Below are 67,547 nucleotides of genomic sequence, written 5' to 3' on the forward strand. Positions count from 1 at the left end.
CAGGCTCTTGTCTGGAGCACCTCCTCCACTTCCTTCTTCTCTGGCCTTGGTGCTTGCAGGATTGTTTCTCACATTTATTTTATTGGGTTTTTTTCAGTTCATTCCTTGCTTCCTGTGCAGTGTTTGGCCCTTTCTCAAATATGTTTTCATGGAGGCACCACCAGCACTGCTCATGGGCTCGGCGTTGGTCAGCAGTGAGTCCGTTTTTGAGTCGACTGGAACTGACCCTCTCAGACGGGATTTTTCCCACAGAGACCACCCCTGCCACCTTCCTCCCCCTGCTACCAAAGCCTTGCCACCTATGCCCAATCAAGTGGGTCCAACGGAGTAGGAGGCACAGTCAGATGAATAAAAATTGCCACAGCAAAGATCCCGTCCAGGCTTCATTAAGGGACAGCTGTACCTTTGACTCATCTTAAGAGAAATGGTACTATTAGTCACGCTTAAAGATTTGGAATGAACGCTGCAAAAATGCAGCCATCTGATGTCCTTGGTAGATCCCTAGATCCCTTGGCAAGTTGACCAGATAGAGCCAAGAATGGGGACTTCCTTAATGTTATTATCATCAGATCTTAAGTGCTATATTTCCCATTCCCCTGGGCCTCTTTGACCCGCCAGGGCACTTTCCCAAAGGATTCTGCCTGGCAGGTCCCCGAGGGAGCACAAAGCTGCTCTCAGGGAGTGCAGGGTTGCAATGTTGCCTTCTGTTTTGCACAGCCCCTGCACATGCCAGATGCGAGAGCTCTCCCAGCTTTGCTCCAAAACCCCAATAAGATCATAGCTCTGCAAGTGCGCACAGAGTTTTAAGTTGTCCGGCTTGTGTCCTGGCTCAGGCTCTTTGTCTTACATGTGCCTGGGGTCAAGCTGGAAAGGCAAGTTGGTGAGCGTACTGGTTTTGCCTGGGAGGGAGTCACGTTTCTTCATCGTGGCTTGTGTGGGGCTGTGTTTTGCGTTTGTGCTGAAAATAGTGTTGAAAATTCAGGGTCGCTTAGGTTGTTGCTGAGCAGCGTATACGCCACGTCAGGACCTTTTCTGCTCCTTAGGCTGCCCCGCCAGCAAGTAGGCTGGGGGCGTAAGAGAATTTGGGAGGGGACACAGCTGGGACAGCTGACCCCAACTGACCCAAGGGATATTCCATACCACATAACGTCATGCTCCACAATAAAAATGGGGGGCAGTGAGGCCGGTGAGAACTGTCGTTCCTCGGCGACTGGCTTTGGGGCATTGGATCTCTTAGCTAGCTGTAAGCAATTGTTTTCTCTTGCACAACTTTTCTTGGTTTCATTTTCCTTTCCTTTTGTTGTTGGCTTGTTTCCTGCCATTTTTCTTTAATTATTAAAGTGTCTTTATCTCGACCCATGACTTTTCTCACTTTTACCATTCCAATTCTCCCCCCCATCCATCTTGTGGAAGTGAGTGAGGGATCGTGGGGTGCTTACTTGTCGGCTGGGCTGAAACAACAACAGCAACAACAGTGCGCCAATGAGTAGGTCAAGGCCAGGGTGAGGTCTCGCGACAATAATCAGGGTTCAACAAAGTCCAGCGCCGAGCAGGTGCGTTGATGGCGATGAGGCAGGTGTCAGGTCAGGCTGGGGAGTCACCCGCATGGCAGGGTCCAAACGGAGAGCAGTGGGGTCCATGTCCAGACACAGGCACTGGTGTGTCACCACCGGAGATGTAACTCAGGTCGGGGCCAAGCACTGGAACGTAAGCTTGAAAGCTGTTCCCATGGGAAGGAGAGTTGGCTGTGGTTGAAGCCTCCCGGGAGCAACGATCTGGCAATGATCTCAGCAAGGCCAACAACGGGAAGGGGGCAGCCCTCAGCTGTGCTACCTCTGAGCTGGGTCTGTCCAACCATCCTGCGTCTCAGAGCAGAGCAACAGCGGGACCTCGGTCCCTTTAGTCCAATACCCATTTGGTGCCAGGTCTCGGCCCCTGCCTCACTCAGCACCAGGCTGATGAGCCGTAGAAGTGCAGCTGGCATTGGCATGGCCACGAGGAGCCTCTGTCCCATCCCAGTCCCCAGCAACACTGCGTCATAAGGGGATGGATTCAGGGACAATGGCCTGCCAAGACCGGCAGTCTTTCTTGGCCTTTCTCCCTCTGCATAAAGCAAGAAATAGAGGGCGCCGGAGGCAGGCACTGCATTCTGGGTCTCCGGGCATCTCTCTGCCAGGCCAAAGGCACCACCATTCAGCTGTAGGTGGGATCCTTCTGGCAAAGGCAAGCTGCTACTCTGCAGTGCTCATGGACACACCAGGGGAGAGTCCCCCTGCCATGACCTGCACATGGCCTCACCATGAGGGCCACACAAGTACAGACTGACCCACGTGTGCTCATGCACGTCTGCATGGAACCACCAGAAAACCTGTACGCGCGTGTAAGGCCAGGAAAACACCAGCAACTGTAAACCCCGATGCGGCCCACTTTGGCAGAAGAGGACTCAAGCACCCCAGGGAAGGAGCGGGCCCCACACGTGCTGACGGTGTTGCCCGCGAGCCTTCAGAGGCTGCACAGAGAGGGGATGAGGCAAATGAGCCCAGCAAAATTGTCCTGAGAGCACTGCTAGTGTTGCAATCGTGTCAAAGCCTGCCAGCAGAAGGCCACCCGTGTGCAACACCGAGCGACCATCCGAGGGAGACGGCGGGAGGGAGAGAAAAGGACGTGGCATGTCTGCTTCCATGCGAGTCCTCAGGCATCCCGATGACAAACACAAGAGCGGTGCCCATTTCCCGACAACTTTGCCACAAACAAGCCCACAGGAATGACCCAGCCGCACATCACCTGTCCGCACAGGGCGCCATCTGCGCTTGAGCTGAGTCTTCTGCCTGCGCTGACGTGTTGCTGCCCCGGAAATCCTCGGGCCTCTCATCCCGGCACTTACAGAAGCCTTCAAATAGGAAAGCACGTGCCTTAAGCCAGGAAATGAAAAGGCAGCAGTGCAGGAAACCAGGACGCAGCCCATCCCATTAGCTGGGGTGTTTTGCATTTGACATGAGCTTGTCAGAAAATTAGTACTTCCACAAAGGGTGCCTCTGGGCCTGAGGCAGTGCAGGGCTACTATAAAAGGCAGCCCGACTCTCTGCTCTCTCAGCCACTGCTCTCGCCTCCTTCTCCTTGGGCATCAGGTGAGTGTGAAGGCTCTTCTGCTCCCCCTTCAAGATCGGGTCTTTCCCCGATGTTTGTCTCAGCTGATACGGGCTGTCCTGGCCCAGGGCTGGGACCTGCTTCTCATGGGAGAGGGAAAGGAAGAGAAGGTCTTCCGCAGGGAGAGGCTGGGACTTAGTTGAGCTGCCTCGTGGGCTTTGAGCTGGGCAGCGTATGCTGGTGGTGCCTTGGCTCGCCTGTGGTTGGGTGCAGTGCTGCTCCTCATGGGTCCCTGTGCTCTGCTTCCCCCTGCCCTCTCCTCCAGGCGCACCTCTGACCCAGAGACATGTCCTGCTACGACAAGTGCCAGCCCTGCTGCCCGCCCTGCCTGCCCTGCCAGCCCTGTGGCCCCACCCCGCTGGCCAACAGCTGCAATGAGCCCTGTGTCAGGCAGTGCCAGAACTCCACCGTTGTCATCCAGCCCTCCCCCGTGGTGGTGACCCTGCCCGGCCCCATCCTCAGCTCCTTCCCGCAGAACACCGTTGTGGGATCCTCCACCTCCGCTGCCGTTGGCAGCATCCTCAGCTGTGACGGAGTGCCCATCAACTCTGGCTGCTGCGACCTCTCCTGCATTACCAGCCGCTACTGTGGCAACAGATGTCAGCCCTGCTAAAGCTGCTGGCAACGTCCCCAGGCGAGGACCTCCCAACACCTCAGGCATGATGCTGGAAAGGAGATAGAGCTTTGAGGCATTATATTTAGAGCTTTGGGCCATTGTTGCCTTCTTCTACTCTCTCCTCTCTCTTCCTTACCTTTCCCGTCACCACCTCCCAACGCCAGCCTTGCAGCGACCTGTTGGTCTCCCTCCCTCCGCAGGGCAGGCAGTCGGACACCCTGCAGCAGCTCCACTGCATCTTAGTGGCTGCCCCCGGTGCTCCCTGTCAGCCCCCTCCTTTTCCTCTTTAGACTCATTAAAGCTGTGCTGCATCCAAGCCCGTGCCTCCGAGTCCTCCTTCCTTCTGCGGCAACTCCTCCAGTCTGCTCAAGGGAAAAGGTGGAGAAAGTGGGCAGTGGGACTCACTGCAGTGCTTTTTGGTTTGCCTCCTTTCCCTTGGAGCTGAGGAAGACATCCCTCGCGGCTCCACAGCCAGTGCCCATCAGCCCCTTCCCTTGCTGCTTCTCTGCCCAGAAATATTCCCCTTGGCCTCAGAGCACGCCCTACAGATGCCCATCCCAGCTTGTGCTGCTCATGGGAGGACCCCAGTGCTGCAGGAGGCCCTGGGAAGTCAGCAGCCCATCAAGCACTCCAGGCAGTTCCTCTTGCTCTGCATGGAGCTGTGCTGGGGGAGAAGGCTCAGAGAGAAGATGGCCACGAGGATGGAAGGAGGGGCCGGCAGGAGAAGTCACCTTGGCTACAGCCCACAGCCTCCTCCTCCTCACCTTCCCACCCATCTCCACAAGGAGGGGCCACGGCATGCATCTGAGGGCAAGGATAGCTAGGACAACTCCCCTCTTCTCCCATCACGCCCATATGGTGGCCCATGCGGCCCCCGCGGTTCATTAGACAGATTTGCAGGCCTCAGGTGACTGGCACATGCCCAACTCCCATCAGACGGATGTCTGTAGGACAGAAAGGTGGTTTCCATGGGCCTGCAAGAGGACACAAAAGAGCGACGGACAGTTCCTCCCACGGTACTGGAGAGAGTGCACCGATCAGAACAGCCCATGCTCTCTCTTTGCAGCTCGTGGCAAGTGCAATCCCATCCTGCGGTGCAGGGGAAGAACAGTTCCATGGCAGAAGCTCTCTCACCACCTTCTGCTTTTCTCTGAAGCCACTAGCCCCAGCCCCTCACGGGAAGAGGTTTTCAGACCTCTGCGTGCCTAGGGGAAAGACGGGTGGCAGGGGAGAACTGGGGGCCCTTTCCCGAGAGCTCAGCCTTGCACAGAAGGGCCTCCTGCCAGGATGCCAAGAGAGGAGAACCGTACTGTGTCCCTCCTCCTTGCTCCCACCTCTCCTGAAGACTACAACTCACGGGGAACAGCCTTTGGTGCCTTAACCTCAGAAATCGGGGACTACAAAGACAGCCAAAACCTTCTGCGCTGACCTATCGCTGAAACACTGAGAGTGGATGGGCCGGAAAAGTGAGGCAATGAGGGGTGGATGGCTGGGGAAAGAAAAGCTGTAAACCTGCCACTAGTCCCCAGGCACACAAGCACAAAGGCCAGTTGACATCATTGCCCACCATCCTCTGAGGGGAACAAGCGTGGGAGAAAGAGATTGCTCCTGATGGCACAGATAGAAAGCATGGAAATGACGAGCAGTGCTGGCACTTCTGATTACCACTGCTGCTGGAAAACCAGCAAGACCTTGGCTGGCTTCCAGACACCCACCCAGCTGCTTGCTCTCTCCCTCTCCCTCCTCAACAGGACAGGAGGAGAAAGGAAGCTGAGAAAGGTCCTGGGTCGAGATAAAGACAGAGGGATTACTTGCCAATTCTCGTCACAGGCAAAACAGACTTGACCTGGGGAAGATTCACTTAACTTATCACCAATAAAAAGGAGAACACGGTGTGAAAGAGCCAAAACCTCCTAACATACCATCCCTCCATCCCTACCTCTCTTTCACAGACTCAACTTCCCTCCTCCATTCCCGGCTCTTCTGTCTCCTCCACCCCCAAGCAGGGCAGCGGGATGTGGAATGGGGGTTGTGGTCAGTCCACAACAGGTCCTTTCTGCTGCTCTTCCCTCCTCACGCTTTGCTTCTGCTCCAGCGTGAGACCTTCCCATAGGTTGCAGCCTTTCAAGACCGGTCCAAGAGTGGATCCTGTCCATGGGCTGCAGTCCTTCGGATACGACTGCTCCAGCATGGGTGCTCCAGGTGCTGCCAGGAGCCAGCTTCAGCAGGATCTCTGCGCAGGCCGCAGTTCCTGCGTGGCATCTCCACCTGATCTGGCCTGGGATCCTCCACGGGCTGCAGTGTGGACATCTGCTCCACCATCGTCTTCCCGTGGGCTGCCTGGGCACCTCTCCAGGCTCTTGTCTGGAGCACCTCCTCCACTTCCTTCTTCTCTGGCCTTGGTGCTTGCAGGATTGTTTCTCACATTTATTTTATTGGGTTTTTTTCAGTTCATTCCTTGCTTCCTGTGCAGTGTTTGGCCCTTTCTCAAATATGTTTTCATGGAGGCACCACCAGCACTGCTCATGGGCTCGGCGTTGGTCAGCAGTGAGTCCGTTTTTGAGTCGACTGGAACTGACCCTCTCAGACGGGATTTTTCCCACAGAGACCACCCCTGCCACCTTCCTCCCCCTGCTACCAAAGCCTTGCCACCTATGCCCAATCAAGTGGGTCCAACGGAGTAGGAGGCACAGTCAGATGAATAAAAATTGCCACAGCAAAGATCCCGTCCAGGCTTCATTAAGGGACAGCTGTACCTTTGACTCATCTTAAGAGAAATGGTACTATTAGTCACGCTTAAAGATTTGGAATGAACGCTGCAAAAATGCAGCCATCTGATGTCCTTGGTAGATCCCTAGATCCCTTGGCAAGTTGACCAGATAGAGCCAAGAATGGGGACTTCCTTAATGTTATTATCATCAGATCTTAAGTGCTATATTTCCCATTCCCCTGGGCCTCTTTGACCCGCCAGGGCACTTTCCCAAAGGATTCTGCCTGGCAGGTCCCCGAGGGAGCACAAAGCTGCTCTCAGGGAGTGCAGGGTTGCAATGTTGCCTTCTGTTTTGCACAGCCCCTGCACATGCCAGATGCGAGAGCTCTCCCAGCTTTGCTCCAAAACCCCAATAAGATCATAGCTCTGCAAGTGCGCACAGAGTTTTAAGTTGTCCGGCTTGTGTCCTGGCTCAGGCTCTTTGTCTTACATGTGCCTGGGGTCAAGCTGGAAAGGCAAGTTGGTGAGCGTACTGGTTTTGCCTGGGAGGGAGTCACGTTTCTTCATCGTGGCTTGTGTGGGGCTGTGTTTTGCGTTTGTGCTGAAAATAGTGTTGAAAATTCAGGGTCGCTTAGGTTGTTGCTGAGCAGCGTATACGCCACGTCAGGACCTTTTCTGCTCCTTAGGCTGCCCCGCCAGCAAGTAGGCTGGGGGCGTAAGAGAATTTGGGAGGGGACACAGCTGGGACAGCTGACCCCAACTGACCCAAGGGATATTCCATACCACATAACGTCATGCTCCACAATAAAAATGGGGGGCAGTGAGGCCGGTGAGAACTGTCGTTCCTCGGCGACTGGCTTTGGGGCATTGGATCTCTTAGCTAGCTGTAAGCAATTGTTTTCTCTTGCACAACTTTTCTTGGTTTCATTTTCCTTTCCTTTTGTTGTTGGCTTGTTTCCTGCCATTTTTCTTTAATTATTAAAGTGTCTTTATCTCGACCCATGACTTTTCTCACTTTTACCATTCCAATTCTCCCCCCCATCCATCTTGTGGAAGTGAGTGAGGGATCGTGGGGTGCTTACTTGTCGGCTGGGCTGAAACAACAACAGCAACAACAGTGCGCCAATGAGTAGGTCAAGGCCAGGGTGAGGTCTCGCGACAATAATCAGGGTTCAACAAAGTCCAGCGCCGAGCAGGTGCGTTGATGGCGATGAGGCAGGTGTCAGGTCAGGCTGGGGAGTCACCCGCATGGCAGGGTCCAAACGGAGAGCAGTGGGGTCCATGTCCAGACACAGGCACTGGTGTGTCACCACCGGAGATGTAACTCAGGTCGGGGCCAAGCACTGGAACGTAAGCTTGAAAGCTGTTCCCATGGGAAGGAGAGTTGGCTGTGGTTGAAGCCTCCCGGGAGCAACGATCTGGCAATGATCTCAGCAAGGCCAACAACGGGAAGGGGGCAGCCCTCAGCTGTGCTACCTCTGAGCTGGGTCTGTCCAACCATCCTGCGTCTCAGAGCAGAGCAACAGCGGGACCTCGGTCCCTTTAGTCCAATACCCATTTGGTGCCAGGTCTCGGCCCCTGCCTCACTCAGCACCAGGCTGATGAGCCGCAGAAGTGCAGCTGGCATTGGCATGGCCACGAGGAGCCTCTGTCCCATCCCAGTCCCCAGCAACACTGCGTCATAAGGGGATGGATTCAGGGACAATGGCCTGCCAAGACCGGCAGTCTTTCTTGGCCTTTCTCCCTCTGCATAAAGCAAGAAATAGAGGGCGCCGGAGGCAGGCACTGCATTCTGGGTCTCCGGGCATCTCTCTGCCAGGCCAAAGGCACCACCATTCAGCTGTAGGTGGGATCCTTCTGGCAAAGGCAAGCTGCTACTCTGCAGTGCTCATGGACACACCAGGGGAGAGTCCCCCTGCCATGACCTGCACATGGCCTCACCATGAGGGCCACACAAGTACAGACTGACCCACGTGTGCTCATGCACGTCTGCATGGAACCACCAGAAAACCTGTACGCGCGTGTAAGGCCAGGAAAACACCAGCAACTGTAAACCCCGATGCGGCCCACTTTGGCAGAAGAGGACTCAAGCACCCCAGGGAAGGAGCGGGCCCCACACGTGCTGACGGTGTTGCCCGCGAGCCTTCAGAGGCTGCACAGAGAGGGGATGAGGCAAATGAGCCCAGCAAAATTGTCCTGAGAGCACTGCTAGTGTTGCAATAGTGTCAAAGCCTGCCAGCAGAAGGCCACCCGTGTGCAACACCGAGCGACCATCCGAGGGAGACGGCGGGAGGGAGAGAAAAGGACGTGGCATGTCTGCTTCCATGGGAGTCCTCAGGCATCCCGATGACAAACACAAGAGCGGTGCCCATTTCCCGACAACTTTGCCACAAACAAGCCCACAGGAATGACCCAGCCGCACATCACCTGTCCGCACAGGGCGCCATCTGCGCTTGAGCTGAGTCTTCTGCCTGCGCTGACGTGTTGCTGCCCCGGAAATCCTCGGGCCTCTCATCCCGGCACTTACAGAAGCCTTCAAATAGGAAAGCACGTGCCTTAAGCCAGGAAATGAAAAGGCAGCAGTGCAGGAAACCAGGACGCAGCCCATCCCATTAGCTGGGGTGTTTTGCATTTGACATGAGCTTGTCAGAAAATTAGTACTTCCACAAAGGGTGCCTCTGGGCCTGAGGCAGTGCAGGGCTACTATAAAAGGCAGCCCGACTCTCTGCTCTCTCAGCCACTGCTCTCGCCTCCTTCTCCTTGGGCATCAGGTGAGTGTGAAGGCTCTTCTGCTCCCCCTTCAAGATCGGGTCTTTCCCCGATGTTTGTCTCAGCTGATACGGGCTGTCCTGGCCCAGGGCTGGGACCTGCTTCTCATGGGAGAGGGAAAGGAAGAGAAGGTCTTCCGCAGGGAGAGGCTGGGACTTAGTTGAGCTGCCTCGTGGGCTTTGAGCTGGGCAGCGTATGCTGGTGGTGCCTTGGCTCGCCTGTGGTTGGGTGCAGTGCTGCTCCTCATGGGTCCCTGTGCTCTGCTTCCCCCTGCCCTCTCCTCCAGGCGCACCTCTGACCCAGAGACATGTCCTGCTACGACAAGTGCCAGCCCTGCTGCCCGCCCTGCCTGCCCTGCCAGCCCTGTGGCCCCACCCCGCTGGCCAACAGCTGCAATGAGCCCTGTGTCAGGCAGTGCCAGAACTCCACCGTTGTCATCCAGCCCTCCCCCGTGGTGGTGACCCTGCCCGGCCCCATCCTCAGCTCCTTCCCGCAGAACACCGTTGTGGGATCCTCCACCTCCGCTGCCGTTGGCAGCATCCTCAGCTGTGACGGAGTGCCCATCAACTCTGGCTGCTGCGACCTCTCCTGCATTACCAGCCGCTACTGTGGCAACAGATGTCAGCCCTGCTAAAGCTGCTGGCAACGTCCCCAGGCGAGGACCTCCCAACACCTCAGGCATGATGCTGGAAAGGAGATAGAGCTTTGAGGCATTATATTTAGAGCTTTGGGCCATTGTTGCCTTCTTCTACTCTCTCCTCTCTCTTCCTTACCTTTCCCGTCACCACCTCCCAACGCCAGCCTTGCAGCGACCTGTTGGTCTCCCTCCCTCCGCAGGGCAGGCAGTCGGACACCCTGCAGCAGCTCCACCGCATCTTAGTGGCTGCCCCCGGTGCTCCCTGTCAGCCCCCTCCTTTTCCTCTTTAGACTCATTAAAGCTGTGCTGCATCCAAGCCCGTGCCTCCGAGTCCTCCTTCCTTCTGCGGCAACTCCTCCAGTCTGCTCAAGGGAAAAGGTGGAGAAAGTGGGCAGTGGGACTCACTGCAGTGCTTTTTGGTTTGCCTCCTTTCCCTTGGAGCTGAGGAAGACATCCCTCGCGGCTCCACAGCCAGTGCCCATCAGCCCCTTCCCTTGCTGCTTCTCTGCCCAGAAATATTCCCCTTGGCCTCAGAGCACGCCCTACAGATGCCCATCCCAGCTTGTGCTGCTCATGGGAGGACCCCAGTGCTGCAGGAGGCCCTGGGAAGTCAGCAGCCCGTCAAGCACTCCAGGCAGTTCCTCTTGCTCTGCATGGAGCTGTGCTGGGGGAGAAGGCTCAGAGAGAAGATGGCCACGAGGATGGAAGGAGGGGCCGGCAGGAGAAGTCACCTTGGCTACAGCCCACAGCCTCCTCCTCCTCACCTTCCCACCCATCTCCACAAGGAGGGGCCACGGCATGCATCTGAGGGCAAGGATAGCTAGGACAACTCCCCTCTTCTCCCATCACACCCATATGGTGGCCCATGCGGCCCCCGCGGTTCATTAGACAGATTTGCAGGCCTCAGGTCACTGGCACATGCCCAACTCCCATCAGACGGATGTCTGTAGGACAGAAAGGTGGTTTCCATGGGCCTGCAAGAGGACACAAAAGAGCAACGGACAGTTCCTCCCACGGTACTGGAGAGAGTGCACCGATCAGAACAGCCCATGCTCTCTCTTTGCAGCTCGTGGCAAGTGCAATCCCATCCTGCGGTGCAGGGGAAGAACAGTTCCATGGCAGAAGCTCTCTCACCACCTTCTGCTTTTCTCTGAAGCCACTAGCCCCAGCCCCTCACGGGAAGAGGTTTTCAGACCTCTGCGTGCCTAGGGGAAAGACGGGTGGCAGGGGAGAACTGGGGGCCCTTTCCCGAGAGCTCAGCCTTGCACAGAAGGGCCTCCTGCCAGGATGCCAAGAGAGGAGAACCGTACTGTGTCCCTCCTCCTTGCTCCCACCTCTCCTGAAGACTACAACTCACGGGGAACAGCCTTTGGTGCCTTAACCTCAGAAATCGGGGACTACAAAGACAGCCAAAACCTTCTGCGCTGACCTATCGCTGAAACACTGAGAGTGGATGGGCCGGAAAAGTGAGGCAATGAGGGGTGGATGGCTGGGGAAAGAAAAGCTGTAAACCTGCCACTAGTCCCCAGGCACACAAGCACAAAGGCCAGTTGACATCATTGCCCACCATCCTCTGAGGGGAACAAGCGTGGGAGAAAGAGATTGCTCCTGATGGCACAGATAGAAAGCATGGAAATGACGAGCAGTGCTGGCACTTCTGATTACCACTGCTGCTGGAAAACCAGCAAGACCTTGGCTGGCTTCCAGACACCCACCCAGCTGCTTGCTCTCTCCCTCTCCCTCCTCAACAGGACAGGAGGAGAAAGGAAGCTGAGAAAGGTCCTGGGTCGAGATAAAGACAGAGGGATTACTTGCCAATTCTCGTCACAGGCAAAACAGACTTGACCTGGGGAAGATTCACTTAACTTATCACCAATAAAAAGGAGAACACGGTGTGAAAGAGCCAAAACCTCCTAACATACCATCCCTCCATCCCTACCTCTCTTTCACAGACTCAACTTCCCTCCTCCATTCCCGGCTCTTCTGTCTCCTCCACCCCCAAGCAGGGCAGCGGGATGTGGAATGGGGGTTGTGGTCAGTCCACAACAGGTCCTTTCTGCTGCTCTTCCCTCCTCACGCTTTGCTTCTGCTCCAGCGTGAGACCTTCCCATAGGTTGCAGCCTTTCAAGACCGGTCCAAGAGTGGATCCTGTCCATGGGCTGCAGTCCTTCGGATACGACTGCTCCAGCATGGGTGCTCCAGGTGCTGCCAGGAGCCAGCTTCAGCAGGATCTCTGCGCAGGCCGCAGTTCCTGCGTGGCATCTCCACCTGATCTGGCCTGGGATCCTCCACGGGCTGCAGTGTGGACATCTGCTCCACCATCGTCTTCCCGTGGGCTGCCTGGGCACCTCTCCAGGCTCTTGTCTGGAGCACCTCCTCCACTTCCTTCTTCTCTGGCCTTGGTGCTTGCAGGATTGTTTCTCACATTTATTTTATTGGGTTTTTTTCAGTTCATTCCTTGCTTCCTGTGCAGTGTTTGGCCCTTTCTCAAATATGTTTTCATGGAGGCACCACCAGCACTGCTCATGGGCTCGGCGTTGGTCAGCAGTGAGTCCGTTTTTGAGTCGACTGGAACTGACCCTCTCAGACGGGATTTTTCCCACAGAGACCACCCCTGCCACCTTCCTCCCCCTGCTACCAAAGCCTTGCCACCTATGCCCAATCAAGTGGGTCCAACGGAGTAGGAGGCACAGTCAGATGAATAAAAATTGCCACAGCAAAGATCCCGTCCAGGCTTCATTAAGGGACAGCTGTACCTTTGACTCATCTTAAGAGAAATGGTACTATTAGTCACGCTTAAAGATTTGGAATGAACGCTGCAAAAATGCAGCCATCTGATGTCCTTGGTAGATCCCTAGATCCCTTGGCAAGTTGACCAGATAGAGCCAAGAATGGGGACTTCCTTAATGTTATTATCATCAGATCTTAAGTGCTATATTTCCCATTCCCCTGGGCCTCTTTGACCCGCCAGGGCACTTTCCCAAAGGATTCTGCCTGGCAGGTCCCCGAGGGAGCACAAAGCTGCTCTCAGGGAGTGCAGGGTTGCAATGTTGCCTTCTGTTTTGCACAGCCCCTGCACATGCCAGATGCGAGAGCTCTCCCAGCTTTGCTCCAAAACCCCAATAAGATCATAGCTCTGCAAGTGCGCACAGAGTTTTAAGTTGTCCGGCTTGTGTCCCGGCTCAGGCTCTTTGTCTTACACGTGCCTGGGGTCAAGCTGGAAAGGCAAGTTGGTGAGCGTACTGGTTTTGCCTGGGAGGGAGTCACGTTTCTTCATCGTGGCTTGTGTGGGGCTGTGTTTTGCGTTTGTGCTGAAAATAGTGTTGAAAATTCAGGGTCGCTTAGGTTGTTGCTGAGCAGCGTATACGCCACGTCAGGACCTTTTCTGCTCCTTAGGCTGCCCCGCCAGCAAGTAGGCTGGGGGCGTAAGAGAATTTGGGAGGGGACACAGCTGGGACAGCTGACCCCAACTGACCCAAGGGATATTCCATACCACATAACGTCATGCTCCACAATAAAAATGGGGGGCAGTGAGGCCGGTGAGAACTGTCGTTCCTCGGCGACTGGCTTTGGGGCATTGGATCTCTTAGCTAGCTGTAAGCAATTGTTTTCTCTTGCACAACTTTTCTTGGTTTCATTTTCCTTTCCTTTTGTTGTTGGCTTGTTTCCTGCCATTTTTCTTTAATTATTAAAGTGTCTTTATCTCGACCCATGACTTTTCTCACTTTTACCATTCCAATTCTCCCCCCCATCCATCTTGTGGAAGTGAGTGAGGGATCGTGGGGTGCTTACCTGCCGGCTGGGCTGAAACAACAACAGCAACAACAGTGCGCCAATGAGTAGGTCAAGGCCAGGGTGAGGTCTCGCGACAATAATCAGGGTTCAACAAAGTCCAGCGCCGAGCAGGTGCGTTGATGGCGATGAGGCAGGTGTCAGGTCAGGCTGGGGAGTCACCCGCATGGCAGGGTCCAAACGGAGAGCAGTGGGGTCCATGTCCAGACACAGGCACTGGTGTGTCACCACCGGAGATGTAACTCAGGTCGGGGCCAAGCACTGGAACGTAAGCTTGAAAGCTGTTCCCATGGGAAGGAGAGTTGGCTGTGGTTGAAGCCTCCCGGGAGCAACGATCTGGCAATGATCTCAGCAAGGCCAACAACGGGAAGGGGGCAGCCCTCAGCTGTGCTACCTCTGAGCTGGGTCTGTCCAACCATCCTGCGTCTCAGAGCAGAGCAACAGCGGGACCTCGGTCCCTTTAGTCCAATACCCATTTGGTGCCAGGTCTCGGCCCCTGCCTCACTCAGCACCAGGCTGATGAGCCGTAGAAGTGCAGCTGGCATTGGCATGGCCACGAGGAGCCTCTGTCCCATCCCAGTCCCCAGCAACACTGCGTCATAAGGGGATGGATTCAGGGACAATGGCCTGCCAAGACCGGCAGTCTTTCTTGGCCTTTCTCCCTCTGCATAAAGCAAGAAATAGAGGGCGCCGGAGGCAGGCACTGCATTCTGGGTCTCCGGGCATCTCTCTGCCAGGCCAAAGGCACCACCATTCAGCTGTAGGTGGGATCCTTCTGGCAAAGGCAAGCTGCTACTCTGCAGTGCTCATGGACACACCAGGGGAGAGTCCCCCTGCCATGACCTGCACATGGCCTCACCATGAGGGCCACACAAGTACAGACTGACCCACGTGTGCTCATGCACGTCTGCATGGAACCACCAGAAAACCTGTACGCGCGTGTAAGGCCAGGAAAACACCAGCAACTGTAAACCCCGATGCGGCCCACTTTGGCAGAAGAGGACTCAAGCACCCCAGGGAAGGAGCGGGCCCCACACGTGCTGACGGTGTTGCCCGCGAGCCTTCAGAGGCTGCACAGAGAGGGGATGAGGCAAATGAGCCCAGCAAAATTGTCCTGAGAGCACTGCTAGTGTTGCAATAGTGTCAAAGCCTGCCAGCAGAAGGCCACCCGTGTGCAACACCGAGCGACCATCCGAGGGAGACGGCGGGAGGGAGAGAAAAGGACGTGGCATGTCTGCTTCCATGGGAGTCCTCAGGCATCCCGATGACAAACACAAGAGCGGTGCCCATTTCCCGACAACTTTGCCACAAACAAGCCCACAGGAATGACCCAGCCGCACATCACCTGTCCGCACAGGGCGCCATCTGTGCTTGAGCTGAGTCTTCTGCCTGCGCTGACGTGTTGCTGCCCCGGAAATCCTCGGGCCTCTCATCCCGGCACTTACAGAAGCCTTCAAATAGGAAAGCACGTGCCTTAAGCCAGGAAATGAAAAGGCAGCAGTGCAGGAAACCAGGACGCAGCCCATCCCATTAGCTGGGGTGTTTTGCATTTGACATGAGCTTGTCAGAAAATTAGTACTTCCACAAAGGGTGCCTCTGGGCCTGAGGCAGTGCAGGGCTACTATAAAAGGCAGCCCGACTCTCTGCTCTCTCAGCCACTGCTCTCGCCTCCTTCTCCTTGGGCATCAGGTGAGTGTGAAGGCTCTTCTGCTCCCCCTTCAAGATCGGGTCTTTCCCCGATGTTTGTCTCAGCTGATACGGGCTGTCCTGGCCCAGGGCTGGGACCTGCTTCTCATGGGAGAGGGAAAGGAAGAGAAGGTCTTCCGCAGGGAGAGGCTGGGACTTAGTTGAGCTGCCTCGTGGGCTTTGAGCTGGGCAGCGTATGCTGGTGGTGCCTTGGCTCGCCTGTGGTTGGGTGCAGTGCTGCTCCTCATGGGTCCCTGTGCTCTGCTTCCCCCTGCCCTCTCCTCCAGGCGCACCTCTGACCCAGAGACATGTCCTGCTACGACAAGTGCCAGCCCTGCTGCCCGCCCTGCCTGCCCTGCCAGCCCTGTGGCCCCACCCCGCTGGCCAACAGCTGCAATGAGCCCTGTGTCAGGCAGTGCCAGAACTCCACCGTTGTCATCCAGCCCTCCCCCGTGGTGGTGACCCTGCCCGGCCCCATCCTCAGCTCCTTCCCGCAGAACACCGTTGTGGGATCCTCCACCTCCGCTGCCGTTGGCAGCATCCTCAGCTGTGATGGAGTGCCCATCAACTCTGGCTGCTGCGACCTCTCCTGCATTACCAGCCGCTACTGTGGCAACAGATGTCAGCCCTGCTAAAGCTGCTGGCAACGTCCCCAGGCGAGGACCTCCCAACACCTCAGGCATGATGCTGGAAAGGAGATAGAGCTTTGAGGCATTATATTTAGAGCTTTGGGCCATTGTTGCCTTCTTCTACTCTCTCCTCTCTCTTCCTTACCTTTCCCGTCACCACCTCCCAACGCCAGCCTTGCAGCGACCTGTTGGTCTCCCTCCCTCCGCAGGGCAGGCAGTCGGACACCCTGCAGCAGCTCCACCGCATCTTAGTGGCTGCCCCCGGTGCTCCCTGTCAGCCCCCTCCTTTTCCTCTTTAGACTCATTAAAGCTGTGCTGCATCCAAGCCCGTGCCTCCGAGTCCTCCTTCCTTCTGCGGCAACTCCTCCAGTCTGCTCAAGGGAAAAGGTGGAGAAAGTGGGCAGTGGGACTCACTGCAGTGCTTTTTGGTTTGCCTCCTTTCCCTTGGAGCTGAGGAAGACATCCCTCGCGGCTCCACAGCCAGTGCCCATCAGCCCCTTCCCTTGCTGCTTCTCCGCCCAGAAATATTCCCCTTGGCCTCAGAGCACGCCCTACAGATGCCCATCCCAGCTTGTGCTGCTCATGGGAGGACCCCAGTGCTGCAGGAGGCCCTGGGAAGTCAGCAGCCCATCAAGCACTCCAGGCAGTTCCTCTTGCTCTGCATGGAGCTGTGCTGGGGGAGAAGGCTCAGAGAGAAGATGGCCACGAGGATGGAAGGAGGGGCCGGCAGGAGAAGTCACCTTGGCTACAGCCCACAGCCTCCTCCTCCTCACCTTCCCACCCATCTCCACAAGGAGGGGCCACGGCATGCATCTGAGGGCAAGGATAGCTAGGACAACTCCCCTCTTCTCCCATCACGCCCATATGGTGGCCCATGCGGCCCCCGCGGTTCATTAGACAGATTTGCAGGCCTCAGGTGACTGGCACATGCCCAACTCCCATCAGACGGATGTCTGTAGGACAGAAAGGTGGTTTCCATGGGCCTGCAAGAGGACACAAAAGAGCGACGGACAGTTCCTCCCACGGTACTGGAGAGAGTGCACCGATCAGAACAGCCCATGCTCTCTCTTTGCAGCTCGTGGCAAGTGCAATCCCATCCTGCGGTGCAGGGGAAGAACAGTTCCATGGCAGAAGCTCTCTCACCACCTTCTGCTTTTCTCTGAAGCCACTAGCCCCAGCCCCTCACGGGAAGAGGTTTTCAGACCTCTGCGTGCCTAGGGGAAAGACGGGTGGCAGGGGAGAACTGGGGGCCCTTTCCCGAGAGCTCAGCCTTGCACAGAAGGGCCTCCTGCCAGGATGCCAAGAGAGGAGAACCGTACTGTGTCCCTCCTCCTTGCTCCCACCTCTCCTGAAGACTACAACTCACGGGGAACAGCCTTTGGTGCCTTAACCTCAGAAATCGGGGACTACAAAGACAGCCAAAACCTTCTGCGCTGACCTATCGCTGAAACACTGAGAGTGGATGGGCCGGAAAAGTGAGGCAATGAGGGGTGGATGGCTGGGGAAAGAAAAGCTGTAAACCTGCCACTAGTCCCCAGGCACACAAGCACAAAGGCCAGTTGACATCATTGCCCACCATCCTCTGAGGGGAACAAGCGTGGGAGAAAGAGATTGCTCCTGATGGCACAGATAGAAAGCATGGAAATGACGAGCAGTGCTGGCACTTCTGATTACCACTGCTGCTGGAAAACCAGCAAGACCTTGGCTGGCTTCCAGACACCCACCCAGCTGCTTGCTCTCTCCCTCTCCCTCCTCAACAGGACAGGAGGAGAAAGGAAGCTGAGAAAGGTCCTGGGTCGAGATAAAGACAGAGGGATTACTTGCCAATTCTCGTCACAGGCAAAACAGACTTGACCTGGGGAAGATTCACTTAACTTATCACCAATAAAAAGGAGAACACGGTGTGAAAGAGCCAAAACCTCCTAACATACCATCCCTCCATCCCTACCTCTCTTTCACAGACTCAACTTCCCTCCTCCATTCCCGGCTCTTCTGTCTCCTCCACCCCCAAGCAGGGCAGCGGGATGTGGAATGGGGGTTGTGGTCAGTCCACAACAGGTCCTTTCTGCTGCTCTTCCCTCCTCACGCTTTGCTTCTGCTCCAGCGTGAGACCTTCCCATAGGTTGCAGCCTTTCAAGACCGGTCCAAGAGTGGATCCTGTCCATGGGCTGCAGTCCTTCGGATACGACTGCTCCAGCATGGGTGCTCCAGGTGCTGCCAGGAGCCAGCTTCAGCAGGATCTCTGCGCAGGCCGCAGTTCCTGCGTGGCATCTCCACCTGATCTGGCCTGGGATCCTCCACGGGCTGCAGTGTGGACATCTGCTCCACCATCGTCTTCCCGTGGGCTGCCTGGGCACCTCTCCAGGCTCTTGTCTGGAGCACCTCCTCCACTTCCTTCTTCTCTGGCCTTGGTGCTTGCAGGATTGTTTCTCACATTTATTTTATTGGGTTTTTTTCAGTTCATTCCTTGCTTCCTGTGCAGTGTTTGGCCCTTTCTCAAATATGTTTTCATGGAGGCACCACCAGCACTGCTCATGGGCTCGGCGTTGGTCAGCAGTGAGTCCGTTTTTGAGTCGACTGGAACTGACCCTCTCAGACGGGATTTTTCCCACAGAGACCACCCCTGCCACCTTCCTCCCCCTGCTACCAAAGCCTTGCCACCTATGCCCAATCAAGTGGGTCCAACGGAGTAGGAGGCACAGTCAGATGAATAAAAATTGCCACAGCAAAGATCCCGTCCAGGCTTCATTAAGGGACAGCTGTACCTTTGACTCATCTTAAGAGAAATGGTACTATTAGTCACGCTTAAAGATTTGGAATGAACGCTGCAAAAATGCAGCCATCTGATGTCCTTGGTAGATCCCTAGATCCCTTGGCAAGTTGACCAGATAGAGCCAAGAATGGGGACTTCCTTAATGTTATTATCATCAGATCTTAAGTGCTATATTTCCCATTCCCCTGGGCCTCCTTGACCCGCCAGGGCACTTTCCCAAAGGATTCTGCCTGGCAGGTCCCCGAGGGAGCACAAAGCTGCTCTCAGGGAGTGCAGGGTTGCAATGTTGCCTTCTGTTTTGCACAGCCCCTGCACATGCCAGATGCGAGAGCTCTCCCAGCTTTGCTCCAAAACCCCAATAAGATCATAGCTCTGCAAGTGCGCACAGAGTTTTAAGTTGTCCGGCTTGTGTCCTGGCTCAGGCTCTTTGTCTTACACGTGCCTGGGGTCAAGCTGGAAAGGCAAGTTGGTGAGCGTACTGGTTTTGCCTGGGAGGGAGTCACGTTTCTTCATCGTGGCTTGTGTGGGGCTGTGTTTTGCGTTTGTGCTGAAAATAGTGTTGAAAATTCAGGGTCGCTTAGGTTGTTGCTGAGCAGCGTATACGCCACGTCAGGACCTTTTCTGCTCCTTAGGCTGCCCCGCCAGCAAGTAGGCTGGGGGCATAAGAGAATTTGGGAGGGGACACAGCTGGGACAGCTGACCCCAACTGACCCAAGGGATATTCCATACCACATAACGTCATGCTCCACAATAAAAATGGGGGGCAGTGAGGCCGGTGAGAACTGTCGTTCCTCGGCGACTGGCTTTGGGGCATTGGATCTCTTAGCTAGCTGTAAGCAATTGTTTTCTCTTGCACAACTTTTCTTGGTTTCATTTTCCTTTCCTTTTGTTGTTGGCTTGTTTCCTGCCATTTTTCTTTAATTATTAAAGTGTCTTTATCTCGACCCATGACTTTTCTCACTTTTACCATTCCAATTCTCCCCCCCATCCATCTTGTGGAAGTGAGTGAGGGATCGTGGGGTGCTTACTTGTCGGCTGGGCTGAAACAACAACAGCAACAACAGTGCGCCAATGAGTAGGTCAAGGCCAGGGTGAGGTCTCGCGACAATAATCAGGGTTCAACAAAGTCCAGCGCCGAGCAGGTGCGTTGATGGCGATGAGGCAGGTGTCAGGTCAGGCTGGGGAGTCACCCGCATGGCAGGGTCCAAACGGAGAGCAGTGGGGTCCATGTCCAGACACAGGCACTGGTGTGTCACCACCGGAGATGTAACTCAGGTCGGGGCCAAGCACTGGAACGTAAGCTTGAAAGCTGTTCCCATGGGAAGGAGAGTTGGCTGTGGTTGAAGCCTCCCGGGAGCAACGATCTGGCAATGATCTCAGCAAGGCCAACAACGGGAAGGGGGCAGCCCTCAGCTGTGCTACCTCTGAGCTGGGTCTGTCCAACCATCCTGCGTCTCAGAGCAGAGCAACAGCGGGACCTCGGTCCCTTTAGTCCAATACCCATTTGGTGCCAGGTCTCGGCCCCTGCCTCACTCAGCACCAGGCTGATGAGCCGTAGAAGTGCAGCTGGCATTGGCATGGCCACGAGGAGCCTCTGTCCCATCCCAGTCCCCAGCAACACTGCGTCATAAGGGGATGGATTCAGGGACAATGGCCTGCCAAGACCGGCAGTCTTTCTTGGCCTCTCTCCCTCTGCATAAAGCAAGAAATAGAGGGCGCCGGAGGCAGGCACTGCATTCTGGGTCTCCGGGCATCTCTCTGCCAGGCCAAAGGCACCACCATTCAGCTGTAGGTGGGATCCTTCTGGCAAAGGCAAGCTGCTACTCTGCAGTGCTCATGGACACACCAGGGGAGAGTCCCCCTGCCATGACCTGCACATGGCCTCACCATGAGGGCCACACAAGTACAGACTGACCCACGTGTGCTCATGCACGTCTGCATGGAACCACCAGAAAACCTGTACGCGCGTGTAAGGCCAGGAAAACACCAGCAACTGTAAACCCCGATGCGGCCCACTTTGGCAGAAGAGGACTCAAGCACCCCAGGGAAGGAGCGGGCCCCACACGTGCTGACGGTGTTGCCCGCGAGCCTTCAGAGGCTGCACAGAGAGGGGATGAGGCAAATGAGCCCAGCAAAATTGTCCTGAGAGCACTGCTAGTGTTGCAATAGTGTCAAAGCCTGCCAGCAGAAGGCCACCCGTGTGCAACACCGAGCGACCATCCGAGGGAGACGGCGGGAGGGAGAGAAAAGGACGTGGCATGTCTGCTTCCATGGGAGTCCTCAGGCATCCCGATGACAAACACAAGAGCGGTGCCCATTTCCCGACAACTTTGCCACAAACAAGCCCACAGGAATGACCCAGCCGCACATCACCTGTCCGCACAGGGCGCCATCTGCGCTTGAGCTGAGTCTTCTGCCTGCGCTGACGTGTTGCTGCCCCGGAAATCCTCGGGCCTCTCATCCCGGCACTTACAGAAGCCTTCAAATAGGAAAGCACGTGCCTTAAGCCAGGAAATGAAAAGGCAGCAGTGCAGGAAACCAGGACGCAGCCCATCCCATTAGCTGGGGTGTTTTGCATTTGACATGAGCTTGTCAGAAAATTAGTACTTCCACAAAGGGTGCCTCTGGGCCTGAGGCAGTGCAGGGCTACTATAAAAGGCAGCCCGACTCTCTGCTCTCTCAGCCACTGCTCTCGCCTCCTTCTCCTTGGGCATCAGGTGAGTGTGAAGGCTCTTCTGCTCCCCCTTCAAGATCGGGTCTTTCCCCGATGTTTGTCTCAGCTGATACGGGCTGTCCTGGCCCAGGGCTGGGACCTGCTTCTCATGGGAGAGGGAAAGGAAGAGAAGGTCTTCCGCAGGGAGAGGCTGGGACTTAGTTGAGCTGCCTCGTGGGCTTTGAGCTGGGCAGCGTATGCTGGTGGTGCCTTGGCTCGCCTGTGGTTGGGTGCAGTGCTGCTCCTCATGGGTCCCTGTGCTCTGCTTCCCCCTGCCCTCTCCTCCAGGCGCACCTCTGACCCAGAGACATGTCCTGCTACGACAAGTGCCAGCCCTGCTGCCCGCCCTGCCTGCCCTGCCAGCCCTGTGGCCCCACCCCGCTGGCCAACAGCTGCAATGAGCCCTGTGTCAGGCAGTGCCAGAACTCCACCGTTGTCATCCAGCCCTCCCCCGTGGTGGTGACCCTGCCCGGCCCCATCCTCAGCTCCTTCCCGCAGAACACCGTTGTGGGATCCTCCACCTCCGCTGCCGTTGGCAGCATCCTCAGCTGTGACGGAGTGCCCATCAACTCTGGCTGCTGCGACCTCTCCTGCATTACCAGCCGCTACTGTGGCAACAGATGTCAGCCCTGCTAAAGCTGCTGGCAACGTCCCCAGGCGAGGACCTCCCAACACCTCAGGCATGATGCTGGAAAGGAGATAGAGCTTTGAGGCATTATATTTAGAGCTTTGGGCCATTGTTGCCTTCTTCTACTCTCTCCTCTCTCTTCCTTACCTTTCCCGTCACCACCTCCCAACGCCAGCCTTGCAGCGACCTGTTGGTCTCCCTCCCTCCGCAGGGCAGGCAGTCGGACACCCTGCAGCAGCTCCACCGCATCTTAGTGGCTGCCCCCGGTGCTCCCTGTCAGCCCCCTCCTTTTCCTCTTTAGACTCATTAAAGCTGTGCTGCATCCAAGCCCGTGCCTCCGAGTCCTCCTTCCTTCTGCGGCAACTCCTCCAGTCTGCTCAAGGGAAAAGGTGGAGAAAGTGGGCAGTGGGACTCACTGCAGTGCTTTTTGGTTTGCCTCCTTTCCCTTGGAGCTGAGGAAGACATCCCTCGCGGCTCCACAGCCAGTGCCCATCAGCCCCTTCCCTTGCTGCTTCTCCGCCCAGAAATATTCCCCTTGGCCTCAGAGCACGCCCTACAGATGCCCATCCCAGCTTGTGCTGCTCATGGGAGGACCCCAGTGCTGCAGGAGGCCCTGGGAAGTCAGCAGCCCATCAAGCACTCCAGGCAGTTCCTCTTGCTCTGCATGGAGCTGTGCTGGGGGAGAAGGCTCAGAGAGAAGATGGCCACGAGGATGGAAGGAGGGGCCGGCAGGAGAAGTCACCTTGGCTACAGCCCACAGCCTCCTCCTCCTCACCTTCCCACCCATCTCCACAAGGAGGGGCCACGGCATGCATCTGAGGGCAAGGATAGCTAGGACAACTCCCCTCTTCTCCCATCACACCCATATGGTGGCCCATGCGGCCCCCGCGGTTCATTAGACAGATTTGCAGGCCTCAGGTCACTGGCACATGCCCAACTCCCATCAGACGGATGTCTGTAGGACAGAAAGGTGGTTTCCATGGGCCTGCAAGAGGACACAAAAGAGCAACGGACAGTTCCTCCCACGGTACTGGAGAGAGTGCACCGATCAGAACAGCCCATGCTCTCTCTTTGCAGCTCGTGGCAAGTGCAATCCCATCCTGCGGTGCAGGGGAAGAACAGTTCCATGGCAGAAGCTCTCTCACCACCTTCTGCTTTTCTCTGAAGCCACTAGCCCCAACCCCTCACGGGAAGAGGTTTTCAGACCTCTGCGTGCCTAGGGGAAAGACGGGTGGCAGGGGAGAACTGGGGGCCCTTTCCCGAGAGCTCAGCCTTGCACAGAAGGGCCTCCTGCCAGGATGCCAAGAGAGGAGAACCGTACTGTGTCCCTCCTCCTTGCTCCCACCTCTCCTGAAGACTACAACTCACGGGGAACAGCCTTTGGTGCCTTAACCTCAGAAATCGGGGACTACAAAGACAGCCAAAACCTTCTGCGCTGACCTATCGCTGAAACACTGAGAGTGGATGGGCCGGAAAAGTGAGGCAATGAGGGGTGGATGGCTGGGGAAAGAAAAGCTGTAAACCTGCCACTAGTCCCCAGGCACACAAGCACAAAGGCCAGTTGACATCATTGCCCACCGTCCTCTGAGGGGAACAAGCGTGGGAGAAAGAGATTGCTCCTGATGGCACAGATAGAAAGCATGGAAATGACGAGCAGTGCTGGCACTTCTGATTACCACTACTGCTGGAAAACCAGCAAGACCTTGGCTGGCTTCCAGACACCCACCCAGCTGCTTGCTCTCTCCCTCTCCCTCCTCAACAGGACAGGAGGAGAAAGGAAGCTGAGAAAGGTCCTGGGTCGAGATAAAGACAGAGGGATTACTTACCAATTCTCGTCACAGGCAAAACAGACTTGACCTGGGGAAGATTCACTTAACTTATCACCAATAAAAAGGAGAACACGGTGTGAAAGAGCCAAAACCTCCTAACATACCATCCCTCCATCCCTACCTCTCTTTCACAGACTCAACTTCCCTCCTCCATTCCCGGCTCTTCTGTCTCCTCCACCCCCAAGCAGGGCAGCGGGATGTGGAATGGGGGTTGTGGTCAGTCCACAACAGGTCCTTTCTGCTGCTCTTCCCTCCTCACGCTTTGCTTCTGCTCCAGCGTGAGACCTTCCCATAGGTTGCAGCCTTTCAAGACCGGTCCAAGAGTGGATCCTGTCCATGGGCTGCAGTCCTTCGGATACGACTGCTCCAGCATGGGTGCTCCAGGTGCTGCCAGGAGCCAGCTTCAGCAGGATCTCTGTGCAGGCCGCAGTTCCTGCGTGGCATCTCCACCTGATCTGGCCTGGGATCCTCCACGGGCTGCAGTGTGGACATCTGCTCCACCATCGTCTTCCCGTGGGCTGCCTGGGCACCTCTCCAGGCTCTTGTCTGGAGCACCTCCTCCACTTCCTTCTTCTCTGGCCTTGGTGCTTGCAGGATTGTTTCTCACATTTATTTTATTGGGTTTTTTTCAGTTCATTCCTTGCTTCCTGTGCAGTGTTTGGCCCTTTCTCAAATATGTTTTCATGGAGGCACCACCAGCACTGCTCATGGGCTCGGCGTTGGTCAGCAGTGAGTCCGTTTTTGAGTCGACTGGAACTGACCCTCTCAGACGGGATTTTTCCCACAGAGACCACCCCTGCCACCTTCCTCCCCCTGCTACCAAAGCCTTGCCACCTATGCCCAATCAAGTGGGTCCAACGGAGTAGGAGGCACAGTCAGATGAATAAAAATTGCCACAGCAAAGATCCCGTCCAGGCTTCATTAAGGGACAGCTGTACCTTTGACTCATCTTAAGAGAAATGGTACTATTAGTCACGCTTAAAGATTTGGAATGAACGCTGCAAAAATGCAGCCATCTGATGTCCTTGGTAGATCCCTAGATCCCTTGGCAAGTTGACCAGATAGAGCCAAGAATGGGGACTTCCTTAATGTTATTATCATCAGATCTTAAGTGCTATATTTCCCATTCCCCTGGGCCTCCTTGACCCGCCAGGGCACTTTCCCAAAGGATTCTGCCTGGCAGGTCCCCGAGGGAGCACAAAGCTGCTCTCAGGGAGTGCAGGGTTGCAATGTTGCCTTCTGTTTTGCACAGCCCCTGCACATGCCAGATGCGAGAGCTCTCCCAGCTTTGCTCCAAAACCCCAATAAGATCATAGCTCTGCAAGTGCGCACAGAGTTTTAAGTTGTCCGGCTTGTGTCCCGGCTCAGGCTCTTTGTCTTACACGTGCCTGGGGTCAAGCTGGAAAGGCAAGTTGGTGAGCGTACTGGTTTTGCCTGGGAGGGAGTCACGTTTCTTCATCGTGGCTTGTGTGGGGCTGTGTTTTGCGTTTGTGCTGAAAATAGTGTTGAAAATTCAGGGTCGCTTAGGTTGTTGCTGAGCAGCGTATACACCACGTCAGGACCTTTTCTGCTCCTTAGGCTGCCCCGCCAGCAAGTAGGCTGGGGGCGTAAGAGAATTTGGGAGGGGACACAGCTGGGACAGCTGACCCCAACTGACCCAAGGGATATTCCATACCACATAACGTCATGCTCCACAATAAAAATGGGGGGCAGTGAGGCCGGTGAGAACTGTCGTTCCTCGGCGACTGGCTTTGGGGCATTGGATCTCTTAGCTAGCTGTAAGCAATTGTTTTCTCTTGCACAACTTTTCTTGGTTTCATTTTCCTTTCCTTTTGTTGTTGGCTTGTTTCCTGCCATTTTTCTTTAATTATTAAAGTGTCTTTATCTCGACCCATGACTTTTCTCACTTTTACCATTCCAATTCTCCCCCCCATCCATCTTGTGGAAGTGAGTGAGGGATCGTGGGGTGCTTACCTGCCGGCTGGGCTGAAACAACAACAGCAACAACAGTGCGCCAATGAGTAGGTCAAGGCCAGGGTGAGGTCTCGCGACAATAATCAGGGTTCAACAAAGTCCAGCGCCGAGCAGGTGCGTTGATGGCGATGAGGCAGGTGTCAGGTCAGGCTGGGGAGTCACCCGCATGGCAGGGTCCAAACGGAGAGCAGTGGGGTCCATGTCCAGACACAGGCACTGGTGTGTCACCACCGGAGATGTAACTCAGGTCGGGGCCAAGCACTGGAACGTAAGCTTGAAAGCTGTTCCCATGGGAAGGAGAGTTGGCTGTGGTTGAAGCCTCCCGGGAGCAACGATCTGGCAATGATCTCAGCAAGGTCAACAACGGGAAGGGGGCAGCCCTCAGCTGTGCTACCTCTGAGCTGGGTCTGTCCAACCATCCTGCGTCTCAGAGCAGAGCAACAGCGGGACCTCGGTCCCTTTAGTCCAATACCCATTTGGTGCCAGGTCTCGGCCCCTGCCTCACTCAGCACCAGGCTGATGAGCCGTAGAAGTGCAGCTGGCATTGGCATGGCCACGAGGAGCCTCTGTCCCATCCCAGTCCCCAGCAACACTGCGTCATAAGGGGATGGATTCAGGGACAATGGCCTGCCAAGACCGGCAGTCTTTCTTGGCCTTTCTCCCTCTGCATAAAGCAAGAAATAGAGGGCACCGGAGGCAGGCACTGCATTCTGGGTCTCCGGGCATCTCTCTGCCAGGCCAAAGGCACCACCATTCAGCTGTAGGTGGGATCCTTCTGGCAAAGGCAAGCTGCTACTCTGCAGTGCTCATGGACACACCAGGGGAGAGTCCCCCTGCCATGACCTGCACATGGCCTCACCATGAGGGCCACACAAGTACAGACTGACCCACGTGTGCTCATGCACGTCTGCATGGAACCACCAGAAAACCTGTACGCGCGTGTAAGGCCAGGAAAACACCAGCAACTGTAAACCCCGATGCGGCCCACTTTGGCAGAAGAGGACTCAAGCACCCCAGGGAAGGAGCGGGCCCCACACGTGCTGACGGTGTTGCCCGCGAGCCTTCAGAGGCTGCACAGAGAGGGGATGAGGCAAATGAGCCCAGCAAAATTGTCCTGAGAGCACTGCTAGTGTTGCAATAGTGTCAAAGCCTGCCAGCAGAAGGCCACCCGTGTGCAACACCGAGCGACCATCCGAGGGAGACGGCGGGAGGGAGAGAAAAGGACGTGGCATGTCTGCTTCCATGGGAGTCCTCAGGCATCCCGATGACAAACACAAGAGCGGTGCCCATTTCCCGACAACTTTGCCACAAACAAGCCCACAGGAATGACCCAGCCGCACATCACCTGTCCGCACAGGGCGCCATCTGCGCTTGAGCTGAGTCTTCTGCCTGCGCTGACGTGTTGCTGCCCCGGAAATCCTCGGGCCTCTCATCCCGGCACTTACAGAAGCCTTCAAATAGGAAAGCACGTGCCTTAAGCCAGGAAATGAAAAGGCAGCAGTGCAGGAAACCAGGACGCAGCCCATCCCATTAGCTGGGGTGTTTTGCATTTGACATGAGCTTGTCAGAAAATTAGTACTTCCACAAAGGGTGCCTCTGGGCCTGAGGCAGTGCAGGGCTACTATAAAAGGCAGCCCGACTCTCTGCTCTCTCAGCCACTGCTCTCGCCTCCTTCTCCTTGGGCATCAGGTGAGTGTGAAGGCTCTTCTGCTCCCCCTTCAAGATCGGGTCTTTCCCCGATGTTTGTCTCAGCTGATACGGGCTGTCCTGGCCCAGGGCTGGGACCTGCTTCTCATGGGAGAGGGAAAGGAAGAGAAGGTCTTCCGCAGGGAGAGGCTGGGACTTAGTTGAGCTGCCTCGTGGGCTTTGAGCTGGGCAGCATATGCTGGTGGTGCCTTGGCTCGCCTGTGGTTGGGTGCAGTGCTGCTCCTCATGGGTCCCTGTGCTCTGCTTCCCCCTGCCCTCTCCTCCAGGCGCACCTCTGACCCAGAGACATGTCCTGCTACGACAAGTGCCAGCCCTGCTGCCCGCCCTGCCTGCCCTGCCAGCCCTGTGGCCCCACCCCGCTGGCCAACAGCTGCAATGAGCCCTGTGTCAGGCAGTGCCAGAACTCCACCGTTGTCATCCAGCCCTCCCCCGTGGTGGTGACCCTGCCCGGCCCCATCCTCAGCTCCTTCCCGCAGAACACCGTTGTGGGATCCTCCACCTCCGCTGCCGTTGGCAGCATCCTCAGCTGTGACGGAGTGCCCATCAACTCTGGCTGCTGCGACCTCTCCTGCATTACCAGCCGCTACTGTGGCAACAGATGTCAGCCCTGCTAAAGCTGCTGGCAACGTCCCCAGGCGAGGACCTCCCAACACCTCAGGCATGATGCTGGAAAGGAGATAGAGCTTTGAGGCATTATATTTAGAGCTTTGGGCCATTGTTGCCTTCTTCTACTCTCTCCTCTCTCTTCCTTACCTTTCCCGTCACCACCTCCCAACGCCAGCCTTGCAGCGACCTGTTGGTCTCCCTCCCTCCGCAGGGCAGGCAGTCGGACACCCTGCAGCAGCTCCACCGCATCTTAGTGGCTGCCCCCGGTGCTCCCTGTCAGCCCCCTCCTTTTCCTCTTTAGACTCATTAAAGCTGTGCTGCATCCAAGCCCGTGCCTCCGAGTCCTCCTTCCTTCTGCGGCAACTCCTCCAGTCTGCTCAAGGGAAAAGGTGGAGAAAGTGGGCAGTGGGACTCACTGCAGTGCTTTTTGGTTTGCCTCCTTTCCCTTGGAGCTGAGGAAGACATCCCTCGCGGCTCCACAGCCAGTGCCCATCAGCCCCTTCCCTTGCTGCTTCTCTGCCCAGAAATATTCCCCTTGGCCTCAGAGCACGCCCTACAGATGCCCATCCCAGCTTGTGCTGCTCATGGGAGGACCCCAGTGCTGCAGGAGGCCCTGGGAAGTCAGCAGCCCATCAAGCACTCCAGGCAGTTCCTCTTGCTCTGCATGGAGCTGTGCTGGGGGAGAAGGCTCAGAGAGAAGATGGCCACGAGGATGGAAGGAGGGGCCGGCAGGAGAAGTCACCTTGGCTACAGCCCACAGCCTCCTCCTCCTCACCTTCCCACCCATCTCCACAAGGAGGGGCCACGGCATGCATCTGAGGGCAAGGATAGCTAGGACAACTCCCCTCTTCTCCCATCACGCCCATATGGTGGCCCATGCGGCCCCCGCGGTTCATTAGACAGATTTGCAGGCCTCAGGTGACTGGCACATGCCCAACTCCCATCAGACGGATGTCTGTAGGACAGAAAGGTGGTTTCCATGGGCCTGCAAGAGGACACAAAAGAGCGACGGACAGTTCCTCCCACGGTACTGGAGAGAGTGCACCGATCAGAACAGCCCATGCTCTCTCTTTGCAGCTCGTGGCAAGTGCAATCCCATCCTGCGGTGCAGGGGAAGAACAGTTCCATGGCAGAAGCTCTCTCACCACCTTCTGCTTTTCTCTGAAGCCACTAGCCCCAGCCCCTCACGGGAAGGGGTTTTCAGACCTCTGCATGCCTAGGGGAAAGACGGGTGGCAGGGGAGAACTGGGGGCCCTTTCCCGAGAGCTCAGCCTTGCACAGGAGGGCCTCCTGCCAGGATGCCAAGAGAGGAGAACCGTACTGTGTCCCTCCTCCTTGCTCCCACCTCTCCTGAAGACTACAACTCACGGGGAACAGCCTTTGGTGCCTTAACCTCAGAAATCGGGGACTACAAAGACAGCCAAAACCTTCTGCGCTGACCTATCGCTGAAACACTGAGAGTGGATGGGCCGGAAAAGTGAGGCAATGAGGGGTGGATGGCTGGGGAAAGAAAAGCTGTAAACCTGCCACTAGTCCCCAGGCACACAAGCACAAAGGCCAGTTGACATCATTGCCCACCGTCCTCTGAGGGGAACAAGCGTGGGAGAAAGAGATTGCTCCTGATGGCACAGATAGAAAGCATGGAAATGACGAGCAGTGCTGGCACTTCTGATTACCACTGCTGCTGGAAAACCAGCAAGACCTTGGCTGGCTTCCAGACACCCACCCAGCTGCTTGCTCTCTCCCTCTCCCTCCTCAACAGGACAGGAGGAGAAAGGAAGCTGAGAAAGGTCCTGGGTCGAGATAAAGACAGAGGGATTACTTACCAATTCTCGTCACAGGCAAAACAGACTTGACCTGGGGAAGATTCACTTAACTTATCACCAATAAAAAGGAGAACACGGTGTGAAAGAGCCAAAACCTCCTAACATACCATCCCTCCATCCCTACCTCTCTTTCACAGACTCAACTTCCCTCCTCCATTCCCGGCTCTTCTGTCTCCTCCACCCCCAAGCAGGGCAGCAGGATGTGGAATGGGGGTTCCAGGCAGTTCCATGTGGAATGGGGGTTCCTGGGAACTCCAGGCAGTTCCTTTTGCTCTGCATGGAGCTGTGCTGGGGGAGAAGGCTCAGAGAGAAAATGGTCACGAGGATGGAAGTAGGGGCCGGCAGGAGAATTCACCCTGGCTACAGCCCACAGACAATATCTAGAAGCATACCGAGTTATTAATTTACATCAGGCATTACTCACTACATGAAACTTGTTGAAACTTCAGACTTGACATGCAGAGATATGTCATTTTGTGGCCTGAACATAGTGAGAAAAAACCTGACAAAATGACAAATGGTGGTTATTTTTAAATCCTCTGGGGAAAATTTGGACAGGATTCAACCTACTCAACATCAACCTTGCAGACAACCGGATGAGTTGCATGGTTACCTCTTTTCTCCAGCTTATAATATGTCCTCTTGTGCTTTTATTGATGGGGATACAGGTGCTGTTTCACGGAATCACGCCAAAGTGTACATGACCCTGGAATACAACACTAACATTTCTGTAACTTGCTTCACAACTGCATATGCACACCTAGAACTTTACAATCTCTCACTGCAAGACCATTGCCTTTATCTTGATACAGCCTCTGTGAGTCTGATGAGATGTCTATGAGTCTTGCAGGAGTCTGGGATCACCCTGCCCAGTGAGTTGATGGGCGAGTGTCTGCCAGATGACCATATAGTGGAGTTTGTGTCATCAGGCCCTAAATCCTACAGCTTCTTGCAGTCAGATAAAAGCGTAATTTAGAGGTTAAAGGCATCACTCTAAATGCAACAAACAGAGGAAAGATCAATTTTGAGGCACTGAGGGGTCTCATGTTGGATTACAGTGTAAATCTAGACAGTGTAAATCTAGACAACCCTATAAAGATTGTGATAGAGAGGTGCTGCATCACCAGGAACAAGCAGAAGTGGGCAAGAGAAACTGAGGCCCTTTTGGAAGATGCAGAAAAGAGTACTGACAGAAAATTTAAAAGCCTTCTTTAAGGCTTTTGATCATGGGCATGCACTGGAAGTACCCCTTTTCTACTGTCCTGGAAGGGCATAGCAACTGTGGGAAAAGTTACTTTGTAAAAATTCTTTTGGAGAATCACAGAATGGTTGAGGTTGGAAGGGACCACTAGAAATGACCTTGTCCAACCACCCTTCTGAAGCAGGGTCACCTAGAGCGGGTTGCCCATAAGTATGTCCTGATGGATCTTGAATATCTCCAAGGAAGGTGGAGATATTCAGCCAGGAGATGCAACAACCTCGCTGGGCAACTTGTACCAGTGTTTAGTCACCCTCACAGTAAAAAAGCATTTCCTGATGTTTCAGACTCCGCCTCATGTGTTTCAGCCTGTGATCGTTGCCTGTGGTCCTGTCATTGGGCACCTCTGAGAAGAGTTTTCTTTGTACCTTCCCTGCCTTCTTTGCACCTTCCCTTCAGTTATTTGTATATGTAGCATATTGGGTTTATATGACAAGGATTTGGTAGTGGAGGGGGTTCCAGGGATGGCTTCTGTGAGAAGATGCTAGAAATTGCCCGTATGTTGGATGAAGCCAGTTCCAGCTGATACAGTAGGTGGTGATACAGTAGCCTTGAACAGCGTAGAACACTGGGGTGGAAGGCACCTCAGGCCCTACTGATACGGAGTTAAAAAGAACATGTGCTTCCCTCCTTACTGGAATAATGTAGCTAAGTTTGAAATACTTTGTAAGCGGATGGGTTAAACATCTGCTAGATTTAGTTTGATAAAAGAAGCTTTGAGACATTGTATCCTTGAGTAGAATAGGCAGGGAGAGATGCTAGATATAAGCTAGCTTTGTGAAAACAAGAGTTGCAAACTAAGCCAAAAGACAAACTGAGTATGCACAAAGACGGAGTTCAATCAGTGGGCATGGTGAGGAGGACTATCGACGCATGGTGAGGAAGATGCCCACCAGAGGACCCTGGAAGACCACCAATGGACATAGATGCGCATGTGTCAAGGACATTTACATACATTAACGAGTTCTAGGTGGTAATATGAATATGTTAAACCTTTCTGGGAAATGTAATGAATATGTATATTCTGATTGCTTATAACCTTCGTAGTTGAGCAATTTGGTGTGCACAGTAAGCGGAGTGATCCCTTGTGTGCCCAGCGCTGCAATAAAGAATGCCTGCTTTCTAACACTCCAAAATTGAGACTTAGAGTGCCCTTACTCGCCAGCTTATGGTATCACAGCCAGCTCCAAGATGGACCCACTGCTGGCTGAAGCTGAGCCAATCAGCAAACCTGGTAGCACTTCTCTGATAACATATTTAAGAAGAGGTAAAAAACTACTGTGCAGCAGCAGCTGGGAGAAAGGAGTGAGAATATGTGAGAGCAAACAACTATGCAGACACAAAGGTCAGTGAAGAAGGAGGGGTAGGTGGCATGGGAGCTACAGGCACTGGAGCAAAGATTCCCCTGCAGCCCATGGAGGTCCATGGTGGAGCAGATATCCACCCTGCAGCTTGTTGAGGACCCCATGTTGGAGCAGGTAGATGTACCCTAAAGGAAGCTGTGACCCCGTGGAAAGCCTGAACAGGTTCCTAGCAGTAACTGTTGTCCCATGCAGAGGAGCCCACACAGGAGCAGGTTTTCAGTTAGGACCTGCAGCCCCATGGGGGACCCACACCAGAGCAATCTGTTCCTGAAGAACTGCACCCTGTGGAAAGGAACCATGCCGGAGCAGTTTGTGAAGAACAACAGCCTGTGGGAATGACCCACTTTGGAGAAGTTTGTGAAGAACTGTCTCCCATGGGCGGGACCCCATGCTGGAGCTGTGGAAGAGCATGAGGAGGAAAAAGTGACAGAGAGAGCACATGATGCAACATATTGCAACCCTGTTCCCCTGTTCCCCTGTGCCACTTGAGGGGAGGAGGCAGAGAAGTCAAGGAGTGAAGCTGAGCCCAGGAAGAAGGAGGGTTGGAGAGAATATGCTTCTAGATTTGTTCTTATTTTCCATTATCCTGCTATGATTTTGATTGTCAATAAATTAAATTAATTTCCCCAAGTCGAGTCTGTTTTACACATACAGTAATTGCTGAGTCATTTCCCTGTCTTTATTTTGACACATGAACTTTTTGTCATATTTTGTCCCCCTGTCCAGTTGAGGATGAGGATTGATGGAGCATCTTGGTAAGCACCTGGCAGCCAGCCAAGGTCAACCTGTCACACATTGATAAGATGCCCCCTGAGCCTTCTCTTCTGCGGGGTAACCAGTTCCAGTTCTCTCAGCCTTACCTCATAGGAGAGATGCTCCAGTCTCTTAGTTATCTTTGTGACCCTTCATTGGACTCTTTCCACTACGTCCACATCTCCCTTGTACTAAGAAGCCCAGAACTGGAACCAGTACTCCAGGTGTCACCTCACCAGTGCTGAGTAGAAGGAAAGGATCACCTCCCTCTACCTGCTCGTAACACTCCTCTTAAATGTAGCCTAGGTCACTGTTAGCCTTCTTGAGGAAAGTGACATTTCTGCCTCGTGATCAACTTGGTGTCCAGCAGGATAACACAGGTCCTTTTCTGCAAAGCTGCTTTCCAGCTAAGCAGCCTCCAGCATAGAGGAATAACCCTGTCCTCCATCCTGGTCCTCTGATTCTGGCAGTGTGCAGGGTCTGTGTGAGGGCAAACTCCTACAGCACAGGACCACAGGGTCTGTAGTTGTGGGAAGGCCCTTGCCTGTGTGTGGGGAGCAGCAGTGCTGCACAGAGCACAAAGGCCACTCCAGCCACAGGCCTCTGGGAATGCTGAAGGACCTTGGTCCCTGGGGGAAGACACCCCAACATGTGCCCTATGGTTGATATGGTACATGCCCTGTGCCATTCACAGACAACTCATGGATCCTGTTGAGCACAAAATCAGGTCCCAGTTACTGCCATGTCTCCATGGAGCTGGGAATACCTGCTTTCACATAACATCTTTCCAGATCAGAGTGGGGTTGTGGCACTTTTGGGGCCGTAGAGTTCCTGGGCCTCAGGAAAACTGCTCCCTACTTGGGAAAGGCAAGACAGCACAGAGCAGTGTTGTGTGTTTGGGCACCGTCACTGTCCTAGGCCTGTCTTCAGCCAAGGGGGAGTTGGGTTCCCTGGCACAGGGGACAGTGCTGAAGCTGATACCAATAGCTGAAGCTGATACCTGCTGTAGCTGATACCAATAGTAACTTGTGAACACCTCAGTTGTTTTGGCAACAGATGGGCCATGACAGATGCTGGAGGATGATAGGGCTGCATGGGGAAGCTGGCCCTGCTGCTCATGTCATGACATACTGACCGTGGCCCCTAGATCAGGTGATGGAAGGAAGGGGCAGGTGGAGTAGGAAATGTGGGCCATCCCCAAGGCTATTCACCCATTCACAGTTCCTGTCATCCTTTGAGATTACTGTCTTCTGAGCCTCCCTGCCCAGCACAGCTCCACCCAAAGCAAGAGGAGCATTCTTCCCCAAGAGCTTGTGGGACTGCAGACCTCCCAGGCCTCCTACATGCCCACAGTTCCTCTCTGGAGGACAGCAGTTGTCAGGATTCCCTTTCACATGACACGGTCCATGGCCAAGGGGGTGTTTCTGAACAGAGTCACAGCAAAGAAAGGACTGATGGCCATTGGCTGTGGAGTAACTAGGGATGTCTTCTTCAGCTTCAAGAGGCAGTGCCTGAAAGAGGACTCACTGCAGTGTGTCCCACCCTCCAATGCCTCTAGGAGTGATGAAAGGTTCCCCTGTGCCCCCACCTAATTCCTCCTGGAAAGCAATGAGTTTCTCCCTCCACAGTCAGTGTGCAGATGGAAAGACCATGTAAAGGGCCCAGGCAGGGTTGCATCAATTGTTTAATGAGTCTAAAGAGGGAAATGAGGTCACACCAAGTGGAGGTCCCCAGTGTGAGGACAACCAAGAGCAGCCAGAATATGTTCCCCTTTTGCTGTGGTAGAGTTCCCACAGGGCATACGTTGACCTGCCCATCAAAGGGAGACAGGCTAGCAGGTCCCTCCAGACTCGCTTCTGGATTCCTCACAGCAGGCTTTGAGGGGGGCATCAGACAAGAAAGAAAAGAGAGAAAAAGGGTGAGTGGAAGACAGGAAAGGTAAACATTGGCCATGTTTTCAGAGAGCCCAGGATGCTACCTTTCAGCTTCCCCTTGCAGGGCAAGCCAGAGTTGGTCAGCTGCTCTTAAAAAAATGACAAAAAGTTTGACCCTCCGACCAGCATAACGTTCTGAGTTCCAGGGGGTCCTTGTACGAGGCCATTGAAAACAGCTTTAGCAGGGGGGGCATCTGCTGCCACGGTAGCAGCTGGAAATGCAGGAGAGGTCACAGCACCCAGAGGTGATGGGCACTCCATCACAGCTGAGGATGCTGCCAACGGCAGCAGAGGTGGAGGATCCCACAACGGTATTCTGTGTGAAGGAGCTGAGGATGGGGCCGGGCAGGGTCACCACCACGGGGGACGGCTGGATGACGACGGTGGAGTTCTGGCACTGCCTGACACAGGGCTCATTGCTCATTGTTGGCCAGTGGGGTGGGGCCACAGGGCTGACAGGGCCCACAGGGCTGGCACTGATTATAGCAGGACATATCTGTGGGTCAGAGATGCACTTGTGAGGTAGGAGAGGAAGGAAACAAAACATGGAGATGTGTGAGGAGCAGCCTGTCACCACACCATAGGGAACCAAGGCACAGACAGTTCCAGGAGGTGGAGTCTGTGCGGAGATTTGCAATAGCTTCTTGGCTTCATCGCGCCATGGTCCCAAAACAGCCACCAGGTATTTTGTGGCTATTTCCTTGCTTATAGCCCAAAAGCCACCTCAGTACATTTCCAGCCTCCCTCCATGCCTAACCTTCTCCCCACTTCCCTCTTGTGACAAGCAGTCCCAAGATCTGGCATAGAAGAGAACTGGTATCAGCTGAGAGAGCCATTGAGGTGAGAACTCCTTTTAGAGAGAGTAGAGAAGGAGAAGGGTCTTCAGACTCACCTGACTCCCAAGGAGAAGGAGGCAAGAGGAGTGGATGAGAAAGCAAGGAGCTGGGCTGGCTTTTATCATGCACCTTAACTGCCCCGGGCTGCCAGAGGCATCCCTTGCAGAGGTGATTGTTTGCTGACAAGCTCATCTTGAATGCAAACCATCCCCACTAATGTTATGGGCTGTGTTTTGGCTTCCTGGATTGCTGTCTTTCCATTTCCTGCTTTATGCCAGGCACATTCCCCAGTGGGGTCATCTTTAGCATGACACGATGAGAGGCCCGAGCATTTCCAGTGCAAAACATGTCAGCATGGGTAGAGGACTCAGCTTAAATGCTGGTAGAGTCCAGTAAAGGCAAATGATGTCAGCCTGGGTCACTCTTTTGGGGCTCTTTGTGGCCCCATTAGCAAGAAGTGGCTCAGCTGCTGGGTTTGACTGTATTCACCTAACACTTCTGTCAGGAAAATTTGGCTGTCCTGTTTTGCGTTCTCCTTTTCTGTGCCAGGGAGAGGGGTGTGTGTCCTATGTCTAGGGCCTTGTCCTTCTCCAGAATGCTGTAGCCCTGCTGCAGTCATCCCCAGATGTCCACAGCAGAGTCCATGGTTGCTTGTGTTCCTACGTGTGTTCTTGTCTTGTGTGCACTTGTGCACAGCTGGGTTTGTGTGAATGCACATGGATGCAAAAATTTGTGGAAGATTCCATGCTGATTTGCGTGAGAGCGTGTGCGCATGTGTGTGCATCCCTCTTATGAGGGATTGTTCTGCTCTTCTTCAGTCTTCCTTTTCCTAATGCTCCAAAGCTCACACTCTGCTGCTGATGATTCCAGGCCCCAACAAGCAGTTTCACACTAGTTTAGATCTATTCTGTGTAAACAATATTGGGAATGCCTCAGTATGATTGGCGGTCTCCAGCTCTCCCCAGATCTAGGGAGTTCAGCAGAATGGAGTTTGCTTTATGGACAGGGAGAAAGGCTGAAAAATACTGCCAATTTCATCCAGGCTATGTCCAAGTGGGTCTGCTTCAAGTGCAGTGATAGTGGTGTCTGGTGTGAGAAACAGCCCTGCCTCATGTCCAAGTCAATGTCAGATGTACCTGTGCAGCGCATCAGCCTGATGCTGTGACAGGGGCTGAGACCTTGGACTGAACAGGTACTTGGACTGAATTAAAAGAACATGGTATAGGGAAAGACTGAAGTGCACAATGGATATTTGTCCTCAGTTTTTACTGATATGGCTCCTCCTCAGGCCCATCATATACATGAGCCTCCTAGGAGAGACTCCCTGGGAATGAAGCAGCGCCCACAACAGAATAAAGAATTTAAGGACCTCTTACTACCAACTGAACATAGATTACACCATGGGACCAGCTGGAATACATCCAGGGGTGTTCAAGGAGCTGACTGTTCAGTGTCCACTCAGTCTCTAAAGAAGCTCTTAGAAGCCTTTTCCAAACTCACGGAAGTCAATAAAGTGACTGAGAGCAGCTCACATGGGTTTACTGAGGGAAAATCAGTGGACCATCCCCAAGGCTATTCCATCCATACACACTCCTGCCAATCTTTGGGGACATCTTCTGTCCTCTCCTCCTGTCCCAGCAGAGCACTGACCAGAACAGGAGGCACCCCACTCCCATAAGCCTGCAGGGTGGCTTGCCTTCATGGCTTGGCAAAGAGTCCTAGCTGCCAGTTGAGGACAGCAGAGGATTTTGCAGGACCTCTGTCTGGGCAGAGGTACTGCAAGGCAAGGGGCAATGGGCAAAAACTGAAACACAGGAAATTCCATCCCAATATGAGAAAAAAATTCTTTACATTGAGGGTGACAGAGCACTAGAAAAGTCTGCCCAGAGAGACTTCTCCTTCTCTGTACATATTCAAAACCCGCCTGCATGCTTTCCTATAAGCCTGCTCTAGGTGAACCTGCTTTAGCAGGAGGGTTGGACTAGATGATCTCGGAAGGTCCCTTCCAACTTCTGTGGAGTTCCAATTCTGTGATTCTGTGATTCTGTGATTGCCACTTGCTCTGGGGCAGCTGGGGTTGTTTTGCATACTGCCACAGGTTAGTAGCCCAAAGACACACCCCTGCAGTGTATTCCAACCTCCCATTCTACTGAGAGTTGTGAAGGGTCCCCTTATACCATCATCATATTCCCTGCCATGATCAAAGCCATTCTTCCTGGGCAGCTTGGGAGGGCATACCTGGATGAAAGGATGACTCGGAGGCCCAAGCTGGGATGCAGAAATCTTTAATGAACCTAAAGAGGAAACTGAGGTCACTCCAAGCAAAGGCCCTCAGTGCAGGGATCAGGAGGGGCAAGTGAGAGACTGTCCCTTGGCCGTGATGAAGCTCATGAAGAGTTCAGGGTGGTTTTGGAACCTCTAACAGCCCAGGAATAAGAAGGAAAAAATGAAAAGAGAGAAAAAGAGGTAGGTGGAAAAAAAGAAGGAAAGACATGGGCCATGTTTTCAAAGAGCCCAGGCTGTCCCCTTCCTGACAGAGTTTTCAGGAGGAGCTATAGATTGTTGATTCCTGTGAAAGCAATGGCCTGAAGATTTATCATCTGTCCAGCACCATATGCAGAGATCTTAGGGAGGCTCCCTAAGAGATATGCGCAGCAGCTTTAGCAGGGAGGGCACCTTCTGCCATAGTAGCGTCTGGAAATGCCAGAGAGGTCACAGAACCCAGAGGCGATGGGCACTCCATCACAGCTGAGGATGCTGCCAACAGCAGCGGAGGTGGAGGATCCCACAACGGTGTTCTGTGGGAAGGAGCTGAGGATGGGGCCAGGCAGGGTCACCACCACAGGGGAGGGCTCAATGACGACGGTGGAGTTCTGGCACTGCTGACACAGGGCTCATTGCAGCTGTTGGCCAGAGGTGTTGGGCCACAGGGCCGGCGGGGCAGGCACTGGTTGTAGCAGGACATGTCTTGGGGCTGGAGGTGCACCTGGGAGAAAGTAGAGAGGAAGCAGAGCACAAAGGTGGGTGAGGAGTAGCCTGGTTACTCTGTTACAAAGGAACCAAAGCCACCAATGAGTGGGAGGTTGTAGACTGTGCCAGCAGACAGATGGTCTTCATTGCCTCATCCAGCCAGAGCCCTAAGAAGAGCAGCTTGACCCAAGGAAGCTCTCTCCTAGTGCATAAATCAAAAGGCACCACAGTCATGTCGCAGCCTCTCTCTAAGTTGACCTTCTTCCCTCTTCCCTCTGTCGTGACAATACGCTCCAAGACCCAACATATGCCAAAGCCAACATCAGCTGAGATGTCCATCAAGCGGAGATCTCTCTTTGGAAGAGAAGGAGGAGGGGTTTCAGACTCACCTGGTTCCCTAGAAGGAGGCCAGAGAAGTGGATAAGAGAGCAGGGACTTGGGCTGGCTTTTATACCTGCCCTTCATTGCCGCAGCACCAGAGGCACCCTTTGCAGAGGTAACAATTTTTGCACAAGCTCATCTTGAATGCAAACCATCACAGCTAATGATATGAGCTGTGCTTTGGTTTCCTGCGCTACTGCCTTTTCATTTCCAGGTTTGTTCCATGCCCATTCCCCAGTGAAGGCTTCCTGTGATCACTGGGATGAAAGGCCCCAGGATTTCTAGGGCAGGAATGCAGCAGTGCGGGTGGAAGAGACAGCTCAAGTACTGGACAGGTCCAGAGCAGGCAAGTGACATCAGCCTGGGTCACTCTGTTGGGGCTGTTTGAATTGTTGTTCTCAGGAAGAAGCTCAAGCCATCCTCAACTGGACGCCCAAGGGCTCCCATGAATAAGGGCACGCTCTGTCCTTGTCTTTCCCTCCATCCTAAGCTCACCCCAATGGTCATTTGTTGTTGCCTCCCCAGGATCTGTGTGCTGTGCTGCTAGGTTTTGACTCCATCCTGCCTAACACTGCCCTCAGGAAAAAACTGTGGCCTGTTTGACTCGACCCCACTCTGTGCAGTCTGTGAGTACACAAAAAAATGGCATGGGCATGCCTGGGGCCTCATCATTCCCCAGAATGCTGTAGCCCTGCCACTGTTTTCCCTGGCTGTCCTCAGCAGAATCCACAGTTGGCTGAGTTCCTGTGTGTGTTCCTGTGCTGTGTGCTCTTGTGTGCAGCTAGGTTAGTGGGAATGTATGTGGGTGGAAAAATTTGTGCATGGTTCCACAAAGGTCCACATGAGCATGTGTGTGTTCTTTTGTGTCTCTCCTCACAGACCGCGTTGCTCATGGCAGGGACACTCTCCACTGCTCTGTTCATGAGCACTGGAGAGCAGCAGGTTCCCAGTGACAGCTGGAGCCTGAGTGCAGATGAGTGGTGATGGCACCAGCCTGCTAGAGCTCTGTCCAGGAAAGAGGCACTGAAATGCAGTCCCTGCCTCCTGAATACTCCTTCGCTTGCCCCTCCAAAGCTCATGCTCCACTGGTGATGATTGCAGGCCCCAACAAGAACCATATCACATCACTTTGGATCCTTAGTATAATTCAGTGTAGCAACATGGGGAACACTTCAGCATGGCTGACAGTCCTCACTCCCTGCCTTTCCAGGCCATGACATAGCTTCTAGAGAGGTCAAAAGGGTGAGGTTTTCTTTATGGGCCTAGAGAAAGGCTGAGGAATCCTGCCCACCTTGTGCAGGCCATGTCCAAATGGATCTGCTTCCAGTGAAGTGTTGGTGATTTCTGGGGTGGGACACAGCCCTCCTTCATGTTCAAGCCAATGCCAAATGTACTTCTACAGCTCATTGACCTGGTGCTGTGTCAGGAAGGGGCTGAGATCTTGGACCAAGCAGGTACTGAATTAAAGGAGCACAGAGCCTGATATCACTGTGCTCTGAGTGGAAGGACAGAAGCACTGTGTGTTGTACAGTGGGAGCCAAACAGCTGATGACCACTTCGATGTTCAGCCCCTAGCACCTTCATGTGCCACATTAGAATCTCAGTCTAAGTGCCCAGCAACCCCCCTGGGAGGGAAAGGACATTAGATTCAAGGCCACTCCCCACAAACCCTGCTGCTATGGCACAGGGGTATCCAGAAGCAGCCCTCTTTCCAACAAGGGTATCACACAGTATATAGAATTCCTGAGCCAATCTCTCTGCCTGAATGTTTGCCTGCCTGGGCTCAGGTCCCACATGGAGTGAGTGCAGACAATGTTTTCCCCATTCCCTTTAGTGACCTTGCTGAGAGAAGTGCTAGGGAGCCCTGCCAGGGCAGATTCTTCTCTCTGTGGAGCTGCTGTTTCTGAGTTGAAGCTCTAGTGTAGCCAAAGGCTAGCCTCTTTGCTTTCTCCTGAGGTGATGGGCACCATGGACAAGGGAAGAGCAGGCCATGTGTCTAGCTAAAGTTTGGTAATACCTTTGACTGTCTCTCCCATCCTTCCTTTATGACCAAATTGGAGACAAATGGGTTCAGTTAGAGGATGATAAGGTGGGTGGAAACTTGTCTGGGCTACCAGGCACAAAGAGTTGTGACCGTGGAAAATGTGCTGACCAGAATGTCACGGAGGTCAAAAACAATAAGGTAAAGTTTTGAGCCTAGGGGAGGAACCAGCCCGTGCAGTCATACAGGCTAGGGGCTGGCTGCCTAGGAAGAAGATCCACTGAAAATTATGTGTGATTTTAGAAGAAACACAGCTGAACATGACATCACAGTGTCCCCTTGCGCCAAAGAAGACCAAATGTATCCTGATCTGAGTTAGTCACCATGTTGTTATCAGGTCCAGGAAAGTGATCCTGCCCCTCTGGCCCATTTGTGACCAGGTTGGCGTTCCCCAGTCCAGGAAGGATATTGACATACTGAAGTGAATCCAATAAAGGCCACCATTTTGATTAGGAGGCTGGCTAACATGACTTGCGAGGAGAGGCTGAGTGAACTGAGCCTGCTTATCTTGCAGAAGCGGTGGCTCATGGGAGACCTTCTTGCTTTCTACAACTACTTGTTGAGAGGAGAGAGAGAAGAGCGGTGCTGGCACATGGCCCAGCCCCCGGGCAGAGCTGGTAGCAGTGTGTGACAGCAGCAGAGAGGAGATGCTGGGGCCAGAGCAGACAGCCTGGGCTGGCAGTGGACAGTGAAATGTGGGCTGCAGAGGATGGGATGTGCAGGGCTGGTGGGGCTGGCCTTGGTGCTACTGAGTGTGTAGAGCAGGCATCAACTATGGGTGGCCAGGGCTGTGTTGTTCTTCATGGAGCCTCTCCCCCTCCCTGTCTGTCTGCCATCTCATGTCCCTCTTTGCCAATTCTGAGTCCTCACTCAGTATTCTTGCATTGTGTCCATCAACCCTATTGGTATGAGTTTGCTTGCATATATGGCTACCTTTCAAAATACACACTCTTTCCTTTGTGCATTCAGCAATTATTGCCCTGAATTTAGTCCTCTGTCCTTCACTGTAACACCCACTCTCCCTGCCAGTGTTCCTCTCTCTCTCCATCCATCCATCCATCCATCCATCCATCCATCCATCCATCCATCCATCTTTTGACCCATGTATCCACATATCTACCGTCTCTAGCCCCTCTTCCTGCTCTCTGAGAGCCCTCTCTCATCTTTCCCTCTGCTTTCTTCATGTCTGTAGGCACAAATTTGCTTTCCTGCACCTTTCAATTATTCCATACATCCATGTATCCCTTTGTGCATTCAGGGTTCATTCTTGTTCAAATTCGGCCCTTTCTGCTGCACCGTAATACTCCCAGCTCTCCTGTCTACTCTTCGTCTCTTCATCCATCCATCCATCCATCCATCCATCCATCCATCCATCCATCCATGCATCTGACATTCATGCTGTCTCTCCATGCATCTATATCAAATTTCTTTCAAGCCATTTCCCCTCACTCCACAAAACCACATCAGGATCACTCTCTATCCCTGCCCCTGTGGCGCATGTCCCCATCTGTTCCAGTCCAGCTCTGTTTCACTGGCACTTTTCCCAAACATTTCTCTGTGAAACACACCATCAGACATGAATGATCTTTGGTGATTTTTGGCCTTTCCTTCTCCTTTCTCAGCAGTGGCTGTGGGCAGAGCCCAGGTGCAGAAGGAGCCATTGTCAGAGACCACCAAGCACACCAGAATCAGCATCAACTGCTCACACCCCAACAAACAGTCCACTGAGTTCATCCACTGGCACCATCTGCTCCCTGTCTGAGGCTCCAAACTCCTTATGAGCCTTCTAAAAGGTTCCAAACTGCTGCTGGACCCACTGGAGCAGCTGTCAGTGGTGGGTGACCACTGGTCCAGCACCCTGTGTCTCGCCTGGCCCTGACATAGGGAAGTTGTGGAAGTGCCCCAGGATACACTGGTGGAAGAGCATAAACTGACACAGGCAGGGCTGGATGTGTGTGGTGGAGGCAAGGGGACAGTCCCAGCTCAGCCCTCCCCCACCTGGGAACACTGCCAGTCTGCCCAACGGGGCTTCCTTCCCATGCCTGTCCCTGGAAGAGGTAAAGTTCAGCACTGTCCCCGACCTCAGCTGGGGCATGTTGTGGCAGCCATAGTTGTATTCCAAGGGAACTCCTGGCAGGTTTGCAGTCATTGGAGAGCAGACGGCAGCCCACTGTCCTTCTGCCATGGCCTCGACTGAACAACGGGACAGTAAAGGCCTTGTGGGAGCGTGGCTGTGAATGGGGGCTGCTGTGCCAATAACGTGCTTCCTGCAGTCCCTGCCAACTGTGTGAGAAAGGCCCTGGGTGAGAAGAGGCAGAGGAGCCCTGCTCCAGGCAGCAGACACCAGAAGACATGAAAATCAAGTAGGCCTTTTGCTTGCCTGGGTATTGAGGTTCTGGGGCTCAGGGTGGGAGAAGCATGTGGAGGCTGTGTGTAATGTGGGTAAGTGAAGGGACACAGAAGGACTGCCTGCACAACAGAGAGCTGGGTTGCCATGTCCTCCCCCTGCCAGGGTGAGGCAGTGTGTCTGTCCCTGTGCAGCTGGTTTCTGGAGCAGATGCTCTTCACAGAGATGTTTCTCTTCAGGTTCCTCCTCTATGGGCAGAGGAGAAGGGAAAGAGTGTGTGACACCTGGGTCCAAGGCACTTCAGAGTGTGCCTGGTCCTCTCTCCATCCAGACAGTCCCAGGGACAGGGTGGACATGGGTGGGTGCAGGGGTGCCTTCTCCCTCTCCTGCAGAGCTGGGTGCAGGCCTGTGCAGCTGGCTAGGTGGTGGGTGTCAGGAGAAGTTCTCGAGGGATTCCTGTCCCTTAGCTGGCCACTACTTAAACCATGATTCTTTTATGTCTCTAGAGGGCTGCCTTGTGGTAGAGGTCGGGGGACAGGCCCAAAGAGGCCTGGCTGGAGCAGCAGGGAGAGAGTTTTACTCCACGCTCTGGGCTGTGGGCTTTGATCTGGCAGAGGTAGAAGAAGAGGTGAAGGTGCGAGCCTCGGGTCCCTCCTGCTCGTAGGTCCCTGGGCACCCCGTGAAGACAGAGCGTGACATGATCCTGATTTTCCTGTCAGCCCTGGTGGGATTGGCTGTCTTTGGTGAGATGTGACTTTCAGGCTGGGGAGAATGAGGCAAGAGTTTGCACAACTGGTGGTGGAAGCAGAGAGATGTGAGTTCTGACTGTGAATCTGTAAGTGTTTCCGTAGGGAGAGCAGAAGCTGCAGTTGGATATGGCAAATAATCTGGGAGATGTCAGGAGTAATGGGCATCAAAGAAGGAATAAGATAAATAATAAATAATAATAATAAATCAATTTGCAGGTACTGATAATTCTTGAATGTGCTGCTAATACATACGTAGCTCAAAGAAGGAAAGATACTGGGGAGTGGAGCGATGTGGCATCACCAGCAGCACCAGACCCAGTCCCATCAGATGTTGCTGCAGGTGGACATATGGAAACCACAAGTGGAATCAGGGAGGTTCTCCTCTGCACTGTCTGTGGAGACCTCACACGTGTTTCTGCATGTGCAGGATGCTGAGCTCCAGGATAGCACTGCCTATTTTTGTGAAAGAAAGAAACCTGACTTGGAGGTTACACGGTAAACAAACCAAACTAGGTTTGTAACTGCCCTCTGCTTAAACTAGCCGGTACACTGGAGTGAGTACTTAGGGCAAGTAACCTATCTTTGGGCACAGGTCTGGCTGCAGGTCTAAGAGCCAAGTGGCCAGGACAGAGGGACACAGGAGGTTGGTGAATTGCCTCCAGAAGGACCACTGCTTCCAGAAGGGAGAAGCAGATGTTCAGTCCAGACTTATTCACTTCACTTGGAGAGCTCTACATGCAGGATAAATTAATCCTATGCTGTTAATAAAAGTGTATCTGTCATGTTGACGCCTCCTCCTTCTGAAGTGGTCACATGGACTCCCTTCACTGTCAGTGCGTAGAAAGAAGAGCTTTGAGAACATGATTCATCTGTTCTGAAATGAAAACCAGGAGAGGAAAAGCATGTGCCCTTTGGAAGTGCTGGTGTCCTCCCAATGACTGTAAAAGGACACTTGCTGCCCAGCCAGCCTTTCACAGCTCTGCAGTTTGGGGACTTTGCCAATCCTATTAAAGTAGTTCCACAACAAAGCCTGAAATGGGTGGAACAATGGACTGTTAAAGACTGATGTGGGGTTTTAGATGTGGAAACTCCCTAACACATCTAGCATTAAGCATAGTGATTCGCATATTTTTAATTAAACATTAAAAAGTACATTCAGATACTAGATAGAGAAAAGGAAAAGGAATATAAATATTATTGACTGTCTTATGCTAGAAATAATGGCTATAGGGAGAAATACCAGAAAATGACAAATTTTATTTTGAACCAGAGCATGATTTTCTGAAACAGCCACAAGAATGGGTCATAAATCCATCCAGAAAACATCTGACTAAATGGAGAAACACATGCCCATTTCCTAAAGCAGTGGGCAAGCTGCTGGGAATTCCTTTGGGGCTTCAGGTGAATCCCTGACAAAATGAAGCACTTTTTATACTGGAATACAAACCTATGCGACTATCCAGTGTTCTGTCGGACAATTGCTTCTGGATGGGGTTTGTGAGCCTTTCCAAGTGGTGGTCTTCAGAGCACTGGGAGGCATTCTGAGTTTACCCAGGAGGGAACAGAGGGAGGTGGGAGCATTAGAATCAAGGTTCAGCCCAGCCTTAGATGGCTGTGAGGTGAGTGAGATGAGCTCAGTGGGGAACTGGTGGCTTCTCACTACCTGTGATGCCCAGGTGCAGTTACGCTTTGGTGAGGACTTTCTGTAGGGTGTAAGTCATGGGAGGGAGGGGATGAACCTGTTTGCTCCCACCAAGGCCCTTTGAAAAGCCACTTCACTTTTTCTGGAAAGTGAAAGCCTGCCCCAGAGCTTGCTTCACTTCTTTGTTCCTGAGTGTGTAAATGAAGGGGTTCAACAAAGGAGTTACAACTGTGTTAAAGATATTCATGAGTTTGTTCAGATCCAGGGAGTTCTGGGCCGATGGCTTCACATACAGGAACATGGTGGAACCATACCAGATTGTGACGACACTGAGATGGGCAGAGCAAGTGGAGAATGCCTTTTTCCGGCCATGAGCTGACTGGATTCTCAGGATGGAAGAGATGATGTATATATAGGAGATCAGAGTGACCACACAGGAGGCCACCACAACGATTATGGAGACTAGGAAGGTTGCCATCTCCACGGGCCATGTGTCACTGCAGGAGAGGGCAAGGCAGGAGTCTATATCACAGAGGAAATGATTGATGACATGTGGCCCACAGAACGTCAGCCTGGATGTCAGAAAGGCCAGCAGCGAGACGGACAGAAAGCCTCCCAGCCAGGAGCTGAGCGCCAGCCGAGCAGAGAGGACACTGCTCATGAGGGAGCTGTATCTCAAGGGGTAGCGTATGGCTAAGTAGCGGTCATAGGCCATGACAGACAGGAGAAAACACTCAGTGGAACCTAAAGAGAGAAGAAAGAACAACTGGAGGATGCAGACGTTGAAGGAGATGGTCTGGCTACTCCCCAGCATGACTCCTATGGCTTTGGGAACAACACCTGTGGTGTACCAGATCTCCAGAAAGGAAAGATTACAGAGGAAAAAGTACATTGGTGTATGGAGGTTCTTGGTCATCCACACGAGGGCTATGATGGATGCATTGCCTGTTAGTGTCAGTGAGTACGTCAGTGCAAATACCACTACAAGGCAGACCCGGAAGTGCCACGTGCCTGTGAAGCCAAGAAGGATGAATTCTTCCACACTTGTCCCATTTTCCATGTTCTCCCAGGAGCTGAGGTTCATCTGCAAAGACAGGAAAGTTTCTGTGAGAGTCTGCATGCCTGTGATGGTCCTTCAGATGTCACTAGTAGTGAAATAAAGCCATCATCCCTGTAAAAAGTGTTGTTGCAGAGCACAGAAAAACAGCATCTACCCTAAGTTAGAATTGTCAGGGAAATCCTTTGCTGCAGAAACATGTTTGGACAACTAGATCTGACCATGCCTACACCATCAAATGAACCTGGAGAATTATCAGATCAAGCACAGGCATCTCCTTTAGAACATGTGGAATGCAATCATTTTTGTGAGATGAAAATCCCATTTAGGAAACTATGGATAGCAGGCTGAGGGTCTCCAGCTATGTGAAAAGCTGTTGCAGTGAGGAAGGGAATAACATACTTGCACTCCTTAGGGCAGGAAATAACGAGTTGTGATTTCAGGAAATGAGACTGAGGGATCAGAAAACCATCATGATAATGTGGTACTGGAAGAGATTTTCTCACCTCTTCTAGGTCAGTTTATCACAATGGCTTCTGATTGAGATGGCAGCAGCACAGGCAGCAGGCTAGTATGACACTTATTACTGAAGGACTTGTGGCCTTGTATATTTGCCTTCTTCCGAGTCTCAGCACAGGAAGCTTTTGCAAATACCTTCATTACTTCCACTGACGTCTGCTTCTCAGCATAGCTGCTAGGGTTTAAGATTCATCTTTTTAAAATTTTGCCACTTCAGAGTCAGAGGAATGATTTCTGCTGACCAAGTTGAAAGACCTACAATGAATTACTCTTATCTCAGCTCCTCATCTCACCCTCCTTCTTTCCCAATGTACAGAGAAAAAGCACTAGGGAGATATGGCTCATCTCATCTAATATACACGGCTAAAATCCATCTAGAAGTGTCAGATTGTCCCTGAGTACTAGAGCAGGAGTCTAGCAAGAAGGTCAGATGGGTAAGTCAGACAGCTCAACTTGGGCAGAGGTACCCATGCCTCAGTGGTTGACAGCAAAATCTTCTGAGTTGAATCCCATCCAGGGTACCTCTTCCGAGAAGCCAGCCAAAAATGCAAGTTGTAATCTATGCCCTCCTTGCAGACAAGGGAGGATTATTGATCAGTTCTTTAGGGGAGAACCGGTCTCATGCTCAGGTGGGTATCTAAGATAGATGGAGCTGAACCACTATCTGAAGGATCCCTTTATCTCCTTTCCTTCTCTTTAGGAATTTACATATCAGAAATCTCATGTGGGTGAAGAGTAGAGAAATCCCCCTTAACCTGGCTCTCTTTAAATGTGCAAGGCATTGAAAGTCAATGCTAGAGGTCTTGGGCAGGCTTCACTCACCAGCTCAGCTAATGGAAATGATCCAAACAACATCTCTTCATGCACCATCCTCCAGATGAAGCCATGGTCTCTTTGGCTGAGGAAGAACATTGGAAAGAGGTTAATTTATTGGAGAAGCTCTGGGTGCAGTGATGTCAGGAGAAGTGTGGCTGAACAACTCTCACCATGTCAACTCACTTCAAGCTTACCTTGCTTCCTCTCCATCCACCTGGTAGGTATTGACAGCTTGTGGTCCCAGTTTTCTTTTCCCCTCACAGCCACCACTGTCCTTCCACAAAGTGGTGCCCATGTGTCACACACACAGAGTAAAGTCTCTCCAGGTTAGCTCCATATAATGAGAGCATACATCAGAGAGTCTCCAGCATCGTTAGCATAATAACTTCCCCATATTCATCTCATTAACACACTGAAGCTCAAACTGGCCACACTGAGGAGATGGTTTTCTGTTTTCCCTCTATGTACTACAGGGAATTTGATCTTTTGGGGATTTCATGGAATTATTGCAGATGTGTAATGCTCTCTCTTCACACAGGCCAATTAAAGAACAGCAACACAATTCTCTAAGGTTTATGTCAGGCTGTGTGTTTGCCTCCTGCCTGTAGCTGTAGTACGTAACATTCTCAGGAACTCAGTGCTGTCTTGTGTAGCTATTGCTGACATGCAGGAGATGTTTGACATAGCTGTGTCTCAAGAGACTGGAAGTGTCAAGTATTTGGTGCTGGATGCTAACATGGTCTTGAAATCTCCAGGGTGGGAGATAACTAAAGGCAACTATGGACACATGAATATAGAGAGAGTAAGGTAAGGGATTCACTTGCCACATTTCATACCCTCTAACTGCAGTTAAGGCCTAAGTCTTCAGACTTCATTGAAGTGAAGATCTAAGTACAGATCACAGAATCAAAGAATCATGGAATCATAGAATGGTTAGTGTTGGAAGGGACCTTAAAGATCACCTAGTTCCAACCAGCCTGCCATAGGCATGGACACCTTTGACTACACCAGGTTGCTCAAAGCCCCATTCATCCTGGCCTTGAGTGCTTTGAGGGATGGGGCATGCACAGCTTCTCTGGAAATCCTGTTCCAGTGTCTCACCACCCTCAGAGTAATGATTTTCTTCCTAATATCTAATCTAAATCTTTTTCAGTTTAAAACCTTGACCCCCTCATCATATCACTACATGCCCTTGTAAAAGTTCCTCTGCATCTTTCTTGTAGGCCCTCTAAGTACTGGAAGGCTGCTATAAGGTCTCCCCGGAGCCTTCTCTTCTCCAGGCTGAACAATCTCAACTTTCCCAGACTGTCTTCATAGGAGAGGTGTTCCAGTCCTCTGATCATCTTCGTGGCATTCTCTGGACTCACAGGTCCATGTCATTATTATTTTGGGGGCTCCAGAGGTGGACGCGGTACTCCAAGTGGGACCTCATGAGAGTGGAGTAGAGGGGGACAATAACATCCCTCAACCTACTGGCCATATTTCTTTTTATGCAGCCCAGGATGCAGTTATCTTTCTAGACTGTGAGCGCACATTGCCGACTCATGTTGAGCTCTCATTCACCAACACCTGCAAATGCTTCTCAGCAGGGCTGCTGTCAACCCATTCTCTGCCCAGCCTGCATTTGTACATGGGATTGCTCTGCCCCATGTGCAGGACCTTCCAACCCAGAGCAATACCTTTCTCCTTTGGAATTGAGGAGTCTCCACAGAGAGAAGGACCACGTTGAGTCTAGGCTTGAATGCAATAGAACTTTAATGAGTCAAAGAGGAAAACAAAGTCACTCCAGGCAGGGACCGCCAGTTCATAGGGGCAGCTGTGAGTCTTAGGTCCTTGGCTGTGGGGAAGATCTTGCATGATGTCTGTCTGCCTGCCCCATAGACAGAGAGGAGACAGACGGTTCCCACCAGGTTGGCCTTGGGGGAACCTTGCTGCTAAGAGAATGTAAAGCAAACAAGGAAAAAGGAAATAAAAGCAAAGTCTCTCAGCTATGCTGAAAGCAACATTGAAAACATCTATCCTCTGCCCAGCACCATGTTCTGAGCTCCTCAGGGTGTCTCCTTGGGAATTTCCCAGCAGCTTTAGCAGGGCTGACATCTGTTGCCACAGTAGCGGCTGGTAATGCAGGAGAGGTCACAGCACCCAGAGTTGATGGGCACTCCATCACAGCTGAGGATGCTGCCAATGGCAGCGGAGGTGGAGGATCCCACAACAGTGTTCTGCGGGAAGGAGCTGAGGATGGGGCCAGGCAGAGTCACCACCACAGGGGAGGGCTCGATGATGACGGTCGAGTTCTGGCACTGCCTGACACAGGGCTCATTGCAGCTGTTGGCCAGTGGAGTTGGGCCACAGGGCCGGCAGGGCAGGCACTGGTTGTAGCAGGACATGTCTCTCAGATGGAGGTGCACCTGGGAGAAAATCATAGTACGGGCATGGGTGAGAAAGAAGCTTCCTGCTAGGTAGTTAGGAGGAAACTGTGCAGGGAGACACCAGGAGTTCTTTCCCTTGGACCCATGGACTCTACAAAGACTAGCCAGTCTTAGAGAGGTTCTTGCCAAGCCTCTAGAGCAGGAGCCACCTCAGCCAACGCCCAGTGTCCCTCCAAGCCACTCTTCCCCATTCAATGTCCCATAAGAAGGAGCACAAGAGTAGGGCAGAGTGGGTACCATCTGAGATGGCCATTGAGGCAAGACTTTATCCTGGAGCAGAAAGAGGAGAAAGCGCTTCCCTCACCTGGTCTTCAATGCAGAAGGAGGCAAGAGAAGTGGATGAGAGAGCAAGGAGTTGTACTTGCTTTTATACTGGTCCTACACTTGCCCAGGTCCACAGGCAGCTTTTGTGGAGGTAGTAATCTTCTGAAATGCTCATCTCTAAAGTAAAATGTCCCAGCTAATGACGTAGGCTGTGTTTTGATTTTCTGCAGTGCTACCTTTTAATTTTCTTTTTTCTAGCATCCTCATTCTCTCATGGAATGCTGGGAATACGAGTCCATTGATTTCCAGGGCAGAAATGCGTCAGAGCAGCCAGAAGACACAGACTAAGAGCCAGAGGGGTCCTTTGCAGGCAGATGATGTAAGGCTGGGGCACTCTGGTGGGGTTGCTTGCGTTCTCCTTTTCAGGGAGGAGCTCAGGTGCTTCCAGCCCTGTAATCCTTAGCCCCATCACCCAAGGCACTCATCCAGGAGGACACGTCACATCCTTCTCTCTCCCTCACTGCTGGGATTTGTATCTTTTCCTCCTAATGCTGCCCTCAGGAGAAGGTTATTGCCCTGTTTGGCCTCCTGCCATGCCTGGGAAGTCTCTGGGAGTTCTCAATGTACACTATGGATATGTTTGTGGCTTTATTGTAATCCAAGGTGCTCTGGCCCTTCCCTGACATGGTGGTCCTCCGTGTCTCCTCTCTTGAGCTCACAGCTGCTTCTGTGGATGCATGTATGCTTGTTTGTGTGGACATTTGTGCATGTGGACCGCTGTGAATGCATGTGTGTGCCAGCAATGTTGGTTGCCAGCAAGATGAGCAGTACAGATGTGAAAGCAGTGCTGCCTAAGGGTGCAGGCTGTTCCATGAGTCCCCTGAGTGCTATGCTTTGCCTGAATTTCAGTTGGTTTCTTCCTCTGCACATTATATTAGAGCACACAGATTTGCTGTTATCTTCCATTATGCCTTCCCATAGTCTCTCTTATTGCTTTATTTTAACTAAATGTGAATGTTTCAGCAGGCTTTGCAAGAAAAAAAGAATATTAAGAGCATACATTTGTTACTTGTGCCTTTAGGTAAGATAATTTGGAATATCAGTCAAGGTTTTTCCTCCTTTCTGTCCTTCAGCAGGCTCTAAGAGTCTTAGACTGTATAAAAACATAAACTTACACCCAGCCAGAAACTTACTGATGTGGTGCTGAACTGGGCAAGGACTGAGACATTGGACTGAGCAGGTATTGAACTGAAGGGACCAAGGTCCTGATGTCACTGTGCTGTGCCCAGGAAGAGCACCAAGGACCTTCATGTCCTACATTGAAATATGGATCTGAGTGACCAGCAACCGGCCCTGGGGCAAAGGCATATCTGATTAAGTGTTGCACACCTCAGCGCCTGATGATGTTGCCTGACTGGGTCAGGGAAAGACCCTCTTTTCCCCAGGGGCTGCTGGTGGTGGAAGGAAGGACACTGGGAAAGAAGTGGAAACACTGTCTTGGGAGCTGTTCCCCTGAGGAATTGCTCCTCTGGGTGACTTCTGGCTTATTCCTGTCAATGATCTTCCTCCTTTTCCAGACAAGCTTTCCTTGTCCATGGTCATCATATTTGGAGCCTGCTGGTGGGAAACGGGGGCTACAACAGCAGAGAGAATTTCCTTCCCTGTCTGCAGGTGACACCTAAGCCCCCTGATTTACCCCTTCCCTCCCTGTCTCCCTTATAGCCATGAGTCCATTTCTCCACGCACTCCCTTCACCTCTGCAAACCTCTTGGGCATTGGCTTTGGGCCACAGAGAGGCACCTGGAAGGAGTCTCTCATCCTTTCTTTCCCATCTCCAGAAAGACAGTGGATACTCCATCTAGTCCCAGAGTTCTCCGATTGGTATGCCTGACACCTCCAGGTGCCATGGCTGCTCAGCTGTCCCTGTCTAAGGATGTAGCTGTACAAACTTAGTCTTGCTAGGCACTCTCCACCAAGAAGGCCTCCACTTTCTCCTTCTCTCTGGACAGAGGGCTTTTAGCCTTTTCCCACCTCTCCTTCTTTTGGTCCTCTCTCCTGCACCCAAGGAAGGGGCAGGTCAGATTCCCAACTGTCAGCAATCCTGCTTCTTACCAAACATGACTGCAAGCACAGGGGCCGTTTCCCAGACAACATCTAGCATGGATGGTGCAGTACTGATAGACAAATCTGGACATTCACTGCAACTTGTCCTCGTGGGACATCTGAGTCAGACCACAGTTACACTCAAGGTTTCAGTTAGACTCTTGTTCTCATTTTGATCTCACCAATTGACATCACAAGCAAATGGAAGTAATTGCACAGCCACGTACACACAGATACATGAGAAAATATCCATGCAGTCAAAGGGTGTACACACCTGTCTACACCTGTTGACACACAGGTATGTGCGGTCACAAGCATGCATGACACAAAGGCACATACATGTGCCTCTAGAAACACAGACTTTTGGTCAGATGTGAGCAAACATGAAAAAACATATGTATGCACACCCAGCTACACAAGAACCCTTGTGCCCGCACATACATTCACTCCTCAGGCTTGTCATCATGTAAGTGTTCACATGTGCTTGTATGCATTTTCACACTCACAATTGCACATAGATAATTGCATGCTTGAGTACATAGACACATATGTGTGCACGTCTGCACACACTTGCACACTGACAGCACAGATGCATACTTGCCTACCTGCAAAAACATGTGTGGACACAAACACATGCACAGACATAAACAGAAATGTCCTTGTTCACACACACGCTGGCAGACACTCACTCTCATATGTGCATTGCAAATACCCACACAAATGCAAATACAGAGGCACAAATATGCCCCCAGGTGCAGACAGATGCATATGCACATGAGGAAGCCCAGCCTCTCCCCACACTCTGAGAAGCAGGACTCCACGGGCAGCTCTCTGCCCCTGTGCCCCTGACAACTTCAGGCAAGTCCTCGAAAGCCTACTGCTAAGAAGGCAAATGAGGCGCCAGCCACTGTTGGTGGATTTAGTGACAGCAGAGGGCTTTTGGGCTTTTGTGTGTTGGCCAGAAGTAGTTCAACTGATTGTGTTCTCAATTACAGGAAAGAGAGAAGGTGTATTGAGGTCCAAGCAGCGGGGTCTTTTTTTGAAATTCAACCATGTTCACATACCAATTCAGTCCATGAGAGACAAAGTCAAAGCTCAAGACCATCCCTATTGCTGCAGCTCCAGGCATTCTCCACTTTACAAGTCAAAATGATCCCGACGTTTTGCAAGCTCCGGCCCATCCCTGGTGATTGCCGTAAGGCAGTTGTGGAGGTCTGGGACCAGTTCCAGGTTCAATGCAGGGAGAGGTGCTGCCCTGACACGCTCACATGGCAGCAAAGGGTTGTGTGCGGGGGGTGAGCCCCATGGCCTGCAGTTGCAAATGCTGGGGCTGGGACACCAGAGAGGAAGCTGGCCTGATGAAGTTGCCTTAAGATAAATACCATCTCTTCAAAAGACAAACTAATATTACTTAAAAGGGGTTTAAAAGAAACAGAGAGTGAGAGATTTTACCAAGGTCTGTAGTGATAGGACTTTAAACTGAAAGAGGGTAGATTTAGATCGTACATAAGTAAGAAATGTTTTTCAATTAGGGTGGTGAGACATTGGAAGAAGTGTTCCCAAAAACTTGTGGATTCCCCATCACCGGAATTGCTCAAGGTCAGGTTGGATAGGGCTTTGAGTAATCTGCACTAGTAATGGATGTCACAAGACTAGATGGTCCTTCAAGGTCCCTTCAAAACCAAACCAAACCATTTTATGATTCTATGATTATGTGATTCCATGATTCTATGAAAGCCCTGGCCAGGCCCACCGCAGGGTGCTGACACTCTGCCTGCTGGAACTACCTTGCCCTAACCAGCTCCACCTGGCCAGGCACCCCAGGGTCCTTCCCCCACTGCCTGTCACTAGCATTGCCATCAGTATTGGCAAAAGCTAGGCACCAGCATCAACATTGGAATTGGCATCAGGCTTCTCACAAGCTCCTCCATCATTTCCCCCATGGAGGTCTTTTCTGGAGCTCGGGAGGCCATGCCATAATGTCAGGAGTTTGAGCTCAACACAGACTTGAGAAAATGATGTAGAACTGGCTGAAACCTTCAGACTTTCTCCATAGGTTCCAGATCATGAGGCTATTGTAGAGGATTTCCCTCCACACCAAACACAGAGTCTTTGGGTGTGCAGGTGAAGTCCTGGAGACAGAATGAAAGCCTCAAAACCCTTTGCAAAGACACATTTAGGGCCCTGAGAGGAGTATTCTCTGTCCATCTGGTCCCCAGGGAGACGTGTCTGGCTCGAGTAGCTCACTCAGCTGTTCCAAGTCAATGTTCTTGGGCTTTAGAAGCAGAGAGGGAAACCAGGTTTCTGCAACCTCAGATGTCCCTGTCTTTAACTTCTTTAACTGGCAAAGGATCCCTTCTCCACGCATTATTTGGATGCGCTTCAAACTGGCCAGGCAGCATGCTTGCCTCTGTGGTGGTGTCCTGGAACCCAGGGAAGCACAAGCAGACTGGGATCGTTCATATAGGTATCTGAAGGGATGGATGGAGCTTGTCTGTAAAGCAGAGGGCAAGGGCATCTGTGCTGCCTTCTGTGCCTCCCCAGCCTGTATGCCAATGAGGAAAGCTGTTGGGACATATATAGGTGTGCCTTTCTCAGTCATGTCAAGGCCCAGGGACTTGGAACACAGGAGTGGAACCTCAGCAGAAGCATCCCACCTGCTTGCCTTGCTCCTATGCTTCCCTCAGCATCCACCAACCGCTCTTGACAGAAGACACGATTACTCCTGTGGTTTATTTGTTGGCCAAACTTGCCTAAGGAGGGAAAAATGCCTTTCTTGCCTTGCATCTAGGAATTGTCTGAACCTTAAGCCTGCAATATCAGCCTGTTCAAATACGTGGATCAGCCTTTGGTAGCTTATAGAAAGAGAGATGGAGGATGAAGCCAGAAATAAAGCTCATGAAGTGATAGATAGATGCATTTAGAGTCAGGCAAAGGTGAAATACCTTTCTGTCTTTGCAGATCATGTGCAGTAAGAGTTTGTTCTGCAGTTCCTACCAGAAGCGACCATCCAGGTAGGACACGACAAAACACAATTTTTCTCCAAAAGCCTGAGTCAAGAACAATCGGGTCCTCTGGGGACAGGCACCTTCCAGCTTCTTGATGTACCTTGGACTGTGCTGTAGACAGAGGTTATAGGTCAGGCAGCTGGGAAGGCAGGGGATGGCTGGTGACCAATGGCTGAAGGTGAGTCATCAGTGTGCCCTTGTGGCAAAGCAGACTTATGGCACTTTTATCTCACCATTTCTGACAGCTCTTCTCTCTTGGGGTTGTTGGTGCAGAGGTTTCCGAGTCACTCTCACACTTGCAGGAGGATCGGTCTCAGCATGCACCTTTGGTATCTCGTCCTCACTGCCTTCCTGAGGCAACCACTGGGTAAGCATTGGCTTTGTCTGGAGGCACGATTCCTCTCCTTCCTAGGAGACCCGCATCCCCTCAACAGTTCTCTACAGGGAGCTGCTCTTGAATTATGGTCAAATATTGGGAAACATCAGGTCAGATGGGTTTTTCTGCACCTGCTTTCTCAAGATACTGCTGCTACTGATACAAAAGAAAAGATGAGACTGAGAAGAAACAGCTCCTCTCCTGACCATCATAGACCCCTTGCCTTCCTATTTTCTTGCCAGTTGCCCACCTCTCTCTGTCTCTTTCAATCTTTCTGGGCCCAGCGTTTCACCTGGCAACCCAAAAGCACAGGACTTTTGCAAGTTGATGCAGGAACATGAAAGCACTCTCATCCCACTCATTCTTAGGGTGTCCCAGTCTCTCTCCTGGCTGGCATAAGTCACGCAGCATGCCCTGACTAGCCATTCCTCCTGCAAGTCCACAATGCCTGAGCTTCCTTTTCCCTACCTTCCTTGACCTCGGAGACCTCTGAGAAGACAGGGAATGGGGAGCAGGAGGAAACATCTTTGCAGGTGTTCCCATGGTCTCTCACCCTGCTGGAGATATTCTGGATCTAGCAGAGGAGAGCCAGCCTCCACAAGTTCTTCCCTGGAGACTCCGGGCAGCAAGAGCGTGGGGATGGAAGACCTGACTGTCTCTGGGGGTATCCCTTTGGGAGTTAATTGACACTATTATGCTGTGGAATCCATGCTGACCTGAGGTCTCAGACTTCTTGCCCAGAGACACTCACCATATTGCTGTTCCCATCCATGGGGCTTTTGCTGCAGCGCAAAGCATAGGAAATCTTCTCCTCTGACGCTTTGCATGCCCTCTTGTTTTGCATCTTGGAGCCTTTCCACGCAGTTGCTGACCCTTGCTTTCTTCCAGGTACCATGAGGCAGACCATCGTCACTCACCAAGAAGGACAAGTCAATGTGGAGGAGAAAGGCATCTTCCAGTCCACCTGCACCTAGCAGACCGCTAATTTTTATGGTTTGTTTTGGTACCAACAAAGGAAAGGCCAAGCCCCACATCTTGTTTCATATCAGGCAGCAGCTGGCCCCAAGCACAGTGGCCAACTTACCACGTTGCTGAACACCACGGGGAAACACAGCCTCCTGCAGCTGGAGGAAGTTGAGTTCTCTGACAGTGCTTTGTACCTCTGTGCTGTGCGTGACACCCCAGTGCAGGGAGCTTCCTTGTCTGTGCAAGAACCCAGGGGAGGCAGGGAATGTGTCTGTGCAGGACTGAGCTTCATGGAAAGGGCCCTCAACACTGTTTCCTCAGTACATCCAGAGCTCTGCTGCCCAAGATCTTCTTTGCAGAAGAGGCCAATGTCAGTGGTGTGAGAGGAAGGAGAAGGTGATGAAAGAGTCTCAGGTTCTCTTATTTTCACCTTGGGTTATATGGTTATTATACCTAACAGCTCTGGTGAGGTGACAGGCAATGCAGGAGTCTGGGACTGCTTGTATAATAGTTCCTTGCTGCAACTCTTTACTTTCTCTTTTTTCCTGCTACATATTGATTTATCAGGGTTTCCTGTAGGACTGTCTCTTAGAGTATCTGCTCTGGGATGTATCCCTTAGAGGCTGGAGTTCAAAGAAAGATGAGAAACCTAAATAACATGCCACAGGGCAATGCCCCTTCCTGGAACTACAAGATTACAACAAATTTGCCAAATACTCAGAACTACCCTTGGATCCTCCAGTTGCTGCATGTCTGTGTGCTGGGTTCTGGAAGCCTTTTCTCCCCAGTGCATTTTGCTGGTCCTTGGAGCTCTTCTCATGCCCAACTTCATGATCTTCCCTTAGCACCACCTTATTTTTTTCTGCAGTGGTCCCAGGCTGTACAGCTCTATGCAACATCTCAGTGGGGGAGCAAACCACCAGGCAGAGGTGGACAACAGGCCTTGCCAGGAGAAGAGCTGGCCTTGGGAAAAGGCACTTCATGCCTGGGAGAATGCCAGGCACCACGGTGCAGCCATGGGGAATTGGGCACTAGCTACTGTCCTTGGGATGCCCTGCTGGGGGTGTTTGAGAGGCACTGGTGCCCTAGTGTGTCCCATGGCCAGGTTTATTTCAGCCTGTGAGTCCCCTTAGCCCTGCACATCTGTGTAACTGCTGGGCTGTGAAGGGAACTCTTAGGGAGTAGAAGGTGAAGAGGTGATCTGCCCTTGCTACCACTGCTCTTGGGTGTAGGCCATGCCCCATCGTTCTGAAGACAGGTGGGCTGTTTTGAAGGCTTTTTCTCACTTTACCCTGACTCCTGCATCCATTGGGGACCATCTTCTGACAACTTCTTTTCCCTTCTGCACAGACATGTGAGCTGCTGACCTCTCAGAGCCCCAAGCAGCACCAGCTTCCTCTCTAAGGAAAAGCAGTGGTGAGCCTCCCTGTTGCAGGATGTGCTCTGAGGCCAAAGGATCGTATATGAGCAGAGATGCTGGAATACAGGGCCTGATACCCACGGCTGTGGAAAAGATATCTTCCTCAGCTCAAGAAACGGTAACTGGAAAGGACCCATTGCCCTGTAGCCCACCCTCCCCTTCCTCTTCTGCTTGTGCCCCCACCTTATTCCCCGCCACCCAAGGCAATGCCTTTCTTCCTTGGCAATACAAGATAATATCCATCAAGAAAAGAATTACGTGTAGGCAGAGGCTTGGATGCAGAAAACTTTAATGACTCTGAAGAGGGATACAAGTTCACTTTCAGAGGATGCCAGTGCAGGTAGATCACAAGCAGCTGCCACCATTGCCCATGGCAGAGACCACACAGGGCATCCATCTGCCTGTACCACAGAAGAGGGTCCAGCAGATGCCTCAGGTTGGCTCTGGGGTTCTTACAACACAGAACACCAGAAGACAAGAAAGAGAAGGGAGAGAGAGTAAGACAGGGAAGTTAGACTTTGGCAATGATTTGAGAGGTCCAAAGCTGCCCTCCCTTGGAAGGGCAGTACTGAATTCTCAGCCTCTCTGAAATCAATGGCCAGAAGCTCTATCCTGAATCCAGCATCAGCTTCTGGGTTCTGGGAGGTCCTTGTCCAGGCTGTCACCAGTGGATTTAGCAGGGGAGGCACCTTCTGCCATAGTAGCGGCTGGAAATGCCAGAGAGGTCACAGCACCCGGAGGTGATAGGCACCCCATCACGGCTGAGGATACTGCCAACAGCAGCAGAGGTGGAGGATCCCACAACAGTGTTCTGTGGGAAGGAGCTGAGGATGGGTCCGGGCAGGGTGACCACCACGTGGGAGGGCTGGATGACGACAGTGGAGTCCTGGCACTGCCTGACACAGGGCTCATTGCAGCTGTTGGCCAGCGGGGTGGGGCCACAGGGCCGGCAGGGCAGGCACTGGTTGTAGCAGGACATGTCTCAAGGGTGGATGTGTACCTCGGAGAGAGGTCAGGGGGGAGTTAGAGGTATATGTGAGGAGCAGTCCACCACAAGTGTGTCACCGTGCCATAAGCATTTCAAAAGCACCTGCAGAGCCAGGAGGTAGAAAGCGTGCAGTGAGGCAGAAGGAAATTCTTGGCCTCAACCATGCAATTTAATGCAAAGTTTTGGAAGGCCTAACAAGGTTGCTACTTATCTCTTCAGTGAAGAGCTTTCTCAGGCAAGTTCCACATACTCTCCAAGTCAGACTTTCACCCATTTTTCCCCCTCTCAAGCAGCACCAAGACCCAGCACAGGATGGAGGGTAACACATCTGCATGAACACAAAAAGGACATGAGGAAAGGGATTCAGACTCACCTGGTTCCCAAGGAGAAGGATGACAGAGAAGTAGATGAGAGAGTGAGGAGTTGGGCTGGCTTTTATTGTGGCCCTGACCTGCCCCGGGCCCAGAGGTAGCTTCTACAGAAGTGGCAGTTTTCTAAGCTGCTTATGATGAACAGAAAACATCCCAGCTAATTACATGGGCTGGGTGGTTGTTTTCCCCGATGCCGACGTTTCATTTCCTGGCTTATGCCATACCCATTCCCTTACTGATGCATATTCTGAGTGCTGGGATTGAAAGGCCTCAGGATTTCCAGGGCAGGAATGTGTCAGTGCCTGCTGAAGCCTCAGCTCAAGTGCCGAATGGGTGCAGTGCAGGCAAGTGATGTTGGCCTGGGGCACACTGGTGGGGTGGTCTGTGGCTGCATTGACAGGAAGGGGCCAAACTACTCCCAACCCTGCAATCCTTGGTTGGTCTCCCAAGGACTTCCCTGTGTGAGGATGTGCCTTGTCTTTCTCTCCCTCCCATCTCACTCCAGTGGTCACTTGTAGGGTGCAGGTAGGCTGCACTGCTGGGTTTCATCAACTCTTTAAATCTTTCACTGAGGAAACTAAGCAGCCTTCCCCAAGCTATGGGTATTGAGGGCTGCAAAGGTTATTTCCCCCATGATTTCAACACTGCTGAAAATCAAAGTTGTGTGGGTCCTCTACTACCGCCAGGTTATTATGGGTGGACATATTGAAGAGAAAACTCGTTTCTTGGCATAGCACACAGATAACCAGGGGAAGGCTTATGCTTTGCAAAACACCTGAGTGTTACCATTGTCTACCAGATGTAAAAATTTTGAGGGAGGCCTGCAGTTTGCTTAAATATTCCCTGAACTTATCCTCTTCCACCCAGGATACACCTCCCTGGCTCTTAACTTCCCCCTTGGTTTCAGGGACCTAGGATTCCTAAAGACTGATCTTTCTCATGAAGACTGAGGCAAAGAAGACATTCAGCACCTTAGTCTTTCCATGTCCTGTGTTGCCAGACTGTGCAGCATCAGAGAAGGTCCACTCATTCATCAGGGGGACTATGTTTCTCCTAGCCTTCCTTTTGTCACCTGTGTCCTTAGAGAAGCCCTTCTTGTTGCCATTGACATCTGTTGCCAGAGTCAGTTCCAGTTGGGCTTTGGCTTTCCTAACCCCATCCCTGCATATGCATGGGATGGCCATGGACCCTGTATGGGGAATGGCATGCTTGGACATGTGTCTCTCTAATCCTCCTAGGCTACCCATCCTTGCTTCCACCTTCTGCATGCTTCTTTCTTGTGTTTTGGTTTGGCCAGGAGTTCCATGTTCATTCATGCAGGCCTCCTGGCATGCCTTCCTAACTTTTTGCTCATTGGGACAGTCTGCTCTTGAGTTGGAGGAGGTGATACTGGAATATTAACCAGCTTTCTGGGGCCCCTTTTCTGCCTCCAGGGCCACATCACTGAGGACTCTTTTGAGCATCTCTTTAAAGAGACCAAAGTCTGATCTCCTGAAGTCCAGGGTTTTGATCTTGCTATTTACCCTTCTTATTGTCCTCAGGATCTTGAAGTCCACCATTTCATGGTCACTGCAGCCCAGGCTGCATTTGGTCTTCATATGCACAACAAGACTTTCGTTCTTGGTGCCTATGAGATCCAGCAGAACAGCTGTCCTCATTGGATCCTCTATCACTTGGGTGATGAAGTTGTCATGCATACATTCAAGGAACATCCTGGCTTGTTTATGTCCTCCTGTGTTGTCCATCCAGCAGATATCACAGTGGTTGGACCGCTTAAGCACTGTTTTCTTGAACTTGTGATCCGTTCTTGGCACATCACCCCAGGCCATTTGCTCATCAGCTGTGTCCATGACTCCCTCAAAGGGCTGCAGGTTACTCTGTCCCTCCCCTGTCATTCCTAGTTTAAAGCCCTCCTTACCAGGTCAGCCACCCTATTGGCAAAGGCAACTCTGCCCCACTTGGTGAGGTGGATCCCAGCTCTCCTGAGCAGTTGCTGCTCTGCAAACAGGGCCCCATACTCGTAGAACCCAAAACCCTGTCACCAACTCCAGTTCCACAGACAATTATTGACCTGCATTATCAGTGCCCTCCTCCTTACACCCTTTCCTCTCACCAGCAGGATAGAGGAAAACACCACCTGGGCCCCCATGCCCTTGAATACTTCCCACAGAGCTCTTTAATCACTTTTTATATTGTCTAGATTTCCCTTAGCAGTATCATTTGTGACCACAAGGAAGGTTAGCAAGGTGTTAGTAGTAGAGCTGAATGAGCTTTGGCAGTCTCTTCACAACTTCCTGCATTCCTGCCCCTGGCAGGCAGCAAACCTCTCTAGATGATAGTCCAGGTTGGCAGATCAGTGCTTCTGACCCCTGCAGGAAAGAGTCAACCATAAGGATCACTTGCTGCTTCTTCCTGCTGGTCGTGCATGGTTGAAGGTCAGGTGGACCAGATCCTAGGCTTCAAGGCAAATCTGGCTCCTCTTTAACTTTGAGGATGGTGAACCTTTTTTGTAGTTTTAAGTCTTCAGATGGGGCAGGAGTCTTCCATGCGGTGCCAGAAGTCAACAGCTTCCATCCCGAGATTGTTCCCTGGGAATCTTCTTTTGAAGTCCTGGGAATCCATAAGTGATGGCCAGTTTTTAAGAACCACCTTTTAAAAACACAGGAGCAGACAATTCCATTGTGTCTCAAGTTAAGCTAGTGGGGCAGAAGACCAGCTTGACTGAGCAGGGAACTCTTGGAAAACACTGGCCAAATACTTGTTGAAGATGGTCACCTGACTAATAGAGATGAAGAAAAAGTGGAGGCATTCACTGTTTTTTTTGCCTCAATCTTTAATAATACTGATAGACCTTGGGCTGCCCAGTCCACTGAGTTGGAGGACCATGAGTGCAGGAACAGTGACTTTCCATTTGTGGACACTGAATTTCTAAGGGATCGGTTGTACGAGCTGACTGTTCATACGTCCATGGGGACAGACAGGATTCATGTCAGAGTACTGAAGGAGCTAGCAGATGTAAGAGCAGGACGACTCTGAGTTACCTACCAAAGGTCTTGGGTGTCTGGGGAGGTCCCTGCTGGTGGGAAGCCATACAATGTTATTCAAATTTACAAATAGAGCGTGAAGGAAGATCCAGGAACATATAGACCTGTTAGTTTAACCTCAGTCCATGGAAAACATTATGGAGAAGGTCATACTGGGTGCTATTGAAAGGCATTTAAAGAACAATGCAATCATCAGGCACTGTCAACATAGGACACAAAGCGAAAGTCCTGTCAAATTAGATATCCTTCTATGATAAGGTCACCCACCTAGTGGATGAAGATAAAGTGGTGGATGGAGTTTTTCTGGATTTTACTAAGGCTTTTAATAGTGTCCCTCACAATACCCTTCTGGAGAAGTTGTCCAACTGTGGGATGAGCAGGAATATGGTGTGCTGGGTGAAAAACTGACTGAAAGGCAGGGCTCAAAGGGTTGTAGTGAATGGGGCTACATCTGGCTGATGACCAGTCAGCACTGGTGCTCCTCAGGGTTCAATTCTGGGGCAGGTTCTGTTCAATATTTTGATCAGTGATCTGGGTGTAGGAGTTGAGTGTGCCATGAGCAATTTTGCTGATGATACCAAACTGGGAGGTGTTGATGCGTCTCTGGAGGGACAAAAGGCGTTGCAGAGGGATATCTAGATAAATTGGAGCATTGGGCAATCATTAATGGCATGAAATTTAACAAGTCCAAATGACAGATTCTGCATCTGGGATGGAGTAACACCAGACACAGGTATAAATTTGGAGAGGAGTGGCTGGAGCTGCCCTGCAGAAAGGGATCTGGGGGTGCTGGTTGTCAGCAGGCTCAACAGGAGTCAGCAGTGTGCCCTGGCAGCCAGAGGGCAAACCACAGCCTGGGATGCATTAACACAGTCCAACCAGCGGTCAAGAGAGGGATTATCCCGCCGTATCAAGTGTTGGGGCGGCCTCCCCTTGAATGCTGTGTGTAGTTCTGGGCCCCACAAGTTAAGAAGGAAGTGAAGGTGCTTGAATGCATCCAGAGGAGGACAACAAAGCCTGTGAAAAGGCTGGAAGGAATGTCCCATGAGGAGTGGCTAAGGACTTTGAGCTTGTCTAGTTTGGAGAAAAGGAGTCTGAGAGGTGACGTCATGGCTCTCTATAGCTTCCTGAGGAGGGGAAGTGGAGAGGGAAGTGCTGATGTCTTCTCCCTGGGATCCAGTGGCAGGACACATGACAATGGTTCAAAGCTGCATCAGGAGAGGTTCAAACCTGACATTAAGAAACGTTTCTTTACCAAGAGGGTAGTCAGACACTGGAACAGGCTTCCTAGAGAGGTGGTCGATGCCTGTCGGTGTTTAAGAGGCATTTTTGGACAATGCCCTTAATAGCATGCTTTAACTTTTTTAACTTGCAACTGCTTGACGACTGACGAATGCCCACCGCTTGCCTTGCATTTGTTATGCCTGAGAATATTCTGTGGTCTTACAGTTGCTGGCAACTGCTGCTTAAGGAAGTGCTCTGGAAAGATCCTTTTACCAAATTTGTGGAGGACTTAAGTTTTGCTCTTCTGCTCATTCACAGAGCTTTTGGTGAAGCAGGGATGGACAGGGATGGACAAAAAAAGGCATCTGGTCCATGCAAATTAGGACAAGCAACTATGGGGACTATAACTACCTGGGGAAGACATGAGGGCTGATATGGTCCTCTCTTTGGATGCTGAAATGAGGGACATTCTCCAGACACCAGGTTTGCTGGCCTATGAGAAAGCTTAGGTGTATACAAACGCTCTGCAAAAGTACTTCTCCCACAAGAAGCAGAGCAATCAGAAAAGGCAGACAATAACTCCTGCTTTTCCAGAGGAAAACCAGACAGAGGTGGATAAGCCCCTGGAGACTCCTGAGGACTCCAGCCCTGTTGTTCAGGAAGTGCTTGATAATATGCATCCACGGTATTGGAAGAATGCGCAAGTGCTCCTAGGTGAACTAGGGCAGCACAAGCATATCTCTTCTTGGGAAAACCAGGGAAGTGTTGTGTACAAAAGAGATGTCATTAAGGGGTCCCACCTGCTTGATTTAGTCCGAGGTGTCCTTCAGACTTGTGTCCCATCTGAGAAGACCTGAAGACTAGGATGTGTTTAGGAAAGCCATGGCTGCAGTGAATGTCCCCTCTGGCATCATGGATCATACAACAACCACGGTCTCTGGAAAAACTAAAAGTGACCGAAGATGGCCAAGAAGCATCCCAGACATCTTGTAATATGAGGATGATACCTAAAAATCAGTGGTGCATGCTGTGAAGTTTACTGTTGAAATAAAAATATTCATGAAACCATGGAATCACAGGATGGCTTTACTAGGAAAGGACCTTTAAAAGGCCATCTAGTCCAACTCCCCCTGCCACGGAGGTTTTATATTCATACAATCTAGAAACTTTGCTGTCTGTTGTGTCCATTCAAAAAACATGTTGGGTTGCGTTGGGTTAGGTTGAGATTAAAAAGCACACACTCAGCCGTGCAGTTGGGTTGTAGGCTTTATTTATGGAACACAGTTACGAAAATGACTGGAAGAAATGCTGGTCTGGGTCTTCTGAAAATTATTTTGAGTAGGTGTGGCCATGAGGAGAGCTCCATCTTCATATTTTACAAAACACGTCAGTATCTGATCATTTTCTACTGGATTGTGAGAATACAAATTTGAAAACTGTTTGGAAGGTAATCCCTTGTTACGGTGATGTAGGAAAAGACGCAGTGGTATCCACAGGCCATGAGGGGGAGATGCTGCAGTTGCTTCCTCTGGAAAGCACTTTCTGTAGCATTGTGATTTTCAAAGGCCATGATGCTTTCAGGAAAGAGAGCACTCTTTGAGTGGGGGGTAACCACATGAGTCAAAAAACTCTGTGTGGTTCTGATGTGCCAAGAAAATTGCTAGCCAGTGCTCTCTGGGCTGGTTATGAGGGTGTGTGGTCACCACCACGCTCACTGGTCTTGGGGGAACATGGGCCCTAGGGAGCTAGTTCCTCGGCTAAGCACCCAGAAATGTTTCCCTGGTGTAGGGCTCTGCTAAGAAAAAACAAGAGAGCTGGTCCATCTCAGACTGCGATCTCATCCCTGTGTTACCACTGGACTCAGCACTGACTCCTACAGAAGAGGGAGAGGTGGGGAGAGGTGTCCCCAGTCCTAACCCCATGCAGGAATCACTCTGTCCTCTGCCCTGGTCCTGTGCTGCTGTCGGTGTGTGGCATTTGTGTGAGGGCAAACTCCCACAGCACATGGGCACAGAGTCTGCAGTTGTGGGATGCCCTTGGCCTGAGTGTGAGGAGCAGCAGTGCTGCATGGAGCACAAGGGTCACTTCAGCCCCAGGGTTCTGGGAATGCTGAAGGAGGTTGGTGCCAGGGGAAAGGCACCCCAGCGTGTAACCTGTGTTTGGGCTGGTGCGTGCCCTATGCCGTTCAGAGACAGCTCATGGATCCTGCTGAGTGTTGAATGAAATCCCACTGTCGCTGCCATGTCTCCATGAAGCTGGAATATCTCCTCTCACACAGCACCTTTCTGGACTAGACTGGGGTTGTGGCACTTGTGGGGCTGCAGAGTTCCTGCGCCTCAGGAAAGCTCTGCTTGAGGAAGACAAGGCAGCCAGTCACTGTCCTAGGCCTGCCTTCAGCCAAGGGGTGCTGGGTTCACTGGGACAGGGGACTCCAGTGAGTGGCCTGCTGTAGCTGATACCAATAGTAACTTGTGAACACCTCAGCCCTACATATCTGGGCAACAGATGGGCCATGAGAGACGTTGGAGAGTGATAGAATTGCATGGGGAATCTCCCTGCTGCTCGTGCATGGCATACTGACCATGTCCCCTAGATCAGGTGATGGAGGGAAGCGGCAGGTGGAGTAGGAAATGTGGGCCATCCCC

General features: G+C 52.4%; 2 protein-coding genes across 2 annotated transcripts; both read right to left on the reverse strand.

The window, feature by feature from the left end:
• Positions 1-46,450: 46,450 nt before the first annotated feature.
• Positions 46,451-48,805, reverse strand: LOC134524508 (olfactory receptor 6F1-like). Its single transcript, XM_063354607.1, has 2 exons — positions 48,716-48,805; positions 46,451-47,401 (listed from the first exon to the last, which is right to left on the reverse strand). Exons 1-2 carry the CDS (start codon positions 48,803-48,805, stop codon positions 46,451-46,453), a joined length of 1,041 nt encoding a protein of 346 aa, XP_063210677.1.
• A 1,985-nt stretch (positions 48,806-50,790) lies between these two features.
• LOC134524350 (feather keratin Cos2-3) lies at positions 50,791-60,694 on the reverse strand. The gene is made up of 2 exons (XM_063354308.1): positions 60,637-60,694; positions 50,791-51,098 (listed from the first exon to the last, which is right to left on the reverse strand). The coding sequence occupies exon 2, from the start codon at positions 51,094-51,096 to the stop codon at positions 50,791-50,793; it is 306 nt and encodes a 101-aa protein (XP_063210378.1). The 5' UTR covers positions 51,097-51,098; positions 60,637-60,694.
• Positions 60,695-67,547: the final 6,853 nt, after the last annotated feature.

The sequence above is a fragment of the Chroicocephalus ridibundus genome, chromosome 17, assembly GCF_963924245.1.
Source record: "Chroicocephalus ridibundus chromosome 17, bChrRid1.1, whole genome shotgun sequence".
Taxonomy (NCBI): Eukaryota; Metazoa; Chordata; class Aves; order Charadriiformes; family Laridae; genus Chroicocephalus; species Chroicocephalus ridibundus.

Coding starts and splice junctions, on each gene's coding strand:
- LOC134524508 (XM_063354607.1), bottom strand. CDS start 48,805: ATGTTCTTCCTCAGCCAAAGAGACCATGGCTTCATCTGGAGGATGGTG. Junction 47,402..48,715: donor CATTTCCATTAGCTGAGCTG/GTGAGTGAAGCC, acceptor CTGTCTTTGCAG/ATGAACCTCAGCTCCTGGGA.
- LOC134524350 (XM_063354308.1), bottom strand. CDS start 51,096: ATGTCCTGCTACAACCAGTGCCTGCCCTGCCGGCCCTGTGGCCCAACT.